General features: G+C 34.8%; 1 protein-coding gene and 2 long non-coding RNA genes across 14 annotated transcripts in view; 1 reads left to right on the top strand and 2 right to left on the bottom strand.

Moving 5' to 3' along the window:
* Positions 1-8,894: 8,894 nt before the first annotated feature.
* Positions 8,895-16,341, bottom strand: LOC18431805 (uncharacterized protein At2g23090). The gene is made up of 3 exons (XM_006841925.4): positions 16,109-16,341; positions 15,951-15,991; positions 8,895-9,229 (listed from the first exon to the last, which is right to left on the bottom strand). The coding sequence occupies exons 1-3, from the start codon at positions 16,179-16,181 to the stop codon at positions 9,110-9,112; spliced, it is 234 nt and encodes a 77-aa protein (XP_006841988.1). The 5' UTR covers positions 16,182-16,341; the 3' UTR covers positions 8,895-9,109.
* A 22,148-nt stretch (positions 16,342-38,489) lies between these two features.
* On the top strand, positions 38,490-56,545 carry LOC105420465 (uncharacterized). 12 transcript variants are annotated; one of them, XR_016045315.1, is made up of 10 exons: positions 38,692-38,882; positions 39,069-39,231; positions 45,901-46,013; positions 46,143-46,216; positions 48,187-48,293; positions 48,487-48,569; positions 48,709-48,744; positions 55,489-55,567; positions 55,689-56,030; positions 56,150-56,545. It is a non-coding gene; the product is annotated as an uncharacterized LOC105420465 (long non-coding RNA). The 12 variants fall into 12 exon arrangements; XR_016045313.1 differs by lacking the exons at positions 45,901-46,013; positions 46,143-46,216 and adding an exon at positions 38,490-38,675 and having other exon boundaries at positions 38,790-38,882; XR_016045322.1 differs by lacking the exons at positions 45,901-46,013; positions 55,489-55,567 and adding an exon at positions 38,490-38,675 and having other exon boundaries at positions 38,790-38,882.
* A 6,163-nt stretch (positions 56,546-62,708) lies between these two features.
* LOC148779433 (uncharacterized) overlaps positions 62,709-72,089 on the bottom strand; it is a 10,354-nt gene continuing 973 nt past the window's right edge. Inside the window, exon 2 of the long non-coding RNA XR_016045311.1 lies at positions 62,709-63,283. This is a non-coding gene — a long non-coding RNA (uncharacterized LOC148779433). The remainder of the gene's footprint in view (positions 63,284-72,089) is intronic.

Raw genomic sequence — 72,089 nt, 5'->3', positions numbered from 1 at the left:
ACTTTGATAAAAATTTCAGTTAAATTTGATGTCTAGAAGTGCCTTTTTTAACAACATCTTTAATGTACCATGGGGGCACCACACAGAAAAGAAGAACATGCCATATTGAACCTATGGTTCATCATTTTCATTGGAATTAAGGGTGAGCAACAATTTTTTTTACAAAACTTTGGGGGCCATATCTCCCAATTCCTACAACCAAACAAGCCCAAATTTTAGTACAATGTTCCTTGCAACATGAGCTTTTCACTCATATAGGTATCAATGGGTTCCTCTACTCAAATTGAGATCGAATCAAGCCAAAAATTTCGAGGTTTGCAACTAGTGATGTGTATCAGTCCCCATGACCTCCACTCACTCTCAGAGCAATATCTCGCAATTCGTATAACGATTCAAGCCTAAATTTTACAAGGAGCTTCCTAACTCATAGACGAACACATCCATTTATGGCAATCCACGATTCAAATTTAATTAAGGGCGCGAATCCTAGTGAGAATTTACCTAAATCTATGAGACTATAATTACTAAAAATAGTAACAAACAAAATAACAATATATATCCAATCTAGCATCATCTTGAGCAGAAATTCTCACCAAACATCGGTCTCGGCATCGTCCACAAGAATCTATAAATTGATCGTCAAATAGCTGCTAAATTTGAGCACAATGATGAGGTATATAAATAAGTATGCAATTTTTATCAAAAATGGAAAAATGAAACTTAAAATGAGTGGAACTTGGGGAATCGAGAACAGTTTTCTCTCAAATTTGTTACAAAATGATCGTGGTTGATTGCTCCACAATTTTACAGAAGAAATTTGGCTGAAATAAGGGAAATAGTCGAGTTGGATGGTTTTGATGGTGAATGAATAAGAAAAACCCCTCAAGGACAAATCATTGAAAATTCCAAAGTTTAAGTGTCTGTTTTAGTCATTTTTAGCCCCAATTTATGTCTAATAATCCACTCCCTTTGCGCCATGCTTTTGATTTTTTACCAACCAACTTTAGTATTCTGCCCATACTTTCCCATGTCTATAAACACCCTCTTAACCTTAATTTTTAAAGGCCAGAATATTAAGCTCTAACCTAGAGAGAGAAACCCTAGTCCTAGACAGAGAAAATTTGAACTTCTCAAATTACCCTGCATCCATCCCATAGTCCCCAAACTACCCCTCAACTCTATCAAAATCCCCGAAACACCCTTAGAAATTCAAAAATCCTCAAAAATTCCCATATACCCGAGAACACCAAAATATCTAGAATACCCTTAGAAGTTTAGTTTGGAGTGGCAAGGGGTTGGGTCCTAGTCATTTCTTCGGGCCCTTCAAACCTCAATCGTGATCCAACCTGGGATGTTTTCGACATCGAGTCAGCCCATTTTACATGCATCTTTAAAGAGACTTCATGCAGAGGTGATGCAGCCAAAATTTTGTCGACCTAGTATTGAGAGGGGGGCAGCCCAAGCTGCATATACTGACGTGGGGGTGATTCCATGTCTAAATTACCCTTCCTTAAAATTTAAAATGTTCAAAACAACCTCAAAAATTAGAAAATCTTCAAAAAATTCCAAAAAATCCTAAAACTTCCCATTAACCCCAAAATACCCAAATTACCCTTAAAAAATCCCAATTCCAAGAATCAAAAACTTCCCAAGCCCAAGGGAATACGGGGACTACCCACTTTCGAACCAAAAAGTTCGTGAGTTTATTATCTGGAATTTGGAGGGTACATGGGCCTCTTGTGAGCAATCGATTACTTTAATCATTCGAGGTTATGCGGCATTATAGACAAATAGCACGATCAAGCCTCGACAAGAGGGCTTCCCCAGTACCAAGCATCGATGGTCTAAGGGGGCTCCTAGTTCTGCTGGATCCCCCCCTCCTCTGGTATTAATTGTGTGCCTCTGGTTACGGGTTTTATCTGGGCTATTGAGTCATCCAACACGCACACACGATCACCTTTTAAAGCAACACAGAGGTCCCACTTCAAACTTATCTGGATGATATGTGGCCCACGAGGAGCACTGCTTGTTGGTGAACGAACACTTGTCAACAAACGATCTCCCTAACTTAGTAGCTCGTTTGTTGGTGAACGAACACTATTTGTTGGTGAACGACCACTTGTCAACAAACGATCTCCCCAACTTAGTAGATCCAACTACCACGATGAACAGTATGATACAATTACAAGGCATGGCCATATAACCACCTAGCATTAAGGTCTATAGAAGACCAAGAGTCCAAGTCTTAGCAAGGGCAAAGGACAAGGGGGAAAACGGCAAACATTTAGATGTACGAACACACCAAAAGGCACAAAAGTCGCGGTTATCTATCAAGATCCCAGAGATCATAAGAAACACAGTAGAAAGGCCATTCATATGTGAAAGAAGTATATTGTAATCTATATTGTATTCTTCAAGAGTTGTAGTCATATGTAACTGATTAAACAGAAGTATTTTGCCCATCCATTCATTGAGGTGGTGAATATAATTAATGAATGCCTTAGAACCGATTTACCTAGAAATTAGAAAAGCTCTGCTCAATGCTAATTACATGACAAGGTAGGGTGTTTGAGCATGTCTTGAGTCACATTTGCCTATTCATGCGTGGGCTCCAGAAATGTCCCAACAACTTCTATTATGAACAAGGATCATAAGAATGGTAAAATCAGGGCCTTGAATGGTAATAACCCCAACAGTTGACACCCCCATTTTCTTTTGGCCATTTCTCCCAATTTCTAAATTGTGATTTGCTGAAATTTGGAAATGATGTTCTATGTTCAATGCTCTTTCCATGCATATGCATATCATGGGATTCTTTGACTGGATCATAGATAGATTGAAGCCCAAAATTGGTGCGTTGAAGAAAATTCATGTGTTGCAGCCCAAGTGATCTCGACCCACTTCACGAACAATTTCTCTCAATCCAGAAGGAATCTTGAGCTGAAATTTTGTGACCAAGCTCTTCACTCAATCCCCTTTTGATGCCTATAAGATATTCTATTGTCCCTACAAAGATTGAAGGTGATTTTGAAACCAAAACACAATTAAAATTTTAATGTTGCAGAAAAATTGAACCATACCTACAAAAACACTCCTAACTCCCTCAATACCTAAAGTTTTAAAGTGAGATTTAAGGCAAAATGCTCCTTGCTCGATTCTTTACAAGTCTATGGAGCCAAAACCGCCACGAACTGTTGAAAAAACAAAATAACAAGGGAACAGGAGAGCATATGAACCCCTAAAGTTTCAAAGAGTAAATTTCTCCCAAAAACCGGTAAAATAATTGTTATTTTGAATAATTATTCCACTCATAGATTATCTAGCTTTTTAATTATCCACCCATCTTTCATTTCACCTCCATATAAGGTCCAAGCCTTGGCCATTTCTAAGTTAGAAAGTTAGGGTTAGAGAAAGAGAGAGAGCAAGTGGGTTGGAGAGAGAGAGATCTATGTACATCTAGAACCCCTAGCTTGCTCTCCAAGTTCCCTTTTTTTTAGAGAGAGAAAGTATTACCCTATCTATACAAATCCTAGATTAGCAACTATCAAATCTCATCCAATTCCAAAATACTTATCGACAGAGAGAGAATTCTCAAGTCCATTCGTCAGTGAAGATGAAAGGCTAGACTCATGTAACAGTCATATACTATATGATATGCAAGGGGAGACTTACATCCTCTAATTAGGGATATATTAGAGAACCCTAATATATCCCTAATTCTCATCACCTCGATTTGCAACCTAGAATGTGAGGGGATATAAATTGGGGGTCTAAGAGGATTCATATTATGGGGTCCAGGAGATTTTGAATTCAAATTTGTAAGAAGTTTTACACTTTTTATATATTAAAAATATCTTGCGTCTTTGTTATGAGAGTTTGCATTTTATTCGAATTGAGGTCGCACGCATATACACACTAAAGAGTCACACAATCTCAAAGACTAGCTTTCATTGGATTTAGAGTCCATTGTGAGGATCATTGATCGCATATGGCTAACCCAATTGGACCAATTAAAACTTCAAACATTTAAAGTTTAATGATGAATCTATTTTCTATGATTTACTAGTGATGGTGCACGTAATTAATCATGGTACATTCTCTTGATGTTCTTGTTGTCAATGTTTCTTCTTCAACTTGGTATATTACCGTTCGAAGTCCAATATGTTACAAATAAGCTCGATTTTGGTTAAGATTAATTTGGGCATTTGAAAATAATGTAAGGAACGTTTTGGAAAACTTAGGTGAAGGTCAATTTTGGAACGATGCACTACAATTCTGTAGAGTTCCAAGGTCAAAATTTTGAGATTGTGAGTGTGGAGTCCAAAGCATGCAATGCATACAAATCTGAATTTGGATGAGTGAAGTGTAGAATTTTTTTGTGTTTTCAAGTAAATTCGTCCAAGGAAACAAGGAGTACATTAAGAGAGGGAAAATTTCACTCAAAATGGGTAAAAAGAGTCTAGATAAATCTTAAGAGAGCTATATATCCATGTACTATGTATTTACACTTTAAAAGTGAAAAAATTATGTTAATTTGGTTTCCTTTGAGTGCATCAAGAAAACTTGCTTCCTCCCAGCTTCCAATGTCATATTGCCCCCGAACTCAACTTGAGTTCGAGTTCTACACCCACTAGTATTTGATCTAACGAAAGTAGAAATGAAAGAAGGAATATGAGGACTACAACCAAATCAACCTAAATCCTATATTTTTGGAGGATCTAGCTCAAAAGTGATAAGTAAACACAAAGGTTCAAATACTAGATAAGTAGACATTTCTAGAAACAGTAAGTCCCTTGAGCACTGAGACAAAGAAAGTGTGAACCAACAAATATGAGGTATTGAACAACTAAAGGGATGGCCATGATTTGAGAGCCCGGGGGAGATGTGCGATGAGATATATTGGAAAAGTATGTAATGAGACTATTTACCTTTGATATAAGGTGGTCACAATTAATCTTGATCATTGGATGTGAAATTGGGTGATTGCATTTATTTAATTGATCAAACACAAAGTTCAAAAGAAATTTTCTTGTACTTTATAACACACCTAAGCTATCAAATTTCACATCGGATAATTATAAGTAAATGTAACCTCCATATACCAAAGGTAAATGGTCTCTCTGTATACAATCCCATATATAGCAAGATGAGGGAGGAGATGGTGACTAGGCTCCTTCTAAAGCAACTCAGTAAAATAGTGATGGTGACACGGGGACCCCAAATAGCCAAGTGGGGCTGAGCACTACCGTGTTGTTCAGGATGACATTGGCAATGACTTTGAACCATTTGTGCCTCTTTTTAGTACTATAATATATGTTTCAACTTATATAGGAATATTTTTTAAAGCGTGCGGTTTGTATAGAGCCTAGGCTTTAAACAATCAAATTAGAGCCTACTCGAGATCTTTATGATAGCCTTAAAACATATTTTCATTTTATTTATAAAGTTTAAAGCTTCAAAAATAGTGTAGATTGACATATCTATGAAAACTCAAAAATCTTGAAAATTGACAGTCCAAAAATACGTTACAAAATACATTATTTTCAAAACTTGAAGTCCATTCATCTTGATGTTGAGATGATTAATTTGATGATATTTGAGCATCAAAACAACCTCTTCTAGTGAAAATTTTGAGATAGGCTCTAATTTGATTGTTTAGAGCCTCTGCTCTATATAAGTTTTTCTCTTTTTAAAATTTTATTATTTCTATCGATGTCATTGTCAAAATTTAATCTAGGCTGTGAAATGATAGGATAACACAGTCAAAATTTAATTGGTTAGTGCTTAACATTTGCAGCGTTACATCCTAGGCTCAATTCCTACTAAAGGTAGGGGCCCTCTCCCCATTGACTCACTGAAAAACAAACCACCGGATTCTCATTAGTTAGCTGTTTTTTATAATTTCATCGAAATAATAATAATAAAGACACCAATTTTCTTACACAAACTACTTGATATTTATAATTTTATATCATTTTTTCTATTTTCTTTGCAACCCATACAAGTGGGTCAATCCAACCCAAAATTGCCAATTCAGCTTGTTACAACAAGGACCCCCGGATCAGAATCGCCAAAACGGCTTGTTAAAATGACTGACTGACCCCGCTTCGGCTTCCATATTTTGATAAAACATTGCGGTGTATGATTGAGGTATGCATACCTCCAGGCAGAGGGCATCTATAAAATGTCTTTGGAGAAAGGGTAAAGTAGGCATTATCTATACTAAGTTGGATGGACACTATCGCAATCTTTAGAGATGATATAGGCATATGACCTTCTAATAGAGAAGTTTAAGGCATGATGTAGGATATTTTTTTACTTTATAGAAAAACAAATAAAGAGTTTAGGATAGGGCAGAGAAATCTATGTACTATGGAATATTTTAGGAAAGAAAATATATCAAAGAGACCGTTTATTTTTAGGATGTAGTTTGTGTAAGGCCGAGGCCCTAAACAATCAAAGTAAGGCATACCTTCAAAGAGTGTCAAAATATGTTGTTTCAATATTGAAAATCTTTATTGTGGCCTGAAAAATTATTTCATCTCTAATTATAAAATTTAAAGTTTTAAAACTAATGTAGATCGAGTAGATCTTCAAACACTTGAAAATCTTAAAAATTGATGGGCCAGAAAATGCATCACAAGATGACTTATTTCCAATACTTGAAATCCATTTTTTCTCATGTCCATACATCATAAGGTCAAGATGATGGATTTGAGGATTTTTGTAGGGGTGAGGTTTGTATAAGGTGTCAACCCTATATTATTGAAATAAGGTGCACCTCAAAACTATGCTGAAAATGCAACTTTGACACTGCAAAGTCTTGTGATGAAGAGACATGCCATCCCCAATTATGACATTTAAAGTTCCAAAAATAGTGTTAAAAGATGAACTATTTTTAGGACCAAAAAAGTATCTTTTTTTTCATATCTATGAATCTCAAGGTTAAAAAAGAGATCTCACTGATCGATTTGAGGGTTTTACTTCCTAGAGAAAACCTTCTGGGGTAATTTTTTCGATTTGAGGGTTCCAGTTCCTAGAGAAAACCTTCTCGGGGAATTTTTTGGGTGCACCTTACCATAAGGTTGACACCTTATAAAAAATTTCCCTTTTTGCAGTGTATTTTTGAGGTGCGCCTTTAGGTCCTCACCCTTATATAACTATTTCAAAATGATCACTAGTATAGTAGTAGTAGCCTCGTTAAGGGTGCGGTTTGTATAGTAAAGTGCACCTTCAAATAATCTCGAAATATATTGTTTCAATACTGGAAATGTTTCTAATGGCCTTTAACTTTATTTTCATATCTAATTATAAAATTTAAACCTTTAAAGTGGTGCACAACGAGTAGATCTATGAACAATTGAAAATTGACGATCCGAAAATGTATTGCACTATTTCTAAGACTTGAAATCCGTTTTTTTTTATGTCCATAAATCTTGAGGTCGAAATGACCAATTTGAGGATTTTTGGACTTCAAAACAACCTCTTTTAGTGAGTTTTTGAGGTGCACCCTAAAGTGATTGTTTAGAACCTCACCCTTATATAAACTTTTTCCTAATATTAAACATTATAACAAAATATATTATTGCCATAATTACATAATATCATCATATCATCATATTATAATAAGTGAAAGGTTCCTATACTTCTCCTACAGCATAAAAAATATATAGTTAATCCCCTCCATCTAGCAATCCAGTTTATCAAATGAGCTACACACCATTTAATCTATATTTGACGCACCAAAGTATTTTAATTTTAGTTATTTTTATACAAATTGTATGAATATGAAATTTAGTATGTACCATCTTCTCAATAGGGTGCACCTAAAATAAATATCAAAAAAAAAATTTCAATAAAATATAATAACCAAAATAACTTTGAAGCTTTTAAGGGTATTTTAATCATTTTATTTTATTAAGAATATTTTTTTTATATGTTTTACAAATGCAAGTTTAATAGAGGAGTGGATGCCCAAAATTTGGTGTCAAAATATTTTGTAGAAAAAATTAAAAGTAAAATAGTGTAGAGGCATGATATTGTCATTGGAGTCATCTCAACCATCCATTTAGAATGGCAAGTTGAATAGAATGAAACATATAATTTGAGAAGTATAGAAAGCTTGCCCTTACAATAAAAGGATTTTATATGCCAATTTTTTTATTTTTTCCTTTTTGTTTCTTAAAAGATAATAAAGAAACGTATAAATGACTAGATCTTAAGGCCGAGTAAAACACAAGGTGATTAAAAAGAAATTATTGACTATTTTAATTATATAATTAGACATGCACACATCAATTAAATTCTTAGCTATTTTTAATAAAATAATTATAAATAATTGTATTCATAGTAATATTCTAACTATATAATTGTACTTAACAGTATAGATTGCTATAGTTGTGTTGTTAGATTAAATTATAACCATATTTGTGTAACAAAGTATTATTATTAAATAGTATTTTATAATGATTTATATAATGACATAAATTTATGGGAGACTAAGATACGTCAGATAGGGTCCAAATGAAAAAATGTCAAAAGAAACAAGTAAAAGAAGAAAAGTAAAACTTGAAAGCGAACGGATGCTCTGATCCATAAATATCAGCCAAAGGATATATACCCTGATCCGTAAGATCATAGCATCAGTCGTCATATGGACAGGTTCAACTGTGATAAGAGGGAGAACAAATGGTATGCGCAGACGAATCCATGTTCCATATGAACCACACCATTGATCCTTATCGTGATCATATGATCAAAATACGGTACTCGTCTATTTCAGAAACGACCCCAACCACAATTAAGCAAGGAACCAAAAGAACCACAAGGATAGACATCTAAGGTGCGGTCTCTTGATTCCTCAAAATTAGAACAAGCCCAAGTTCAGAAAACAGTTGAGCACAAAAAGGACAGAACCATATATCATATCAACAAATATCCGCATTTTAGCAAAGTTCACCATATCATACTAAAAATGACTCCAAACCAAATTCAATTCACAGCATGTATGTAGCAGCCATCAATTTAAAGTTTGAAGTATTACTGGAGTGATCTATTATCTCTTAAACCTCAAACTTAAAATCCAGTTTCCCGGAGTTCTTAGACGCTTTCATTTCTTCAGATGAGGGAAGCACTGGTAAACATCAGACTTTGGATGCTTTGCTTCAGCATGTTCCCTACACTTAACCTCAGAGGTTGTGCAGATGAAGGTCTGCATGCACACTTTGCACTGCATCCATGACCAAATAAACAAAAATAAGAACCTTATAAGATTGTTTTCACAACCATAACACAAGCACACAAAGACACTCTCACACACATGAAGCAATCGCGCAGAGAGAGAAAGAAGCAGAAGCAGCAGAAGCCTTCTTAGAATGGTCAATCCTCCATTGATGACCTATTAATTCAGAAAATGACTATCTGAAGTCTGCATCGTTGAATTCTTGACCTTATATTTGGTTTAACAACCGCAGAATGTATTTTCCAACTTTCCACCATTCTTGTGCCAACTAGAGAACCTATAAAACTAATCAAGCCTGTTATTGTTGCCAATCTCCTTGAGTCTGGTAAACAAGAGAAAATAGCCCTGCTTTTTGTTTCATCTTTTATTTACAACTTTTAATGAAATCACCAGTTCTTTCGTGTACAGAGGTTCCGTTCATAAATAGTCATCTCCAAAAAAATCACTCCAAAAATTACTCATCCTTTAGCTATAATCTCAAAAAAATTTAAAAAATGATAAGGAAATATTACAAAACAGCAATCAGATTGACAAGCTTATCAATCAATAGCTCTGTTTTAATGCAACAAACAATAGGTTTGCTCTTACTCTTGAGAGACTTTAGACAACTACCACATTATCCCGATATTATGGCCCACAAAGTCTCTCTCTCTCTCTCTCTCTCTCTCTCTCTCTCTCTCTCTCTCTCTCTCATCATGGTGTTCTGTATTACCCAAATGTTTCTTTTTATGATTTTTCTCTTGACTAACATTTTGTTTCCGTTCTTGTCAGTCTTTCATTGTCATGAGGTGCTCAAAGCCCACAATGAGGACCAACTGGCAACAATCACCAAAGAAACAGAACATGGTGTCTAACATGGCAATGGCTAACAAACTAGGGGATGGAGTGTCACACAACATCCATCCGCCATTCCATGGCGATTGGAAAGAGAGACCCCTTAACCTCATGGGAAGTCTATGATCTTCCATCCCAATAATATGGGAATGCAAGTAACAACTCAATTCCTCTTTCACAGGCTCAACAGGTAGTACAATCAGGCTTGCACTGATCTGGGCATTTACCCATCAAGAATTGCATACAAAGAAACAAGATTCTTCCCCAGAGCGCAGTTCCATTTCCGCTCCCAGCTCTTGCGAATTTGGCTCAAAGGTGACGCTAATATGCAAATACTATGTATTTCAAGATCTTGAATTTTACTGGTATACCGTTTCAAATCATAGGCTACCTCTTGGACTAAACAACTATTGGAAACGATTTTAACCCATGACTCATGAGAGCAGTCTATTAACAAATATCCAAGAGCCTGAAATATGTAACATTTGCATATTAGTTTTCTTGAATCAATTTCAGAGTGGAGAGAGAGCGAGTGGAACCACTGGCCTGAGAAAATTCCTACTTCTGGGGGTTAAATTCCCCATATAACAACAACTGCTTTGAAGAATATCATTGGATCACATAACAGACATGCATACCAACATCAAAAGCCAATATCCATCTTCCTTTTCATTTTAACCATCGATACCTGTTAGGATATGGATATCTCGGGTTCATATTGATATACATCATTATGGATGTATGGATATATATCTCTTGATAAGATTAGGTATCTAGTTACTTGGTCATCATGTTAGTTTGGTGATAAAGCCTACTACTATTTAACTCTATATCCAAAAATCATATCATATTTATCTCTTGTAATTGTCTTCTATATATAGAGGTACTTATAGATGTAAACATTCATCCAAAATATTGAAGATGTAGCCAGTTGGGCTTTGGATCCGTGGACGTAAGGCTTCAGCCTAAACCACGTAAATGTTGTGTTCTCTCTTCTTCTCTCCCCATTGCATGTATGCTCCCACGAATTCTAACATGGTATCATAGCGAAGTATTGTTTCCCTAATGTAATAGAGATTAGTTTCTTTTTTTTTTTATAACTCAGTGGGGAAAGATTCCTTTACCATGGCGTTGGTAGGACTCGAGCCTAGGATCCAGGCACCACAAATTATATTGCCCGACGTGCCGGCCAGTTTATACCTAGGCTTCTTGCCTATACAGTAAAGAAAGCCTAGGGTATCATCGAAGGCCTGTTTGTGAATTGCAGAAATCCAAGGAGAGTTACCAAAGGTTCTCAAAGCTCTTGAAGCAGTTGTGGGACACCTCCGCAAGTTTCTGGTTGATCAATGTCATTTCACTTTTTGAAAAGAGCGTCACTGCTTCAACTGTTAAATAACGTGCCCCAGAGAGTTGGGTTGATAGAACACAAGTTGTGGCCTGCTTCAGAAGTTGGAGTTGGTGCTGATTATTCACTGGGGTTGTGGAGAGATTCCTCATATTTGGAGCGTGATCCTCTGATTGATTCTCAACTCCCTGGGCTTTCTTCACTATATAGCCAAGAAGCCTAGGTATAAACTAGCCGGCACGTCAAGCAATATAATTCGCGGTACCTGGATCCCAGGCTCGAGTCCTACTATCGCCAGGGTAAAGGGATCTTTCCCCACTGAGCTATCAGGAAAAAAAAAAACTAATCCCTATTACATTAAGAGAAAAATACTTCACTCTGATACTATATTAGAATTTGTGGGAGCATACATGCCATGGGGAGAGAAGAAGAGACAACACAACATTTACGTGGTTCAGGCGGAAGCCTTACGTCCACAGATCCAAAGCCCAACTGGCTACATCTTCACTATTTTGAATGAATGTTTATATCAATAAGTACCTCTATATATAAAGGACAATCACACAATTATAAATGGTATGATTCTTGGAGATAAAGATAAACAGTACGAGGCCGTATCACCAAACTAACTTGATGACCAAGTAACTAGATACCTAATCTTATCAAAAGATATATACCCATACATCCATAATGATGTATATCAATATGAACCCGAGATATCCATATCCTAACAATACCTACATCCATCTTGTGATGGGAAGGTGAAGGAGAACAGGCTAGGGTTACTTGTCATACTGGAGATATGGTTGTACATGTAGACACTTTAAAATAACTGCCATGTCCATATTTGATACTGAGAAAATGGTAAATTCAAGAAAATCAGTGTCATAACATGGATTTAGGATGCAACCAAACATGATAGACTATTCTGCTTTGTTTGCTATATACATGAACGAAGAACTGTGAATAGATTCACATAAGCATACTATAGACTCCTTTAGTGAAATGGGGAAACAGCTTCTCAATTCTAAGGGGTCTATTAGTTCCAACAGGTGAGTGTGGAGAGATTTAATAATAGAGGAAATAAATGCTTATCCAAGAGTCTAAAGATGTTCTCAACTATTTGCTGAATGTGGGCAAGTTTGCCACATTCTAAAAAAAGACATTTGTGGGTTCCCAAGGGGAATACCAACTAACAATTGGTGTCCCAAACAAGCACATCCTACACATTTTAGACTCCTTAAGGGAATACTAACTTATTTTCGCATTCTAAATCAGTAATTAAAAAGATGGAAATTAGCTACAGACTCGCTAGGGTCCCAATCATGAGTCACCTAGTCTGAGTTGGGGGGGAACTTTTAACAAAGAAATTAAAACAAAATTTAAGAGAGAGAGAGACTAGGACGATTCCAACATTTTTCATTGCAAAATTACCTTGTTCTAATCCGAGCCAGCTCGAGTGACACCGGAGTCGCCCGGTGGACTTTTGCCTATCCCCCTAATTTTAATATTTTTTAAGTTTCTGACGCAAATGAAAATTCAGAAAGATAATTCAATTTTATTCATTATTTTTTAAATGGGTTATCTCTTTAGTAGTTTTGTTTATTAATTTTATTTATTATTTTTCTGGTTTTATTTTCTCCCTGCATCAGTTTCGCATTAAAAATTCCCTACTCTGACTCAAACTCACCCCAGTTGGACCAGGTGAGTTGGGATTGGAACCCTAGCAAGTCCCCACTGATTCCACCTTTCTAATCACTCGTTCTAAATAACAATATGACATCTTTCCCAGCAACATGAAGAAAACCAAACAGCTTGGCAATAACACCTTCAATACTAAAGTACCCCTTGTTAGCGTTTGCCATCTCCCATCAACACCAAACCGCATGTTTCTCATACATAGTTTAACTTACTAAGCTGACTCTTTTTTTTTTTTTTTGAGTAGGTTAACATTATTATCTTCTATTATTTAATTGTTGACAAATCTCAAATTTTATCTATTGTCATAACAGATCATGCTGTGCATTCCTAATATGTGTTAGTTACAGCCAGTCATATATAAGGAACGTGGGATGCTCTGGTTTTTAGATATTGTGGAAATCAATAAGTTTGGGAATTAGGAACATTAAAAAACAAAAACAGGAATGAGTCACACATTGAAATCATAAGTAACAAGGGGCATCAATTAATTACTGTTTTGCATAAAAATCATCACTAATGTTCCTTTCCTACTGCTAATCTTCCCTCTCCATGCACTTCTGCTTTGACGTGTAGAAAATCCCATCCAGATTACTAAGAACCACTTAACAAATGCAAGACAAAAACATGAAGACACAATGGAGAAGTTTTTTTCCAAAATCAACTATGAGCAAAAAACTGTAAGATGCAAAAAGGAGTTCAGCAAACCAATTCAATTATCTAATCAAAAAGTTAAGCACAAAAACATTTCTTCGTTTCGCCGATAGAGATATCTCAGGTAACCAATATGACATCTATAAGCTCAAATCAAATCTGACTGATTCCATAGGATAAAAAATCAAACTGATGCATAAGGTGGAACTGCAACACGAGCTTTATTTTTTCAGCCAGTGTTTTAGTACTTGGCCTGGCCAGGGAACTTAGCCCCAGCTAGGCTGAGCCTGAGCCCGAGACCGAGACCGAGCCCGAGCCCGAGCCCGAGCCCGAGCCCGAGCCCGAGCCCATGCAGATGCCGAGCAGGACAAATATAGCAAAAACCCCCCAAAAAAGAGGAAAAACTAATGAAAACCTTTAAAATAAGGAAAAATTGAAAAATAACAGAAAATGTATGCGAGGAAAAAACTTCTCAGAAAGTTTAAAAAAAAAAGGCAAAAAAACTCAGAAAAATGAAAAAAAAGAAAAAAAACATAAAAATAATTTAAAATTTAAAGCATTAAAAGCTATGTAGAAGACTATAGTAATTATAATTCAATTATGATTTAGTCAAAGACTAAATCCATTATAATTAATTATAGATGACTAATGTATACCCCAAAGTTTTTTTTTATTTCTTTTTTTGGGATTTTCTTTTACATTTTTCTTTTTTTTGGGGGGGGGAGGGGGGGGACAGGAGAACTCGGGCAAGGCACCTTGCATAGACAAGTTAGTCAACTCCCCCAAGTTCTAACAAATTGTTTTCAGCAAATGGCCATCAATAGCCACAATCAAAGAGAACATAGGTGTCAATCCATTAATAAATACAACCAGAGGAACGAAGTTAGCAAACTGTAGCATCTTCCCATCATAGTTCTAACTTAAGAATCCATGTGTGGGTGCAGCAACAAATATTTTACATGTGTACCCAAAGAGTATGTTAGTATAAAATTAGCACAATCTGCACATTGTATCACATAGTCAAGCAATAGTAAGAGACAAGTACTGAGTAACATAATCTCCAACTAAGTATTGGGAAATGTATTTTATAAACAAGATTAATTTCAAAGTAATTATGGAATTGCATTAGACTAGGAAATAGACTTAAAAATACCAGTAATGAATGGAAAAAACAGATCCAAAACAATCAGTGCAATGTCATAAATTTACCTGGGAAAATATATGAATAAATATCATCCAATAATATCATATCTTATCATAGAAACCAATACGAAAATAATGAGATCACGAAGCTTGGCATGATAATTATGCATTAGCCTAGTGCCACATATAAAAAATAATACCAATACTATCATTTAATAGATTTCGAAGTAACACTAATAAATGGAAAAAATAGCTCCAAATCAATCAGTGCAATATCATAATTTAGCAACAAAATTTTAGGAAAGCATCATCCAATAATACCATACTCTTATTATACAAACCAATATGAAAAGAAATACAATCATGAAACTTGGTACGATAATTATGCACGAGCACAGTGCCATATATATGAAAATTGATGCAAATACTGCCATACTGAAACTATAAAAAGCAGTTATAAATCAAATGATATGCGTGAAAAGTATGATTACTGAATAATTTTTTCATGCAACTACCAGAAATAAAGACTCTTGGCAATGATTTTAAACAAGCACCATGGTCGGGTACCGCTAGGATCCAGAGCAAGTCCAGACTCGGCTGAGCCCTAAAATAACCATAATAATAAAATATTTCGAACCAGCGAGACTCAGCTGGTTCCCATGGTTATGTTCACTGATTCTTGGAATCCCAATCACATCAAGAAGAAAAACGAGGAGACTGAGGTAAGACATAGGATCTCCAAAGTAGAAATTACATTCAGATCACCCCAAAACCAAAAGGTCCAGTCCTGATTGAATTATTTCATAAAAATCTACCTCAATCCTCTTTCCATATGGAGTCTCAAGATCTCGAGTGCAATTTCACTCAAAAAAATTAAAAAAAAAAGACCAAAGTCCAATAACACCCCAGATCATATCATGCATAGTGTAACTAGGTTAAGGGAAGATAACCCACAAACAAACCCTAAACAAAAGAACCACATAAATCTCAAAATTTTAAAAACTGGTAAGAAACAGGGATTGTGCAGAATAATACCTGGATACTCATGGCCTTCTTGTTGGACTCCAGTTGGCTACCTATGAATCAATGGATCACAAAAGAATAACAGAAGAAAATAAGCACGAAAATTCAAGGCCAGAAGAAGATATTGAAGAAGAGAGAGAGAGGGAGTAATCGTGTAAATTGTATGAAACCTTTGGAGGCCTTTTGCTTCTCCAGGTTCTTTTCCCGGGCCATCTTGGCTTTCTGGCCATTGCCACCCCCCATTTTGGGCACCAATATCTGGTTTTCAAACCCTAGGGTTTCTCTCTCTTCTTCGCGTTTTCTCGCTCTAAAAGGATTGCTGAAACCTTGAAGGTTTTAGATTAAAGAAAAAAAAAGAACTGATGAAAAAGGCAATGGGAAAAAGGCAGGTGAAGGTGGGCGGCAAGGGAAGGAGGGAGGAAATGGTGGCGATAGAAAGAATATAAAGAAATAAATGTGAGAAATGGTGGTGGTTGAGCCAGGTAATACTCAACCGGGCCCAACGTCACCTTGGGTTCTTTCATAAAAAGTTCAAAAAAAAAAAAGTTTATATACGGTGTAAACCTTATACTATACTAGTAAGGTGAAAAAACCACTAGAGATGGTTGTCTTAGGTTGGAAATCACTCAAATTGATTATCTCGACCTCGAGATTTATAGACAAAAAAAATAAATTTTTAATCTTGAAATTAGTTAATCGGTGATCTAAATTATCCATCACAATTTATGGAACTTTAAATTTTATAAATTGGGGCAACTTTCCATGTCATCGTAAGGCTTTACGGCACCAAAACTTCATATTCAGTATAATTTTGAGGTGTACCTTACTTCAATAGTATAAGGTTAACACTTTACACAAACCTCACCCAAAAGTAAATGAGCAAATTAAAAAAAAAAAAAAACTAATGTTTAAAAAAAGGCTGCCGTTGTATAGAGCCTAGGCTCTAAACAATCAAATTAGAGCCTACCTTCAAATTGTGTCGAGAAATGTGGTTTTAACACTGGAAATCTTTGTGATGCTTTTAAAATATATTTGCATGGTTATTTATAAAGTTTAAAGCTTCCAAAATAGTGTAGATTGACATATCTATGAAAACTATAAATCTTGAAAATTGATCGTCAAAATATGCATTACAAAATAGATTATTTCCCCAAACTTGAAATCCGTTTTTTTTTCATGTCCATGAACTTGATGTCAAGATGATCAATTTAAAGATGTTTGAACATCAAAACAGCCTCTTCTAGTGAAATTTTTGAGGTGGGCTCAAATTTGATTGTTTAGAGCCTCGGTTCTATACAAACTTTTCCCTTAAAAAAAAAGGAAAAAAAAAGTTTATACAGAGCCAAGGCTCTAAAAAACCAAATTAGAGCCCACCTAAAATATTTCACTATAATAAGTTGTTTTGATGCTTAAATATCCTCAAATTGTTCATCTCGACATCACGAAACTCGGACATGAGAACAAAAAAATAGATTTCAAGTTTTGGAGATAGCATAAATTGTAACGGATTTTTGGACTGTCAATTTATATTTTAATGTTATCATAAAGATGCACTATTTACAAAACTTGAAATTCATTTGTTTCTCATCTTCATACATGTTGATATCGGGGTGATCAATTTGAAGATTTTTTTAAAAATAAAATAAAATTTAAAACCCTTTTGTTTAGACTTTTGAGATGCTAAAATGATTCTATCTTGATATCAGGATTATCACTTTGAAGATTTTTAAAATTAGAGCCCACCTAAAATATGTCACTAGAATAGGTTGTTTTGATGCTTAAATATCTTCAAATTGATCATCTCGACATCATGATACACGGACATGAGAAAAAAAAATAGATTCAAGTTTTGGAAATAGCATAAATTGTAATGGATTTTTGGACTGTCAATTTATATTGTAATGTTATCATAAAGATGCACTATTTACAAAACTTGAAATTCATTTTTTTCTCATGTTCATGCATCTTGATATCGGGATGATCAATTTGAGGATTTTTTTTAAAAAAAAAAAAAAAATTAATATCTTTTTTTTTTAGACTTTTGAGATGCTAAAATGATTCTATCTTGATATCGGGATGATCGCTTTGAAGATTTTTATACAAAAAAATATTATTATTATTATTTTATTTTTTTTTGTTTGGGCTTTTGAGCTGCTAAAATGACTCTTTGTATATAATGCAACCAATGGCCTAACGTTGGACGCCGTTTGTTGGGTACACTAATGCTATGTGCCTGTTATTCGCTTAAATCAGCGATGTGGGACAATTCCCCATTTACCTGATTACGTTATGTGGGGAGCAAAGAGAGAGGACGTTTAGGCTTTAAGGCAAGCAATTGCCTCCCATATCGCAAATTAATTAAGTGACACAATTAAATTTGTTAGCTAATATTAGGGTAATAAAATTTGTTAACATAGCACATGGTATGTTGATTGACTTTGTTACCATATGCACATAAATTCCATCTTATAATTATTATTTATGTAGATGGTGTGTATGTAATTAAATTTGTCACCACTTAAATTAATTAAATGACTAATATGGAAACAATGAAATGACTAATATGGAAACAATGAGGTAGGATTTGTTACCACATATTTTATTTTATCTTTTGCAGTTGTTGTGTGTATTGCCAAGAAGTAATTTTTTATTCTTTTTTTAAACTTTGATATCTTTATTTTTCATAGGTAAAAATATTCTTTTAAATTTGTTTTAATATCATAAAATTAAATTTTATGGGCTTTTTTATTTAGAAAAATATATCTATAGACTCTATTTTCAATTTTCATTTCTCTATTGACTTAAGGTTGCAAAACCTATCTCACTATATAGAAATTCACTTTATTATATCTCCTAACCCCCTAAACATATTTTATTCATTTTTTACTAATATTTTTTGCCCAAACAAATTTAGAATAAACATTGTTTTCTAAACTCCTCTCTCTTGACAAGATTCCCTTTCTCTCTTCTCCTAACAACCTCCCAAATCCCTCTCTCACTCTCATCTCCCCCAACCCTTTATCGCTCTCTTTTCCATTTTCCCCATACCCTCCATCTTTTTTTCAGAGCCAAGTTCTTGAGACCAACCAGGATATGAGAAGCCATCACCAAAAGTTTTGCCTTTAATCTTCCCATCCTTTATCTGCTTCACCTTCAACCTCTTCACTATAATTTCTTGATCATCAACCAGTTTCAATGTCTCGTCATACATGATTCTATGGCTTGGAAACGCAGCCCAAGCAGCCACTGCATGCTGCCTGTTAGGGTTAGGATTACGGTTTGTCCTCTCATCTATAATTGTATACGAAAAGGCCACTAAAACCGCAGATGGCTGCTACTACAGGAGAGAGAGAAAGAGAGAGAGAGAGAGAGATTTTGCCATTTTCTCTTCTTCCCCACTGAAACCTCATATGGCCTCCCCAAAATTCGAAGTTTTTTTTTTTTTTTTTGGAATAGCGTCTTTAAATGAACCAGAAGAAGGTGAAGGAGAAGCCATATATGCCTCTGATACTGCCATGGTGAATAAGATGGTGACGATGAAGTAGAGCTCCAGCATGAGCTTGACGACACGAGGTGGCCCATTTTCTCTACAATCTCCCGGCTTCTACCATTGTTGAGCTGGAAAGAAATGGGTTGCAGAAAGAGAGAGGAAGAGTTTAGAGAGAGAACTATGTGAGGAGAGAGATTGAAACATGTGAGAAAAGAGAGTTAGAAAAAAATATCTTTTTTAATTTGTTTGGGTTAAAGGTTGGAATAAAAATAGATAAAGTTATTTGGGGGGTTAGCCGATAGGTTTTGAAATTTTGTGTTTAGGAAGAAATGAAAGTTGAAAATAAGGTATATGGAGAGATTTTCTCTTTTTATTTTTGTTTTTACTCATACGATACGGAAGCATTTTTTAATCACCTTTATTATAAAATTATAAATATTGTATTTTATTTATTCATTTATGTACGTTATATTTTATATTTGTTCTTATTTGTGTAGTAAAATAATTATAAAATATAGACCAACAATTCCAATTTTAGTATATATAGGAAAAACTTGGCATAGGCCCATTAGCTCAGAGCTACATATGAGCCCAACGGCTCAGATTCAATCTGGGACGATCTAATGGCCATGGTCCTGTTTCGTATTTTAATTTTAATTTTTCCAATACAAATCCAAATCACTTAAAATTTTAGACGTGTGTTGTTCAAAAATAGGATAATTTAATAAAAATATATAAAAAAATTATTTATAAGAAATAAATTGACCAAAATACCCAAAAATTTGATAAGGGTATTTTGGTCAATTTTTTTATTACGGATTTTTTTTATATAATTTTATTAGGTGCTACTTGATGAGAAGAATAAATGTCTAAAATTTTATGTGATTTGGATTTGTAGAAAAAATTAAAGTTAAAATATAAAACATCATCGTCGTAGTTAGATCATCACATATTGAATCTTGGCCGTAGGGCACGTATGTAGTTGTGAGCTAGTGGACCTACTCCCTCTTTTTTCTATAATATTATAGTTAGTTAGGTTATGATAATTTTGGATGAGTAAAGCGAAGTAATAAATATTTGATGCTTTTACGTGATAGTAATTTCACTTTATATGGGAAATTATTATTTTTAATATGATAATGTCGAAGTTTTTCTAATATTTTTAACTTATTTTGATGTAATATTATAATACGATATTATTATTAATAGACATCGAGACATGAAAACAACGTCTCAGTATTCACCTATTTTTACAAATTAATAAAAGTACTTAATGCACCACTCCTAATTTCTTTTAGAAACTAAAATAACATTATTTTTAGAAATTTATAATGATTTTTTAAAAAAACTTTGAGACAAAAATTACTGATTCAGCCAATTCTCTGATTCAATCCATCGATTCTTTGATCAGATATGGGTATGGGTGTGACTGATTTGAGTCACCGATCCATTTTTTTAAACCTTTATATTATGGATTTTTATTATTTTATCAAAAATATATAAATATTGAGGATATGTCCTATCTGAGTATTTGTTCATTATAATCTATGGTGCTGCTTACGTTGGTAAAGATAAGAGGCCTGGTCTACTCATTTCTTATTTGTTCTTTTTTATTAAATTAATTTATTGAACTAATTATTTATTTATGTTCATATTTTATTAATGTTTTATCTATCTAGAGTTATCATATTTAATTCACCTTTAAAGGTTTCATATTTAAATTTGTATTTCTAGATGTATTGTATTTATTTCTATTCGTATTTAATTTATTTCTCGTTATTTGTTTATTGATTTAGCGTAGAGATTTTTTGGCAAAGAGCTGGGGCACATTCATGTTATAAAAAAGAGAGAGACAATGCACAAAGCAATCAATCAAAATAAATAAATAAATTATGTAAGATATGTTAGTGTTGAAGGTGGTTGCCCATGCATTTGAAGAAAGAGATAATTTACCTCATGTGCCAAGATATAGTACTTTGAAGATAGATTAAGACCTACGAATGGAAAAAATAGTTAGTTTCTTCATCCATTTGAAGAGTTAGGACTTACGAATCAAAAAGATATTATCTCTTCATTTATTTAAAAAATAGGGTTTGTGCCTAATAAAAAAAGAGGTGAGGTATGGTCTTTTTCCCCTAGATATCAAGAAGTGAGCTATATGAATCACACGAGTTAACGAGTATGCATGCACTTGATGACTAGGTAAATACACACAATATTATTAATAATTAATTATAGAAATTATATAAATGTGAATATAAAAACAAATATAAAGTTTTAAAACTAATATATGCTCTCTCCCTTTCTTGCTTGTTACCTGAGATCAAACCCCATGTAGTTCTAACACGAAGATGAAGGGGTGAACGTGGCTCGTGGGTTTTTTATTTTTTTTCTTTTGGCTCAATATGACTAAGGAAATTTGAACATAAGACTAGGATAGCACAATAAATAGAGCAGATTTAAATGGAGTTTAAAATGTTATTTATTAATAATAGTCCCACATCGGTTATATTGGTTTGACATTAGGACAAAAGTCCCTATGAAAAGGAGGGCGAGGCAAGGAGCATCATGATGGTTGTCCTTTAGATAGGGTGGTGGTGGGACCACTTACATTAAAAGAGAAGGTAGATATTGAAAGGACAAAATTTAAAAATTAGATAAAGAAAATATATATATAAAAAGTGGGAACCGTTTCCATTTTCTTGATAGAACAACTAATTGGTTGGTTCTTTTTGGACAACACCGGCTAGTTCTTTTCGAAACTGTCTAATTCTCAAATGTATAAGGAATTGATATGATTCTATCGATCTCTTATCCCATTGGATGATTCCCATTTCGATCAGCGTTTTTTAACACCTTGAATAAAAACTAACGGTTGGAAAAGAAGCCCAATGGATAAGCTTGAAGGAAAAGAATGTGAGGTACGAGACAATACCAGGATAGGAATATTTTGGAATTACTTTTTACAAAAATAGCTAAAGAGTGTTTCTCATCAACTATTATCCCCACCCTTCGTAACTTTCAAGAGCAGCATGGAATTAGGCAACCTCTTGAAAGAAAAAGACGCGTCATGACTTTCAAGAGCAGCATGGAATTAAGCTACCTCTTGAAAGAAAAAGATTGAAAGAAAAGAAAAAAAAAAAAGGAGGATTAAAATGATAGAGATGAATGGTTCAAACAAAAGTATGCTAAGGTACTACTACCCTTAACATACCACCTAGATGGTGATCTTAAGTTTTTTGAAATACCATAAAAATTTAAAAGAGTAGTCAAATTTTTTATAATCATTAAAAATAAAAAGTAAATTAAAATAAGGGAGAATACTTGAGGAATAAACACAAATGAATCAGATTTTAATGGTTGTTATATGAGATGATGATGTTTTAGGAATATCTTGAGATTAGAACAATATGTGAGAATATATACCGATACATGAGGAGAGATAGGTGGATATGTGGACTAACGCTACTAGATCTAATTTTTTATTGTAGGTTTTGGGATAGCTAGGATTAGATCTAAAGCTCCTAGGTCTGGATTTGAGGTTTAAATCTAGATCTAGGTTCTTGTAAATCTAGGATTTCTAAGGGTAGATCTACAATTTTCGAAGAACAGGTATAAAGTTTATATAATTACATCTGAGGTGATGAAAACTACATGAAAATATTCTCAAATTTTGGGGTATGGGGATGTTATTTTTAACTTTTATGCTATTGGTGTTGGATATGAGACCATAGGGGAGTTTATAGGTCGAGGTCCATGGCATGAGGCTAAGAATAGACAACCCATATCGAAAGATCTAAGCTTGAGGGTCATGGGGTCAAAACTCAAGGCAATTTCATTTTGAGGCCGTCTGCAGTTAAAGTGAGGCCACATGTGGCCTAGAGTAAACTACATGTGGCTTAGAGTCTAGGCTACACGTAGCCAATTCCAAGTTACATGAGGGCAATCTCTTGCCTTTGGACCCTAATTTTCAACTGACATGTAGGTGTATGTTCATCATTTTTTGAGTTATGAAATCTTCTGGAGACTTTGCATGAATTTGGAACCCTTGAGGCTGCAAGAGGATAAATACAGTTGGGACAATAAGTTTTTATAGCGTTGCATACCACTAAAAGTTAACATATAGCTGGCTCCTGGCTGCATGAGGCTTACACTAGGCCTCATCTGCGACTTTGAGGGACTAGGCCATATGTGGCCTACTGAATCCCCATGCAACCTATCAGCTTCTAGAACTGGCATGCTACACTATTTTGGTTATAACTTTCTAACCATATGTCAAATGAGACAAGCATTGGATCATTAGAAAGCTTTTTAGATTTCAAATGACACGATACAAATCAGGGTGAAAATCGCTTAATTTCCCTATGGTGACTTTCATAGTAAGCCAAAGGTTTCAAAATACCTTGTTCTAGTATTCAAAGAGTGTTATGGTCTATTCGAGGGTTCCTATAAGTAATCAGGAGTTTTGCCCATAGTCTAAGATGAAGATACCCTTTGAACCAAGTCAACAACATTAGTCGATTCTCAAGTGTCTATAACTGCCCCTCTTTGATGTTCATTTGACATGCAAGGTGATATGAATACCAAATAAGTAGACAATTACAAGTGAAAGGAAATGTAATACAATATCTAGATGCTCATGCTGGGAATCATGAAAGATCTTGGCTAAGGGAATTGTCATTTTATTCAGCAAGGCATTGTAAAGGATCTTAGCTAGGGAATAGTGCATCCTCTCCACCGAGATATATTTGGCCTCGCATAGAAGAATCAAGTAGCCAATCAAAACAGTGATACCTAAAATGTAAAAGAGGTTATGTTATGGAGAGAAATGGCCGTCATACTCAAAACTTATGCGAGGACAAAAAATAGTCCTTATAGATATGTTGCTTTGGGTCTATTTACTTATAATTAGGTTTAAGATAAATACTCAATTTGATATACCCCCATGTGCTTTGAATTTTGTTTTGACCCAAAATTGAAAGGAATGAAATAATCAACACTTCCATAAGTTTAGCCCTTTGTTTCAGAAAACAATTAAGTTGGAGATCATGTAAAACTTGAAACTTATGGTCTCGTCATTGAGAGGTGCCAATTCTGATTTTGCAGATCCAAGAAAATTGTACTCTATTGCATAGGGTACTCATACCATCAATCAATTGGATAATGTGGGAAACTTTGCTTTTAATCACAAGTTTTCCAGGCTCGTTTAAGCCCACAAAATTCAAACATAAATTATTTGTACGTTAATATTATTAGAGAGTGCTTATAGTGATTTTCTTGTAGCATAGTTTAATTGTGACACATTATTTCGTCGATTCATATTGTCTGTTTATAATAAAAATTTGAAGTAAGATAACATTTAGATTTAATCCAGACAATTTATATGAAATTAAATCAATTAAACTTCGGTAGAGAAGTGTGTTCTATCAAATTATGGATCACAGTGGTTCAACCTTACAACTTCCCTCTTATGATCCATTGGCTTTGGATGACATAAAACTAAAGAAGAGACTTAGAAGAGTTTTAAAAAATTGAAAAATAGTTTTAAAAGGTTTTAAAAGAAATAATCCAGAAAATTAAAGAGATACAATGTAGAAGAAACATCTTACTTGATGCAAATCAGAATTATATGGTGATACATCTCTCTTCTTGGCTTTTTAGATTAGCTTGAATCATATTTATTTAGACCTGAATTGGAGAGGATTTAAACCTAGAATAACCTAGGTTTTTATTAAACTTGAATTAGGGTTTTAGATTTTTGAATTAGGGTTTTCTTGACTTGTATTTATGACAGCTAGAGGCTACTGGAATCGGGGGGAATTAAGGTAGGAGGATTAGAGTTTTTAAGGCCAAGAGTCTAAGGCTAAGAAGGGCACATGATTTAAGGTTTTTCCTATGGAAATGATCCTAGAAGGATGCCTTTATTGACTAGAGGTTTCAAAATCAGAGCGACGACAAATTGCCGTCGATTTGGATTGTTGATGGCTTATCAACCCTCGCTGGCTCCATGACAAGTCAAATCTTTCGAAAATTCCCATGGTTTCCATGTTCTATTGACATTTCGATAATTTTTACCCTTTTCGGTGTTGGTTAGATATTCTTCCTTCTAGAGCTTAAGACCGGCCTGTTTTGGATGCTAACATGCTAAACTTGGGTTTATTTCAAAAATTTTAATATTCAATATATTTCCTTAGATCTGAGCTAGAATTTTGGTATACCATGGATCACTAGGTTAGTAAGGTTTAGGGTTACAATCTCCTAAGAATTCTCTTAGCCAAAATTACAGGAGTGTATCTATGATCCCATTGAACAACATAAGTTAGGGCGTACCTTAAGTTGTTCTCCATTATATTTTTTAGTCTAGTTTTAAGCAAAAAAACTTTTAAGGATAAATTATTTGTGGGTTAGAAGAAATAACGACTTTATTAGATGATGTTTATCATATATTTTTTGTAACAAAATTTAAATAGTGACATGTTAAGTCTCAGATTTGTACTCCTATTGAACGACATGATTTGGGTCACGTGTAACAATCCTAAAATTTCAAAAAAAAAAAAAAAAAGAGAAAAGATACTTTTAAATAGGTGATGGTCTGTTTGAGTATGATGGTCCTTGGGGACCATCACTATTTTCAAAAGTTTTTACTTGGTTTAAACTTTTGCTTGCTGCTTGCCACCTCCTTTAGTGGACGTGGTTTTCATATGTTAAAAACAGACTCTTAACGCGACACCTCAGGTATGAGGTAGAGCCTAATAAAATAATATAATAATACGTTATAAGAATTTAAATAGGGGAGGTGAGCACTCCCACCCTAGAAAATTTTGAGATCTCTCTCTCTTTGGTCGAAACACAGTGAACACTTCTCTCGAACTGAATTTCTTATCGAAAGCTCCCTCCCAAATATTTATGAATAAGTGACATCGTCTTCCTGAAAATAGTCTGTTTTTAATAAATAGTGATATTTCCGTCCAGGATCTTTATTTTATAAGTTTTGTGTGTAAGTGACCCCATTGTCTCGAAAATAATCCATTCTTTTTAAAAATGAAATGAAATAATTATTTCTACTTATTATCATGAATTTCAGGCGCGATAAATTTTATGCGCACGTGACCTCATTATCTTAAAAAATAATCTTTTTAATAAAAATTGTGATATTTTATCTATGTTAGAAATTTTGAATGTTGTAAATTAGAAAAATAAATTTATTTATTTTTCTTGTCTATTGTTGAAAATAAATGTGATATTTCTGCTTTTAGTAAAATTGTGAAATTTCTTTCTACTGTTTTGAATATTTAGACATTGTAAAATTCATGTGCAAATGACTGCCTTATTATTTAAAAATTGACATTTTTGCAATTGACTATAGTATTGTTGTGAAATGTTTATTTGTGGATTGATATCCCATAAATTGTGATAATTCCGTATTCTTGAATTTCTGTAAGAGTTTTTCTATACATATTAAATTGGCAATTATGCTAGAATGCCTTTACAAACTGCTACCTTTCTAAATTGGAGCCCAAAATATTTGATTGGTTATTTTTGAAATGTTATAGAGAGTGACTGTTATTAATGGTTTAAGTGAAATTCATATTAATGATTTCAGTGATATGTTGAGTACATGATATTGCTGTTTTCGGATGTTTAAAGAGATTTAGAAATAATTTAAGTATGCAATTGGACTCATCCGATTCGCCGGTGAGGTATAAGTGGACCTATCTGGGACGCCGGTAGGGATTAAGTGGACTCATCCGGTACGTCGGTGAGGTATAAGTGGACCTGCATGGATTAAGTGGACCTATCTGGGACGCCGATAGGGATTAAGTGGACCCATCAGGACGCTGATGGGGTATATAGGTGACCTACTTGGGATGTCGGTATGGTATTTTGTGAAATCCTTTGAATTATGCACTGCCGTTAAAAGTGTTATAAGCATTTCAATTACTCGGATTATACTTAATTATGCATTTATTAAAAGTGAAATTGTTGATGCATTTCTGTTAATAGATCTCATTTGGAAAATATTGATATCTTTCAATCATGATTATTTTTAGGATTATGATAATCACTTACTGAGTAGCCAAACTCATCAAACTATGGTAAACATTTTTTTAGGATAACTGCGAATTCATTTTGAGTGCTAGTCAAGATCAACCTTAGAAGATACTGTTGTTGTGCTAGCTTTCTTTATTTACTTTGTAAGACCTCGCCACTGTAAATTTGTCCTATCAATAGATGTATATATGTTTTGTCTGTCACATCTCAGGAATAACAGTATTGTAAATTCTCGGGGTGTGACAAATATGGTATCAGAGCAATAGGTTTAAGATTCTTAAGAAATTTAAAAAGAATGTACTTAAAATCACATTTATTGTGTGTACAGACCGGGATAAAGTCAAGATCCAGAATAGCTGAAGCCAATATGGAAGGAATTCACAAAGCCTTGGAAAATATGGTTGCTCTAATGCAACATCAGATGGAAAACAACAATCCACTCAGGCAGTCTGTTACAGGAAATGGTGGGAGTAATATTGAACAATTTAAGAAATTAAACCCACCTTCTTTTAAGAGTGCTGTAAACCCACTGGAAGCCGAGGGATGGATTATGCAATTGGAAAAAATATTCGAGGTTATGGAATGTCCTGATGATAGGAAGGTAGCCTTGGCAGTTTTTATGTTAGAAAGTGAGGCACAACACTGGTGGCGAATGGCAAAAGGAGTATTGGTCAAAGAAAATAAAACCTTGACTTGGGAAGTATTTCTAGAGGCATTTAATGAAAAGTATTTCCCAGATTTTATTCGAGACCAAAAAGAAATGGAATTTTTAGAATTAATCCAAGGAAATAGGACAGTAGCACAGTATGAGGCCAAGTTTACTGAATTGGCCAGGTTTGCACCACATATGATTAACAATGAGGCAAGAAAGGTGAAGAAATTTGAAAGGGGTCTCAGGCCAGCTATTAGAAGCAGAATATCAGTCTTGAAATTAAGAACTTATGCTGAAATAGTGGATCGTGCCCAAATTGTCGAAAAAGATTTTGAAGATTACCAAAAGACGAAAAATCAGAACAGTCATGTTAGACCTACATCATCTAATCGACAACAGTTTGAAAGGCCAAACAAGAAGCCAAGCCCTCGCCATTTCAAAACCCAATAGAACCATGTAGAAAATGTGGGAAAAATCATGGATCAAGCCCTTGTTATTGGAATACCGGAGCCTGTTTTAAATGTGGAAAATTGGGACACCAGATTAGACAATGTCCTAGCTTACAGACACAACAGCTTTTAAAGCAGGAAGAGATAAGTCCAAAGCCTCAGATGAAGGGAAGAGTATTTGCAATTACTGAGCAAGACGCTTAGGCCTCAAAATCAGTGATCCAAGGTACTCTTACTATCTTCCAAAAAGTAGCTCATGTTTTAATTGATCCTGGATCTCCTCATTCATTTGTGTCACAACACTTTGCATGCCACTTAAAGGTAGAACCAGAACAATTAGAATACATTCTAGAGGTAGCCACACCGATGGGAGATTCAATTAACATCAATATAATGTACAAATCATGTGTAATAAAGATAGAAGAAAAGGAACTGTTGGTTGATTTAATACTCCTTGAAATTCAAGATTTTGATGTAATCTTAGGCATGGATTGGCTTTCTGCATACCATGCAAGTATTGATTGTTATAAGAAAATTGTTACCTTTAGTATTCCGAATCAACCAGTATTTTACTTCAATGGTGTCAAAGAAGACTCCCCATCATATTTAATCTCTTGTATTCGAGCTAATCGCCTCATTCGAAAAGGGTGTCAAGGATTTCTTGCCTATATCAAAGAAGATAGGAAGGAAGAAATAAATTTGGATACCACTCCGGTTATCCGAGAATTTCCCGACGTTCTTTCAGAAGAATTGCCAGGATTACCGCTTGACAGGGAAATTGAATTCTCCATTGAATTATTGCCACGGGTAGCACCAATTTCTAAGGCACCTTACAGAATGGCTCCTGCAGAACTTAAGGAACTGAAATAACAATTAGAAGAATTATTAGATAAAGGTTTTATCAGGCCCAGTGTGTCACCTTGGGGTGCTCCAGTACTGTTTGTCAAAAAGAGAGATGGGACTATGAGATTGTGTATTGATTATAGACAGTTGAACCAAGTGACAGTGAAAAATAAGTATCTATTACCTAGAATTGATAATTTATTTGATCAATTACAAGGATCACTAGTGTTTTCAAAAATTGATCTTAGATCTGGATACCATCAGCTTAAGATTAAAAGTGAAGATGTACTCAAGACAGCTTTCAGAACAAGGTATGGCCATTATGAATTTTTAGTCATGCCTTTTGGATTAACCAATGCACCGGCTGCATTTATGGATTTTATGAATCGGATCTTTAAGCCCTTTTTGGATAAATTTATTGTGGTATTCATCGATGATATTTTAATTTATTCCAAGAATCAGAAGGAACAAGAGCAGCATGTAAGAATGGTATTGCAAATATTAAGAGAAAAGAAGTTGTATGCCAAACTTAGTAAATGTGAATTTTAGCTTGAACAAGTGACATTTTTAGGACATGTAATATCAAAGGAAGGTCTATCAGTTGATCCTTCAAAGGTTGAAGCCGTTGTTAATTGGAAACAACCAAGTAATGTGACTGAAGTTCGAAGCTTTTTGGGATTAACAGGATATTACAGAAAATTTGTAGAAGGATTTTCTCGAATCGCAACCCCATTGACTCGATTAACACAGAAAAATGTCAAATTTGAGTGGACAAGTAAATGTGAGGAGAGTTTTCAAGAACTAAAAGTTCGATTAACTTCAGCACTTATTTTAACTATTCCTAAGGGGAGTGGGGGATTTGTGATTTATAGTGATGCTTCACATAAAGGTTTGGGCTGTGTATTAATGCAATATAGGAAAGTAGTGGCATATGCATCCAGACACTTGAAAGAATATGAGAAAAAATATCCAATTCATGATTTAGAGCTAGTTGCAATAGTATTCGCTTTGAAAATATGGAGGCATTATCTATATGGTGAGCAATTCGTAATATACACGGATCATAAGAGTTTGAAATACCTTTTCTCTCAGAAGGATTTAAATATGCGGCAGATAAGATGAATGGATTTCTTACAAGATTATGATTGTACAATCCATTATCATTGAGGAAAAGCTAACATTGTGGCCGACGCTCTAAGTAGAAAATCTACGGGAGTCTTAGCTCATCTAATGATCCAAGAAATACGATTGTTAGAGAAAATATGGATTGGCATCCAACTCCGTCCATTAATGGTGTGGTAAGTATGACTGCCAACATTAAGGCGGAACCCCAATTAATCCAACAGATTCGATTGGCACAAAAGAAAGACCCTCAGCTTATAACAATTATAGAAGAGGTGAAGCAAGGAAAGAGAGATGAATTCTCTATATGTAGTGAGGATTTGCTAAGATTCAAAGGTCGGGTTTGTGTCTCGAATGATAAGAGTGTAAAAAAAGCTATCTTAAAAGAAGCACATCATTCTCGTTATACGATACATCCCGGAAGTATTAAAATGTATCAGGACCTGAAGAAAACCTTTTGGTGGAATAATATGAAAAAAGAGGTAGCACTATTTGTGTCTAAATGTCTAACATGCCAGCAAGTAAAAGCTGAACATCAAAGGCCCGCTGGGTTGTTGCAGCCTTTACCCGTGCCTGAATGGAAGTGGGAGCACATCTCTATGAATTTTGTCTTTGGCTTGCCTAGAACAAATTCAGGACATGATAGCATTTGGGTCATTGTGGACCGGTTGACCAAAGCTGCCCACTTTCTACCGATTCGCACGACGTACACTTTGGATCGACTGGCTCAGTTGTACATTAAGGAAATAATGCGGTTGCATGGAGTTCCTGTCTGTATTGAATCGGACAGGGATACTCGGTTTACTTCTAAATTTTGGGCTAGACTACAGTCAGCCATGGGGACGAGACTCACCTTTAGTACTGCCTTTCACCTCCAAACTGATGGACAATTGGAGAGGACCATCCAAACCTTGGAAGATATGCTGAGGGCCTGTGTTATTGACCTTACAGGAAGCTGGGATGACCATTTACCCCTGATTGAGTTTGTTTATAATAATAGCTTCCAAGCCAGTATTCAGATGGCACCATATGAAGCCCTGTATGGAAGGAAATGCAGGTCACCCATATGTTGGGACGAGGTTGGTGAAAGAAAGCTTTTGGGGCCGGAAATTGTCCAGATAACCACAGATAAAATAACATTAATTTGTGAAAGGCTCAGGATAGATCAGTGTCGGCAAAAGAGTTATGCCAATAACCGAAGGAGAGATCTTGAATTTGAGGAAGGTGATCGCGTTTTCTTAAAAATCTCACCAATAAAGGGCATTATGAGATTCGGCAAGAAAGGAAAGTTGAGCCCACGTTACATCGGACCATTTGAAATCCTGGAAAGAATCGGAGGTGTCGCTTATAGACTTGCCTTACCACCTGAATTGGTAAACGTCCATAATGTCTTTCATGTATCTTTACTACGAAAATATCAGCCCGACCCATCCCATATCTTAAAATATGAACCTTTTACTGATCAGGAAGGACCTATCCTTCATTGAGCAGCAAATTTTGATACTGGATAGAATGGTGCAAGTGTTGCGTAACAAGGAGATTCCTTTGGTCCGTGTATTATGGCAGTACCATTCAAGAGAAGAGTCGACTTGGGAACGAGAAGACGAAATCAGAGAAAAATATCCCTATCTTTTTCAATAATCAGGTACACAAATTTAGAGGACTAAATTTCTTTAAGGGGGGAAGAATGTAACAATCCTAAAATTTCAAAAAAAAAAAAGAAGAGAAAAGATACTTTTAAATAAGTGATGGTCTGTTTGAGTATGATGGTCCTTGGGGACCATCACTATTTTCAAAAGTTTTTACTTAGTTTAAACTTTTGCTTGCTGCTTGCCAAGTCCTTTAGTGGACGTGGTTTTCATATATTAAAAACAGACTCTTAACGCGACACCTCAGGTATGAGGTAGAGCCTAATAAAATAATATAATAATACGTTATAAGAATTTAAATAGGGGAGGTGAGCACTCCCACCCTAGAAAATTTTGAGATCTCTCTCTGTCTTTGGTCGAAACACAGTGAACTCCTCTCTCGAACCGAATTTTTTATCGGAAGCTCCCTCTCAAATATTTGTGAGTAAGTGACATCGTCTTCCTGAAAAATAGTCTGTTTTTAATAAATAGTTATATTTCCGTCCAGGATCTTTATTTTATAAGTTTTGTGTGTAAGTGACCCCATTGTCTCGAAAAATAATCCATTCTTTTTAAAAATGAAATGAAATGATTATTTCTACTTATTATCATGAATTTTAGGCGCGATACATTTTATGCGCACGTGACCTCATTATCTTGAAAAATAATCTTTTTAATAAAAATTGTGATATTTTATCTATGTTAGAAATTTTGAATGTTGTAAATTAGAAAAATAAATTTATTTATTTTTCTTGTCTATTGTTAGAAATAAATGTGATATTTCTGCTTTTAGTAAAATTGTGATATTTCTTTCTACTGTTTTGAATATTTAGACATTGTAAAATTCATGTGCAAATGACTGCCTTATTATTTAAAAATTGACATTTTTGCAATTGATTATAGTATTGTTGTGAAATGTTTATTTGTGGATTGATATCCCATAAATTGTGATAATTCCGTATTCTTGAATTTCTATAAGAGTTTTTCTATACATATTAAATTGGCAATTATGCTAGAATGCCTTTACAAACTGCTACCTTTCTAAATTGGAGCCCAAAATATTTGATTGGTTATTTTTGAAATGTTATAGAGAGTGACTGTTATTAATGGTTTAAGTGAAATTCATATTAATGATTTCAGTGATATGTTGAGTACATGATATTGCTGTTTTCGGATGTTTAAAGAGATTTAGAAATAATCTAAGTATGCAAGTGGACTCATCCGGTTCGCCGGTGAGGTATAAGTGGACCTATCTGGGACGCCGGTAGGGATTAAGTGGACTCATCCGGTACGCCGGTGAGGTATAAGTGGACCTGCTGCGATTAAGTGGACCTATCTGAGACGCCGATAGGGATTAAGTGGACCCATCAGGACGCTGATGGGGTATATAGGTGATCTACTTGGGACGCCAGTAGGGTATTTTGTGAAATCCTTTGAATTATGCACTGCCGTTAAAAGTGTTATAAGCATTTCAATTACTCGGATTATACTTAATTATGCATTTATTGAAAGTGAAACTGTTGATGCATCTCATTTGGAAAATATTGATATCTTTCAATCATGATTATTTTTAGGATTATGATGATCACTTACTGAGTAGCCAAACTCATCAAACTATGGTAAACATATTTTCAGAATAACTGCGAATTCATTTTGAGTGCTAGTCAAGATCAACCTTGGAAGATACTGTTGTTGTGCTTGCTTTCTTTATTTACTTTGTAAGACCTTGCCACTGTAAATTTATCCTATCAATAGATGTATATATGTTTTGTCTGTCACATCTCAGAAATAACAATATTGTAAATTCTCTGGGTGTGACATCACGTCACCCTAAGATTTTCTATTTTGTTTTTAGCCTATTTAATGGGGTGTAAATTTCAGAGAGAGAGATAGTATAAGATTGGGGAGATGTAGAACCTTATTTAAAGGGTGCTTAGTTCTAAAAATTAGAAAATACTTCTATGTTATTCTTATAAAGGATATCTTGCATTGTCTTAACTTCATTAAGTGAATGACCCAATGAGGTACTTTGGAGGCAGCCTATAATCCCCATGGTCGTGGGAGAATAAAAAAACAACTTTGAAGGTAAATAGCTTGGGTAGTGAAACCCAACATTGTGGAGTGGGAGAATCTAATGACTAAAAATTCATCTTTTATATTTCAAGCATATAGGGAAAGTGATAAAATGATTCTCCATAGCTCTCAAAGCAATAATCAAAGGAAGCATGATACCACACCATATGGCTCAAATAACTAAAAAGGTATAAGATCCATTCCACTTTACATGACAAGGTTAAATAGGGAAAGATGTTTTAATAGCTAAATAACCATATGAGTCAAAACTGATCTTAATCATCCAACTTAGAAGCATTTAGAGAAAAATCTTAGATATAATTAGAGAGTATAAGTATGGAGAGAAAGGATATAGTTGAAAAGTCCTTCAAGATTGAAAGAGCTAATTCTCATGCCCAAAGCTTTATATATTTGTGTGAATGGCTTAAGGTAGTAAGTTCAGAACACATGTTTGGTACTTTTGATTCTAGGTCTTTGGCCCAAGTCCCAAACACTAAAGATAGGTATAGCTTATTCATTACACATAGCACATAAGGAGTGATGCCCTAATATAAATGCCTCAATAAAAACCCCAAATTTTTTGTTAGTTGTCCTCCCTCCAATATCGTGATCCTCAATATAGATGTGTGATTGCATGAGATCCTTATCTCATCTTGAGCTCTCCAAATTGCCAAGTAGTATCTAATAAAGTGTGTGTTAGGCTCTGATAGATAGCATTTTGGGGTCCCACTTGATGCTTAGATAAAATATGACTATGCTCAATGATTCATAATTAATGTGTGGGACATAATGACTTTAATGATATTAGTAAAAATAAACTTACTACAATAAAATCTGAAGACCATCTAAACTTACGTTTATTTTTGAACCTATGGAGCACAATATCCTAGTACACTATAGGATACATTGAACTATAGTCTATACTCAAAGCATAGTCTGGTCCAAAATCTTTTCGAGTATTTCCAAACACCCATTTAGGAGGAAATAATCCCAAATAGGCAACTCCCGAAAATAAAGAAGAGAGAAAATGTTCCACGATTTGTCAAATAAAAAAATTTCAAGCAAAATAGTTAAAATATATATATCAAAACAGGCAATCCAGGAAATTTTTGTGTTAATTGGAGCCTACGGCTGATAATGATGTGGAGTGCGTCATTGGACCTAGGAGCCTAATGATATGCCTAATGTTGTTGACATGTGGACGATCTAGATTTGATGTGAACCACTACCTTCTATTTTTGGGGTATTTTTGTCTATAAATAGACATTTTCCCAAACTTTGTATCAATCAGAAATACAAAACCCTAGACTCTAGATCTAAACCCTGATTCCCTCTTTGTAAACATAAACTGTATACTGAGACCCCTGAAACCATAAATAAAACAATCAATTTTTGTTAAATCAAAAGCCCTAGATATAAATTCCTAGGCAATTCTTTTTCCCAAAGTGAAATTAATCAAATAGACCTACATTCTCAAAGAGCAAGGAGCAAAGACACAATCTTCATCATCGTATCTGGGCCCAACTCTAGGTGTTGGGCTTCAGGGCCAGCCTTCAGGTGTGTTTGTTCATATTATTTAATTTTTTTGGTTATTTTTCTTATTATAGTTTATTCCTCTCGAAAATATTATGGGACCTCCGTGTGAAATATGGGAAAGTTTAGATCATACCATAATACCACAAAAATATTAGGGTAGGGTTATAATTTACCTCAAAATTTAATAACTCATTCGATACTTAGAGCCATGACAAATGCCCTAATCAATAACTAGTAACTATAAGCTAACCTTCAAATGGTAACTAAAGATCACATGTTGTCCTTTCCATCTCTAACTATAGAGAGCAACAATTGTTCATCATGACCTCCCTACAATATTGCTAGTCCTCTGTTTTAGTAAAGGCAACTATTTTAGATTAGAGGAATGGACATGGGTTGAAAAGATGGACCCTCCATTGTAATTATTTGTAGTAGAGGTGCTTTGGGCCACACGCTTCATTATGTTTAATAGGATCATGATTTCTTTTAGCTTAATTAAAATGCTTGCTAGTAAGCCATGGAAGAGGGTGTTGGAAACTTCTCGGGGTCTGCTACGATCTGGGATAGGTTTCAAATAATTCTAGGATAATTTAACTAGGTTTTAGATGTACAAGGTTTCACAAGGGTTAGTGTGGTTTTTTGGGTTCAGAATTAGGGGTTTAGGAATTGCCTTAGTCAGAATTTCAATGTCTACAAATACAACTTAATGTAATTAAATGAATCTCTCTAACTCAATTTATTTATTTTTGCATTAACTTGAGAGTTTTTATTTTTGAAAGAAATTGTATGGAACAAATTTAGTGGAATAGGTTGTTAGGAGAGAGATAAGCTATCTGGAACAAATACAATGAAATAGATTGTTAGAGAGAGAGAGAGAGAGAGAGAGAGAGAGAGTCCACAGGGGTTGAGCAGCATCTATAAAAAGGTGAGAGATTAGTGGGGCAACAAGGGAGTTTGTGGTCAAGCGCATATCTTGTTGTACTGTGACATTCATGATGGTGGGCCCATGTGCAACTCATAAAAAAATTGTCAAACAAAAATTAAAAATAAAAAAAAGTAAAGAATAATAAATACATAAATTGAAAGGAGGGATGGCCTCGCCACCACCTCCCTCTTTAATAGAAAAGTTTAAATTTTATAACCGATTCACAGTGTAACCATCTGGTTCTCTATGATAGAACATGCTTCTATTGATAGAACATGCTTCTATTAGAGAATCTGCTTGAACTGTTTGGTTTAAGGGAGAACCAGCTAGTTCTCGATACGTAGGTAGAATTAGAACATCATCGATGACTCTTGATTCGAACCGGCTGGTTCCGATCCGATTTGCCAACTTTTAAAACGTTGATCCAAAAAAATACAATTAGCAAGTAATAAAAATATAACGTGTGGGAACCAGACATTTTGGTCAATTTCAATTGCTCAATTCCCTAATAGACTCACCTAGTTCCTCGACATAATAGGGCGAGTCCATAACAAGGAGAATGAGTCCTAGTGTAAATCAACGAATCCCGATCCTAACCACCCAATTTTAAGACGCTAATATGAAGTTATTTACTTATTGTCATACGTTTACCCCTTGCTATTTGCTAATCTACTCCCATGGTTGTGATTTCTCTTCCACATTAATAGAATCTTTTCCAAATTTGTGAAGGAAACGATGTTTATCTATTGGGAAAAGTTTATATAAAGCCAAGGCTCTAAACAATCAAATTTGAGCATACCTCCAAAATTTCACTAGAAGAAGTTTTTTGGATGACTAAATATCTTCAAATTGATCATCTTGACATCAAGATGCATGGACAAGGGAAAAGATTGGACTGCAAGTTTTAGAAATAGTATATTTTGTAAGGCATCGTTAATTTTCAAGATTTTCAAGTTTTTATAGATGTGTCGATTTACACTATTTTTGAAGCTTTAAATTTCATAAATAAATATAAAACTATATTTTAAGGCTGTCACAAAAATTTTCAATATTGAAACCACATTTCTCGATACTATTTGAAGGTAGGCTCTAATTTGATTGTTTAGAGCCTAGGCTCTATACAAACTGCACCCTTATCTATTTTATTTAGTTTTCTATTGCTCTATTTACTTGATTGCCTAATAGAATTGGAACCTGATAGATTAGCTTTTAAGGTTGTTTTGGAGGTGCATTTTAGAGATGCCTAGAAGGGGTGGGAAGGAGGATGGCTTTGTTGGTCAAGGTTTTTGGGATTGGATCAGGTACGAGGGTTTGAACCCTTAGATGTGGTGTGGTTCAATCATGTGGACAAGAAACTTTTTTTAAAGAAAAACAGTCGGATGAGCCACACCAAGTGCATTTACTACATATAACAAACTATTGGGCTAATTAAGAAAGGAAAATTGTTTCATAACATGCCCGTTGACTTACAAAATAAAACATGGACGTTACAAAATAAAACATAGACGTTATCTAAAGTGTATTGCCCATAATAAGATGAGGACGGAGCATAAAAAATACTAAAAAATTATATTTTTAATTCTAAACAGTTATTTATTTTTTATATTTATGATCGTCTTGGCCTAGATGATGAATCTACAAAAAGAAAATTAAAAAATATCTAAAATAAATTTTAGCAGGGGCCACATATGTACATACGACGACGTCGACTCATAGAAAACGCCATCCATTTAGAAATTTCCAAATACTTGACATCCTTTTTTTTGTTTTCCAATTTATTAGGCCGGATTGTTGTTCTAGACTGCCGATTGGCTATACAAACCGATTTTTCACAGAAACGATCTCGGTCACCAAATTGTATTTTTAAGCCTTGCATCTGACCAATGAACCGGTCGGCCCCATCCCGCCCGCTGGTACAAGCCACATCAAGTGCATTTCTAAGTTCCAACATATTACAAGCAATTGGGGTAATTAGTCATTTCCAAATGCTTTGTAACATTCTAGAAGCCCCTATTTGTTTTGGTCATGGTTCTATGACGTACTCAGCAATAGCTGCTCACTAGGTCTCACTCTCTAGACAGGTTTACCGTGGAGCTCTCATTTTAGTCCTGAAATTCGTAGTTCTGCATTCTGTCTCTACAACACCTGTGTTTCTTTCGCTTCCTTCTGCAACTGTGAGTTCTCTCCTTTTACTTCTCAAACTAACAATTTCAGTGTTTCTTTGTTGCTTTTGCTGGAGCTGCATTCTCTCTCTAACTGCTTGAGTGTTGCTCTATTAACCTAGCAATTTTTCTATTAAAAGGATTTGGAACTCTATATTTATCTTCAGATTGCTTATTGGTTCTGGGTTTTCTGTGCAGAGATTTATATCTTTTGTTCAGTTTGCCGGTTCCTCTGTTTCAAGCGGAGGCCTTCCGACTGAGACCCTCTCTTGTTAGGGTTTCTTCTATTAAGCCGTTGAGCCGAGTCTCCAGGAGTTTCAGAGGCCTTGTGGTCAAGGCAGCCACGGTTGTGGCCTCAAAGGTTGTTTCTCACCTCCATTTTTCCTTTTTATTATGCATAAGGATCCAAGGCTTTGCGTTTTGGGGTTTAGGATTTATAAATTGAAAAACGATTTTTGGTTCCCTCCTGCCTCCCCCATCTTTCAGTTTGTTGTTCTTTACTTAAAATTGATTTCCTTAACACTATCTCTCTGGTTAGTTTTAATATTTAGTCCTGTACGTTTTTGCATTCACTAGTTGATTAATGAATTGGATTGATGTATGTGTAGCTTGATATCTGACCGATTTGTTTATAGTTGTTTCTTTGATTTAGATGGATTCGGGATTTTTTGTAATTTTTTTCCTTTTTTGTTCTCTTTTCATGGGGTAGTAATCTGGTTCTAGCTGGGTTCCTAAAGTTTCTAACATCTAAAAAATGAAAATTATGATGAAAATATGTTATTCTTTCCTAGGGAGAAGATGAATTATTTGGCTATAGAGCTGAATGGATGGCCGAACCTTGCAATTTTGGGGCGTTCCCTTCTTGTATGTTTCCACGCTATTTACGGATGTAATTCTACAGGCCTACCCTTATAAACACATATTCCCTTGGAAATTTTGATCTTTTAACTACAAATATTAAGAAATGTTGTAATTATTTGAGAAATTACTAGAAAAAGGAATGAAAGTCTATTGTGAGATATGCATATTCATGCTTCTCTAGATTGGTATAAATGCAACCAGTGCCGAAGTGTTTGAGGTTCTGAGTTCATCAGCATTGGCTAATATGCTATGCTACATTCTGCTTTCGTTATGGTTCTTGTGCTTGGATATAGTTCTCCTTTAATTATAAGGAAAATGAAATATCGGTAATGTTACTGACAGAATTATATGGATGAATTGAGGACTTTGTTTATGTGTGCTGTTTGGATTCTGGTGTCCTCTGTGACAACTATGCAGATGTGCACTAGAAATGATTGTGAATTAAGCTATGATCTTAAAGTTTTGCTGTGTTCATTGCTATTGGATCGATGATTGCAAATGATGGCAGGCTAGATATTGGTTGCCAGCTTATATTCATTGTGCAAGATATTGTTTGAACTTTGAAGCAATTCTGGTCCATTTAAACTCTCTTGAATCTAGATATCAAGTGACATTCAAGTTCTAGATTTGTATCGGAATTGTAATAGGATCAGTGTGAAGTTTGAACGTTATTTTGGAAATTTGGTTGAATAAAATACACTATTATATGATTTGAGGTTAAATGTATCCATTTTAGTCTTTGGATGTTATATTGTCAAAATTTTCTTTAGATTATTTGATTTGGACGAAACGAGATATTTAGAGAGACAGGAAAGTAAATGATAAAAGCAACATTATGATTAGGACTCATTAATATGGAATGGGAGTGTATTGAGAGGGTGCCATCCCAATACATGTATAATATGCATGTACTGGGTTATGGCAAATATTTTATGTAAACTATTGCTGGTTATAGGTTATGTAAGTAAGAGATTTAAATATGCTGGTCTTTAAATGGCATTATGAGGATTATCATAGCTAGTTATGTCCTTGAGTTGGACGCAATATCTTCCTTAGCTGTTCTCTAAAAAGAAAAATCAAATGTCACTCGTAGGGTGTGATGTGGCAGATAGATGGTGCCTAGAGGGTTGTATTTTATTCATTAAATTATTGTCCCTTGTCCAATGACGAAACATGGCAAACATCACTTCTCATATGAAAGGTTTTAGTTGGATGGGAAGACATGCAATTACATTTGTAAGGGGCTTGTCAAATGACATGCCATTTGTATAAAGTTGCTTTATGCATGCTCAAATCAAAGGAGAGCCGAAAGTGTGGGATGCCCCGCTTAACTATCTTGGCCCTTGGTTTGATCATTTTATGGTGGATGTAATGCTTTCAACTTAAGGGTTTTGCGATCATAATTAAACCTTGGGTAAAATTTTAATTCTGATTTGAATTAGGGTTTCTTTAAGGGGATAATGCTGCTTTAAGCTCAATCTTCTGTATCATAGCTAATTGATGAGTTGAATGGCCAAGATCTTGACCATTCTTACCCCTTGGATGCCCTTAAGCAAGGGTCCATGTTTAATCACTAAGGAGCCTTCAAAACACTAGCCTCTATATACTATTTTTCTCCCACTTTTTTATAACATACTTGGAATTTTAAAAAGAGCGAGACCAGCCAAGAGTGGCACACCATCCTCCTTTTCTTTACATTGTGGTCAAAAGCCTTCGTAGAGAGAAGAGAGAGATCATTTTGAGTAGTCTATTGATACACAGCATTGCTTGAGGCTTATGCATGGTAGTCATGCATTGAAGTTTCAACTCCATCCACGTTTCATGTTCTTGCTGTAACTTCATCTCAAGAGCAAGGTAATTTGCTCGTCTTGAACTCAACTAGTTGGTTTGGCTCATGCATTTATGCCTACCTTGTTTCCCCACATGCTTTAGTTACTATACTCTATTTTGGCATAAATTAACCTAAGTTTCATTGAGAAATTTCTATCCTACATTTTCTGATATTTCTTTAGAGTACCATCAAGCTAAAGTGGGTTTTATCACATTAGGAACCTTAAATTTTCAAGCATTCATTATACCGAAATTTTCCCATAGGTATACTTGAGCATTGTACCACATCTCTTACTTCAAGCCTAGGCGTGCCACATCGATACTCTCACTCTTCTCTGTTTCAGCCCCTCATTTTGAGCATCGTAAATCTGAGTTTTATTGAGTATGGGTTTATGCTCCATAGTGTTTTTCCTTCCCTTTGATTGATTAAGTTTAGAGTCACGTTCTTGCACTATTAGTTGTCGACATACACAAGGGTGTAAGCAATAGTCGGTGGTAAACTCAATGTGTTGAACCCTTTTAATGGCTTCCATGATATTAGTTAAAGTGCACACATTTGGTTCATATTTTCATAAGAGGAGATTGATTGTTTTGCGTTTTGTTATTTCACATTTGTATTATTTAAGTTGCTCATAAAGCTTATGTTTATGTTGCTGTAATTTTATGTCATAATGATGTAATTTGATATTAGACTCAATCTCCAAGTGTTTAGTAGAGTGTGAATTGTCTTAGGACCAACTTCATGTAATTTGTAGTGATTCTATGTGAGGAAATGAGTGATTTGTATGCACATAAGGTGTGCTGTAAATTGTGTAATTGAGTTGTACTTTGGCATTGTATTTTTTAATTTTTTTTGTTTCGTACACCTTGAACTCATCCTCTATACTATCCATCAATTGGGCAACAATATAAAGATGAACTTCTACTCTGCTCTCAATTTAAGACCCGGCTTCCAGTGAGGCTATTTACGAGCGGAACGATGGCTTTCAGTGGGCATGGCTCCCGTCCTTTGGGAGTGCTTTGCAAAAGCAAACTCTTGAACGAGGGGTTTGACAAGACTTAACAAACCCACCCTCTAATTTTAATTGCTTTGACACTGCAAAGCAAAGCCCTTTAGAGTGCAGTGCGTTGACGTGTGCATAGCTTCTAAAGTGCAATGAGCAAGCCACCTAGCGGAGCGAGTTTAAAAGAGCTCATATGGCCGGTTCACCACAGACAATTGTTTACACTCCTTGTGTACGCCTACTATCGATAGCAGAAGATCGTGGGTCGGAGTTTAATCAATTAAAGGGAAGCAGCATATTGTGGAGCTTAAATACATGCAACATATTTATATGAAGGTGCTCAAATGTGAGGGGCTGAAGTGAAATAGGATGGGAGGAAGTATGTGGAACGCCTAGGAATAAAAAGAGAGGGGGAGATGAAATCTACTAGTCAGACATGCTCATGAGATAATTTTGATATAATGGAGGATCGGACATTTGAGGTTTTAAAGTGGTGGGAAACATTTCAACTTGTTTTTTGAAAATGTGATGTAGGAGAACTTGAAGAAACGAAGAAAAATCAGCAAGAAGCATACAATTTTGGAGAAACCCTAGGGTTTACTCCCACCTAGGGTTCAATCCTTAGGTTTCTTTTTACCAGACAAAGTATTTGTTTTCTTAAAGAAGAATACGTGAATGACTCTTCAGCCCATCCATGCACTTATTGATATTGAAAAATTATTGTTTTGGAATATTTGTCCATACAATTTAACTTTTGACCAAAAGGTCATAACTTAAATATAACTTGAAACTAAACTCCCTAATTTTAATTAAAATATCTAAAAAGTCCCTAACTGTTCAAGCAATGAAATAAATAAATAAAAACATTTGAAATAGCCTCAAATAACTAAAAAGAAACACCCAAACTATTTCTTGCTCTTTTTATTCTTCTTGGAAGCCCTTCTAGGGTTTTTATCCTCCAAATATGAGTGAAAATTAGGAGGAATCTGTCGCTCCCATAGAAATCCAAGCTTTAGACACAATTGAGGTGGGCATTGGTTGGGGATTGGGGAGTGAGTCAGAGATGAGCAGAAGTAGGCCACCAAGAAGTTTCCCTAGGGATTGGGGGGTCCAAATGAGGCTGTTCTGTCCCTGAAGAGGTAGAAATAAGGAGTCTTGAGTGTTGGAAAGGGTTGAGAAATCTTGAAATTCCACTTCAGAAAGAGGACTTCTCAAGATGGGTGGCTAACTGCCACCACCGTTTTCCAAGTAAGGCAAGGTTGTTGCTTTATGGTTATGTATGCCCAGCCCCCCAAGAGACTTCGGTTTGCACACGTTAGCCCATGAAATGAGATGAATTTTCCTATCCCCATTGCTTGACCACAAAAAAATTCCTCATGAGCTACGCCAAGTGGTAAGCCACCGAGGCTGGCATATGGAATAACGACATCAAAAATATAGGGATGCTCGATAGAGTGACTTTGATCAAAGTTAGACCACCAGCTAGGGATAAAGATCTTCTTTTCTACGCTGCTAGCCTACAGTCAAATTTATCTTTGATGTAGCTCCAAAGGTTTAGGTGCGGTTTCGCTAAATAGAAGGGGCAGTCCCGACTAGGATGAAGGCAAAACATCTTAGAAACAACCCAACTGGATGCTATAGAGCTCACTAAGGAAGGGTCCATAGCCACAGCGATCAACTTAGACTTAGCCATATTCACTCTAAGGCCTGTTGTCATCTCAAACATTTTGAGAAAAAGGTGGAGAGTGTCAAGTTATTGCTGGGAGATCTGGCAAAACAACAAAGTAGTATTAATTCGTAATTATTAGTTTATCAGAAATGCTCTTTGCATGTGATAATAATTACTAGTTTATTGGTAAACTAAAAAAATAATATTAATCCGTAATTATTATTATATAATATATACAATAAAATGGAGGCAGGTGTGGGGGATCCAACTTTTAAAAACAATACAAAAGAGGCTTCCTTTGGGTCTGGGCGCCTGCCTAGGCGGTCCGGAGCCCAAACCGCCTAGGCAGCCACCTATGCCTTTTTGAACATTGCCCAATACCAAATATGCAAAAATAGCAGCACTACATTTTATCAAATAGGGTTCCCAGCTTTTTGGCTACTAATTTCACTTTCTTCTAGCAGGGGAGAATCCTAGAGAAACTGCAAAGAAAGTTATCAAACGCACTCTAATGGATGAGAGGGTGGGTGGTTTCTTTTAAAGCCAAACTATATTAATACTTTTATGGGATTGGACTCTTTTTTTCCTTCTTCAAGTGCAACCCCATCTAATATTAATTCTAGGATTCTAAATTTTGGGGATGTGAACTCCCCAATCATGGATTAACCTAATAAGAAAGTTTTTTAATTTGATCCTCTATGCACTTAAAAAAATAATATCTCAAGATTAAATAGAGATCAATGTTCGTAAAATCGAACCAGAACGGTTAACCGAACATGGGCCCGAAAGCGATTTAACTGGCCTAACCGATAAACCGGCCGATTCAACCGTTATAACCAGGCAAGTCCCGAATGATCAAAAAATGTTGAAAAAAAATAAAAAGGATACAAAAAAAATCTACTAAAATATGAAAAGCATATAAGAATGTGATTAAAACAAAACACACTCAAATAAAGTTGAAAATTAATGAAAAAATGAATTTTAACAAATCGATTTTTGCCTAGGGGCATTTTTAAAATTTTCTAAAAAAGATGCGAAAATATGAAAGTGATTATCAATGACTTAATTTTTTTAATCTTTACCATAATGTAATGAATATTAAAATAGTGGTAAAAAATTTGACTTAACTAACTCTTTTTTTAAAAGAAAATGATGAAAAAATTAAGTTATATATAATATAAGCCCTTCTTTTTGTCAACTAAATAGTAAATGGTGTATTGGTTAGTGGGTCTAATAATAAAGAACTTTCTTACTAGAAGTTTTCTAGTTCAATTCTATTGGGCAGGTAAATTTTTTTAGCAGTTAAATTTTTTGAACTTTCGAAATGAAGGAGGTAAATTACGGCGGGATTTGAACCTTGATTCACTTAAAAGGCAATCCTCAACGCTAACAAATAATCCATTCTAAAAAAATTGATATAAGTTTAAAGTAGTATTCTATTTAACTTTTAAAATACTGGTTGATTACCAAAACAGCCCAAAATCGGAACGGCCACTGACCGGTTCCTATCTAATCGGGCAGTTAGCGGTTAGATCGGCTGGTTTTGCGAACACTGATAGAAGTTGACTAATTATTAGGTGGTGAGATCAAGTGTTAGATTAAATTTTAAAATCTCCCTTTTGATAATAATCATCTATTGATTCTTAGATAGTTCCTAAAATTTTAGATTGGAAAAAGCTTCTCAAGTAGATCTTCAAACCAACGGACTAAATGCACATGATGCTCTCGAGAGAGCATAACACATGACTTGCTTTTAAATATGCATCATTTAAATACGCGGTACGAGTCTTCTCACTTTCTCTCTATATGTATGGAAGCCCACGCTTCTGCTTCTCTCTCCTTTGTTACTAACGTTTGTTTTTCTCTCTCTTTCTCTCTTCAAACACTAACCCCCATTTTTGTCACAAGCTATTCTCATTTACTGTCTGAAGCCCTAAACCCATCGATGTGCCCTCTCTCTTCTGAGTCCTAGACTTTTCCAGGTATGGCTTTTTTGTTTCTCTCTTTTTCCCCTTTCATTTTCTTCTTGTTAGGTTTATCGATTTGGTGGATAGGTGGACTTGACATTTACTGATATTTATCAGTACATATGATATATAGTGCTATTTATCAGTAAATATGATATATAGTGATATTTATCAATAACTATAGTACTTATGGAATTTTCATCAGAAAAAATTGATATTTTCACTATATTTTTTTGCTGTATCGGAACATTACTGTGATGATAATGTTATACAACAGGTTTTGTTGCTTTTTGATACAGTAGTCTAGTTTTCCCTGCATTCTACTAATACTTATAGGGAAAAAGAAATGAATTTTTTGATATTCAGGAGTATGAGAAATTGATTAATACTGGTATTTATTAGAACATGATCAATCTAATATTTATTAAAGCATATTTTTAATGAATTTGCAAATATTTATTATGAATATGGAAATCTATTGATATTTACTCTTATTTATTAGTAATAATGCTATTTATAAATAAGCATCAGTAAAAATGATATTTTTAATAATACAGCAACACAGTAAAACAATAAAATATTCCCTTGCAAAATTGATATTTGTTTGGAATTATATTATTAACTAATGTGTGAGTAAATCAGTAAAGTTGATACTTAGTAATATTGTCACTGGTCTTTAATAGTAAATTTGATGATATTATCAGTAAATTTTAGAAGTAGCTCACATTATCAAATAAATTTATTATGATTTTAAAAAAATCAACACATAAATTAATGTATATATAATATATTCTTCGCATTTATGACATGAAGCCTTGATTGCCATACTGGATAGGTTCGCCCCTCTTAGGGGTGCTTATATGTGATATGTCTTAGGTTTGAATCCTCATTTTCATCTCATGTTTTCTTTATGCTAAAAAAAAAGAAAGTAGTATAACATAGATATATAACTAGCCTGCCACTTTTATTGATAAAATAATTGTTGATGTGTTGGATAGTGCATGCGCTCTTAATACTCTTTATTCGTTATGTTGAAAAACAAAAAAATTCGTATAACAATAAATATATAATTAGCCTTCCACTTTTGTTGATTGGGTAGCGTGTGCTCTTAAATACTCTTTATAATAGGTCTTGGGTTCAAATTCACTTCTCAAACCTTTTTTTTTTACCTGTTTTCTCTTAAAGAAAAAAAACAAAAAACAAGGCAATGATAGTATAGGGATTCGAACCCTCACCATAATGGGCAACAAGAATGCACACTACCCAGCACACTACTCGAGTGTTCTGTCTTCAAGTTGGCGCATTATTATATATAAACATTAAGAACGTGTGTCTAGTGTGCTTGAGTTACTTGACTGAGTTTGAGTAGACCCTTTTGAGTATCGAAACACTATTGTCAAAAAATACTAATATTATTTGTGCTTATGCTAATTTTTTACTAACATTTATCAATAAATATCAATAAATTCACGATAGTTTTTTTTACTGCTATTTGTTAGTAACGTTACTCATAAATCGCTTCATATGAGATTTATGGATGTGTAATTTATACAGTGGGAGGTGCTGATCAGTTCCCTTTGACTATCGTGTGTGTTTATGTAATACATATTTTGTTAATGCATAAAATTGGCTTGTGTTTGTTTGAATGTTTCAATATTGCTTTTTGTTTTGGTTTTATTTCCTTTAAGATAATTTGCTTTTGATACAAGGAAGTCAGTTATTATAAAAGTTGGATGTGAAATTGGGTTGTTGAGGATATGTCGTTTATTAAACGCATAGTCCAAAATAAAATTTCTCAAGTATTGTGATACACTTCAATAGATTGAGTTTTACATCCAATGAATAAAAATGATTGCGACCTCCTTGTACCTAAAGTGAGTATTCTTAGTGTGCAACCTCTTTACCTTATTATTAAACTTCGCTTTAGTTTACACTGCTATTATTTTTGGTACTTATTATCTTTCCCTTTATTTGTTTACTTGCAGTTGGACCATATTGTGGTTGGCAGCATAATAGTTGATAAAAGACTGGTATGATGGATGGATGGTGTTGGAGAGATGTGTGGCCTTTCAAGACATGAAAGGATCCAGAGGTAGGTTTCCCTCACTCTCCAATGTTGTCCATCCATCTTATCAATGGTGTTAGGCTGGTCTCTACTAAGGGTGGCAATGGCCTGGGTGGCCTAGCCCAGCCCAACACATACTTTTTTCATATTTATTTATTATTATTAGTTTTTTTTACTTTGTTAGCCTTTAATTTTATATTATGTGGCTCGGCTTGGATAGAGCCAGGGCCAGCTCTCAGGGGAATAACGCTGGGCAAGGGCCGGAGTTGACCCAACTTGGTGCCAGACCTTGTTCCTTGTTAGGTACATTTGAATCTACTTTATCATTCCTCTAAGACTAATATATGTTTTTTTATATTATGAAATGGAACCTTAATATAAGATTGTAGTATTTATAGTTCAAATTATATTTACTTGTATTAATTATATACTTGATTTGTAGGGTTTACACTAAAGCATTGGCGGTATTGGAAAATAGGTATGTTGTAAATACTCTCAATCAGTGCATATTTGACAATATTTTTGTTAACATGAAAATAGTATCTCATCACTCAACTGTATAATATTATATTATAAAGATGTGTAAAATATAAACTTAATTCGGAAAAATATATATAGAATTCTAGAAAAATTGATAGGAAGATATGTGGATATAGAAAAATCTGTAGAGATTGACCGATTAAAGAGATATATGAGAGTAACTCGCTTATGAAAAGTTTTTAATGATGCCATATAGTTTTTACTAAGAGGGAGCAACTCTCAAATACCAAGAATAGACGTAGGGTCTCATATATGCTTTGAGAGGAAAGTGCTGGCATTGACAAATTTTTTAATAGTCTAAAGTAGATAACTAAATGTCTTTATTTTAAAATTCATTGACACCTAATCTGATTCAGACATTCTTTAGTATATAAAATTCTTTTATGAAAATAGAATAACGAAATCTTAAAAGAGAATAAAGAAGATCATAAGAGTTAGGGAAGGGAGTTCTTCACCTCTGTCTTTAAGGTGGCTAATTCTCAAGCTATACTCTCCCTAATGTACTGTCTGTTTTGCTTGCATTTTTTCTTGTGTTTTATGCTTAGGATTGTGAGTTTTTTTGGGATGCTAATATGAAATACTTTTTGAGATTTGTTTTAGTGACTAGGCTACGATTATTTATTCAAAGTCAATTTGATATTAATTTGTTTAAATTTGTATCATTTTGATTGTAATTTAAATCAATTTGATATCAATTTGTATCGATTTGATATCAATTTGTATCAATTTGCATCCAGTGTTTCAAAAAAAGCTAGGTGGCTCCTAAGCGGCCAGGGGGCTCCAGGTCACCCAGCTCCTAGGCAGTCGCTCAGAACCTGGGTGACCCTCTAGAAAGAAAAATGTCCAGTATGTTACATATTCCTATCCGATTATCCATATTCCACACTCCATACATGGTTAAGACTTCAAGTTTACAAACCAAAGTTAAAAAACCAAACCAGTGAACCACAAATCCACAATACACAACCAAGATGAGGAAAGTAAAAATGAAAGAATTATAGTATATAGACTTGAAGACTCGAAAGAATCTTCAATCATCATTCACCACTCATCATGAGAAGAAGTAGGGTCAGCTGCATTTGCATCATATGCATCGGAATCCAAGTCATCATCATCGGAATGATGTCCCTTCTCGACATAATGGTTGTCCTCCTCTATCTCTTCTGAATCTGTCTTTGCTTCTTCCTTTTCCTCCACCCTTGTCCTCTGGGAAGAAGATCTAGTGGTCCTATTAGGGTCGGCTGATGTACCTGAGGCCTCCATGACCATATCCCATATCAATCCTTCATGTCCCTTGACCTGATCATCATCAACCAACCTCTTCGTAGAATTGTCCATATTTTTCGATATGAGGGAGTCTCTGGCATCTCTCTCGGCAAACTTGTCCGTTTCAAGTATCGATTATACTTGACATAAACTAGATCATTGAGCCTCCTGGATTCAAGCATGTTCCTTTTCTTTGTATGAATCTAACAAAATCAAATGAAATTAATTAATATAAATAATTAAATACATAATAGTAATGCATGACATAGAATACTAAAGTACTGAATTACTCGTATTGTAATGCAAATTACCATCTCAAAAGTACTCAAATTTTGCTCACAGCCGGACGAGGTAGTGGTTAGGCTTAAGATCCCAATGACCAATCTTTGTAAATTTGGAGCACTACACGCATGTTGGCTTCACCAATTGGCTGCAAAAATGCAAATTGATTTTGAATTACAAATTTACAATTGTTAATTATATATAAAATATTAAGAGTTAAGACATGGAATACTTTTTGTTGAGAGAAATTTAACATTGTATTACTGGGGTTTTGTGTACAAGAATTTGTAAGTCCGAGTTCACTTGCTAGGGGTGAATCGGTAAAAAACTGTGAGCGTATCATATACAAAAGGGGCTTATAGGCTCCGCCCGATTTAGAAGATTTACATGAGACTTTCAAAAATTGCAAAAAATACAGGAGGCCTAAATTGCCAATTAAAATGCTATGTTGAAGGGCTATGCCAAAGGTCCTATGCAAAAAAGGAGTCGACCCCGGCTTGATCTTGTGCTTGTAAACTAGCTCCCTCTTTTGTCAAGCGATCTGTGAAGCCGTTGGATGTCCATTTCCCTGCAAATATGGTCAATCTCATCAAAGATAGTGTTTAGGTACCATGGCAGAGAAGCGGTCCTACTGGCCCATGAGAGAACATTTTTTGAATCTCCTTCTATGATGAGGTGAAAGCCCCAAGAGCGGTTAAACTTTTTTATCCGCATTATGTGCATCATTGATACCAAGATGCTCTAAGAATGTAAGCAGTACATTGCCTTGGTGGTCCCTAAATACCCCCCCCAGCTCCGGTCGGGCCAGGATTCCCAAAGGAGCATCCATCAAAATTAAATTTAATGGTTCCTTGTGGTGGTGGTTGCCAAGAACTAGACCTTTTTGCCTGTTGTGGACAGTGATGTAGTATATTTTCCATGGGGGAAAGAACAAGTTTCTGGGTATACCCGAGTAGACTTTGTGATTTGAGGCCCAGAAAGAAACAATGGAAATGGTCTTGTGCAAGAGTGTTGAAACTTGTAGTTTTGAACCTTGGAAAATTCTGTTGTTTCTTTCCATCCAAATGGTCCATAAAGTTGCCGCTAAGGTAGCCTTCCAAAGGACTCTACCAGCCTTCGGTCATTGAGAATGTAGATCATAAGCGATGAGTGCTTTGACTATAGGGGGAGTGACATTCTATGCCGAAGAGTTGCAAAAGGTTTCCCCAAAATTCAGAGGAGAAGTCACAGTGTATAAATAAGTGGGGATTAGACTCTTCCTCATGTTGGCATGATGCGCATCCATTAGGGATAGGAATCCCTCTCTTTTGGAGTTGGTCCGTAGTGAGGGCTCTGTGAGAGAAAGCAAGCCAGTTGAATGTTTGGACCTTAGGTGGGGCGATGGAAGATCATATTTTCGCTGCCACCGAGATGGGATTACGCGGAAAGGTGGGAGGCTGAGAAAGGACAATCGAGAACGTACCTGATGGAGTGGGTGTCCAGACCATAGTGTCTCTCCCTTGGTTAGGAATAAAGAGAGAGTGAAGACCTGTAATGAGCAATTGAACTTGGTTGATCTCCTCTTTTGTTAGGTTCCTCCGAAAGGATGGGTTCCAGACTCTTCGCTCTCCTGTTAGGACCAATTCCTCGGCCACTGTTGAATCCTTGTTAGTGGTCAGCGAGTACAGGGCAGGGAAAACATCCCATAGAGGTGAAGAGCCTATCCATAAGTCTGAACGGAATCTCACTCGGGAACCTTCTATGGGGTGAAGTCTAACGTATTTTTTGAAGTGAGACAAGACCGAAGAGAAAGATTTCCATGCTCTTGAGGCATTATGTCTCTGGCTTCTATCTGGCACCCAAACTCCATTAGGTATCCTGTATTTGTTTCTTAGGACTTGAGCTCAAAGAGAGTCCGACTGGGTTGCTAGACGACGCCACCACTTGCCTAATAGGGCGAGGTTATGTTTTCTGAGTATCCTGATTCCTAGACCTCCCTGATTTTTTGGAAGACAAATGTTATCCCAAGCAACAAGGTGGAATTTTGTCTTCTCAGCTTGTCCCGACCATATGAAATTTCTCATGAGGTGGTCTAAACGGTTTACCACTTGAGCAGGCATATGAAAGAGGGACATGAGGTAAACTGGGGAGTTAGATAAGGTAGCTTTAATCAGGGTCGACCTCCCTGCCATAGAGAGGAGTCTACCTTTCCAACCTGCCAAGCGTCTGTCAACCCTATCTAGGACTTGGGACCATTGTCTTTTTTTGGGTTTGCTAAGTCCAAGGGGAAGACCTAAGTAGGTAGTAGGGAGATACTCCACTTTACATTCCCAGTTTGGAATAAGCGCTCTAATCTCTACATTTGAAATTGCTACTCCCATCATTTTTTATTTTTCCATGTTGACTTTGAAGCCTGTTGCTTTGGAAGCATTTGAGGAAAAGATTAAATGAATCCACTTCATTTGAAGTAGCGTCCAAGAACACCAAATTGTCATCCGCATACTGCAGATGGGACACTGTTGGGCCGTTTCTACTGCTCCTGAAGCCGGAGAGCAGTCATGCCTGGAACACCCGGGAAGTAGAACGACTAAAAGCTTCCGCAGCTATTGCGAACAGGAAGGGAGAGAGAGGGTCACACTGACGGAGATTCCTAGAGGATGAGAAGAATCCTTTCGGGATTCCATTTATTTGGATTGAGAAATGAGGGTGTGAGTAGCACCCTCTCATCCACATCCTCCAACGGTTTCGGAAACCCATTCTGGTCATAGTCTTCTCTAGGATTGACCAGTCGACATGGTCATAAGCGTTTTCCCAGTCAATTTTGAAAATGAGGCCAGGCTTTTTGTCTAGATGTCTTGTATGGATGCATTCATGGCCACTAAAGCCCCGTCAAGAATCTGTCTATCTTTGATGACTGCAGTTTGGGAAGGAGAAATGATGGAGGGGAGGACTTGTTGAAGCCTAGAGGCTAGGACTTTGGCAAGAATTTTGTAGGTAGAGTTCAAAAGACATAGAATAATAGAATTATAAAATTATAGATTATGGAAAACAAACTACGAATGTTATGAAATGAAATTTGAACTTGAGGAACTTAAGAATATTGTTACCTGAATCAATTGTGGTCTTTTGCCTCATCTCCATTGGACTTCCAAATGACTTTAATGCGCACTTGTCACTTATCAACTCATCAGCACATATAACATCTTGGATATTCGGATTAGGGACTAGTACATCTACACAACTTATTAAATATAGTCATAATTGTATCATTTGTGTCTATCCCTATTAACATAAAAAAAGCTGGGTTCAAAACATAACCAGCTTCATGCAATGATCGATGTTGTTGCGTATTCCACTTCTCATCAATAATCTCCCAAATAGGCTCATTGTGGCTCACATCATCATCTAAATTTTGGGCTATCTCTCTATTGTATCTCTCCATAGCCTCATATATGTAGCCCATAGAAGCTTTGTCACTATCAACGATTGGAAGGACTTTGACAAGAGGAAAAAATACCTTAAGAGCACCTGATCATTGGACCACCTCCATGCTCTCCAACTCATCTGAGGTGAACATATGCCTCAACTGGACTCTCATTGAATGTATGTCTTAAGTACCAGGTCGCAAATCTCGTGACCCCAGGCCTCACAATCCCTTTCTTCTTTGTAAATCTATGTATCATGCTGAGGGTGAGAGTGTGGCTATAAATGAAATTCGTAACTGACTTTGCCTTCACTTCACTTGAAATTTCGCTCAGACCACCAAGAGCTTCAAGCATGAGGTCTATACAATGTGCTGTGCATGGTGTCCAAACGATTCTAGAGTAAGCTATGCCCAACAAATTAGCAGCAACAACATTAGGAGCAGCATTGTCTGTGATAACCTGTATAGCATGATGTTCCCCAACCTCCTTGACTCCCTTCTCCATAATTCTGAATATGTAATGGGCATCATGGCTATAATCAGAGCCATCAATAGACCTAAAAAACAGTCCCTAAAGGACAATTCACAAGCAAATTCATTTGGCTTCTTCTCCTCCTATCACTCCAAGTATCGATCATGAGAGAGGCTCCATACTGAGCCCATGCATCCTTCTTAACATCAACAAGCTCCTTTGTGATACTCACTTCTTTTTTAAAAAAAAGACTTCGAAAGCCCTATGCGTTGGGGGTTTCATCCCTGGCCCAAATTCACCAATTGCCTCTACGGGTCGATCCTGCTTAGACGAGCAGTATTGAAAGAGAAAACCCAAGCATGCTCTCTCCATTGAGTTTCTCTAAGAAAATCCAAAATCTGTTTCTCTCGAGGCCACAATAACAACCAAACCAAATGCGTAAAACATCTAGACCAATCAAACCTCTATGGCCCCAAAAATCAGGGAGTATAAAGAAGCAAGAGAGAAACATAAGTGGTATTGAGAGAAAGAAAAGAGTGTGTGACTTGGTAAGAAGGTTGTTCTTAGCTTCGGGCTTTCGTCCCTTTATCCATCATAAATTTGGTTCATTTGGCGTTAACCAACGAACACAAGATGTGTTTCCGTGAAAACTTGGAAAAGCATGGGGAGAGAGAGAGAGAGAGAGAGAGAGAGAGAGAGAGAGAGAGAGCAAAATGGATGGCAAGAGAAAGAGCAGAAAAAACTAGTACCAATGGTAGAGAGAAAAAGAATATAAAAAGATGGCAGCTTGGAAGTGAGACCGGTTATGATGGAGTAACCATGAGATGGAACTTTTCCTCGTTTAGACGAGGTATTTAGTTACATTATATATATAGTTTAGTGCTAGCCATCCATGCAAATGCAACAGCCGTAAAGCAGGAGACATAAATTTGCTATAAGAAGAAGATTTTCCCTTATAATAAAATGGAGATTGTTTTGGGATAAGAATATTTTGTTTTTCACCTTGTAGGGAAACATGGGACTATCAAATAGGGAGCTCACTAATTGAAAGTATGGGAAGATCAAATAGGAGGCTTATAGATTGAAAGAGATACCGGAGGAAGTAATTGAAAAAATATTATTCCCTAAATAGATTCATATACAGTTCCATATTTTTACATTACATTGCATTTTTTGGTCTTTTCTCCATCCATTACTCTCTTTATGACCTCATGCATTCGATAAATATTGGTCCTTTATTTATTTCTTACTCATCACTGTTGGAGATATTAATAGCGTTGATGGTTATGTAGAACTCAAAAAGCTCACATACATCATAAGTAAACATGATCCCTCCAGGCAAGTATAATATTTTGACATTTTCATGTTAGGATGATCTTATGTTTCTAAATTGTTTTTTATATACCTCTCGATAAATTTAATGCTGATTAGAAATATGCTGTGTATGTTTGTTTTTCAGCGCATATCAAATCTTGCAACATCCCTTTTTTTGAGATGATTGGAAGCGATTGCACTTCCTTGTAGAGCTCTACGGTCAACTTGATAGATATGGTAAGATGGCTTTGGATCAGAATCCTTGAAAAGTACTCAAAAGAGCACATGTGGAGCACGGTGGTATAAAAAATATAAATGGGATTGTCATTTGAAACCGGAGATGCTCATGGCAGTGCAACAACTAGAGGCGGCAAAATGTAAAAAGCATAAGCAGAGATCTGTTTATGATTTTAAGTTGCTATCCGATCTCCTAAGTTTTATTTGGAACGTATATGTCCATTTTAGTGATCGACAACAAAACATCAAGGTAATGGGTACATTTAGTTCTAAATAATTTATTATGCTATTAGTATTTAGCCCATTTGTATATATAAGGAAATGAAAACTACCTAGTTTCTCATATGTTATATTTAATGTACCGTGCAGAAATTCTTTTCCAATTGTTGCACTGAGATATACAAACCATTTGAAGATATATTTCCAAAGCTCTTTATGAAAATGCATGGATTTGCCCATCAACAAAGATACCATACGGAGGACCAGTTTAAGATATTTTTTGGCAAGGCCATGACTTAGGTATGTATGGTACATGGCAGTTTGGGATGGTAGGTTGCAACTCTTTTAGTTATGGACCATGGGAAGGCTACCTCACCTCTTTTTGTAGTTGTAAGCTGGCTGGTTTGACATTTCGTTTACTTTCATGTACTTGAAGGCTTCACTCTTCATTTTATTTTTTAATTTTGTTTATCTACTTCATGATCACCAGGATTATAGGTTGCATTATGTAAGAACAATGCTCTTTCATATAGACTGGTTTGATTCTATTTGGTTTTTGTACCACTTTCTTTTGATATTTCTCTTATGATTATGTTATAAATGGTTCGCTTGGTTTATGTAGCTAGTTGGGTCCATAGTTGTATAAGCCCAAGTGAATGCCTAAGCTGATTGCCCTGCCTTTGATCCATGTGAGTGTATTGGGGATGGCAAACATGTGGTTTTCCTTGCTCTGAGCATGAAAGTACATAAAAACTATGGCATGCACATGCATGTACATGAACATATGTCTGCATGCTGAATTATATGCCATGAGCTCAAACACAAACACACACAATGGCATGTACATGCATCAACATGAACACGTGCATGCATTCGAGTTATAAGCTTAGGATTGTGAGTTTTTTTGGGATGCTAATACTAAAACACTTTTCAGGATTTGTTTTAATGATTATGCTATGTTTATTTATTCAAACTCAATTTGTATAAATTTGATGTCAATTTGTATAAATTTGATGCAACTTTGTTTTAATTTGTATCAATTTAATATTAATTTGTATCAGTTTGTTTCAATTTGTATTGATTTTTACTTTTTCTAGGGTTAAAGCTATAACCTCTTCTAATTTATGGTTAGATTTTCACTGGTATAAAAAACTTCTCTCTCTCTCTCTTTCTCTCTCTCTCTCTCTAGCATAAGTGAGCTCATGGTATTGAAAGCATTACGCATGAATTGGTGCTTCTTTAGTTTCGTTTATGTGGGCACGTCTTCTCTTTTCACTCTTCTTCTTTTGGGGACATTGGACTTTCTTCCTAAAGTGTATCGCTAAGGATAGTTTAGCTAGAGCTATTTGCTCTTTCTCATTCTAGTTTTTTAAATAAAATTTCGGTTAATTATCATTTTCCTGATGCCGGTACTTGAAAATGCATATAACTATAGGCATTTCGACCAAAATGTTATTTGTTTTGCTCTCCTCCTTTCTTGAATGATTGAGCTTGATGTCTGTTAATTTCTTATTTCTTACTTATTCTCCTATTTTTTCTCTTTACAATTGAATGTACTTGGTGCAAAAGTTTTAGGCACTACAACTATCAAGGAGTTCTTTGTTCTTTTCTTTGATTGCAATCATCTACCTTGCTTTGTAATGGAAATTTTGTGATAGTTTGGAGAATTTGTTTTTCTTCTTTTTTGAGAGAGTTCATTTATTCATTTTGAGTTTTTACGGTGCGTACCTCATATATAAAGCTTTTTTCTTGCTTTTCTCCAACTGAGCTAGCCAACTCTTTCTTTTTGCTTGATGGCTAACCCAAATATCTCTCTGTTATGGGGGGGCTTATTTGTGCTTCTTTCGATGAGGATCATCATCAATCTAGTAAGGATGAATTTTCTATAGGCTTGGGCTCTATGAAAACAAAATAATGCCCCACATCAAATGTCCATTGATTTGGTCATGGAAATCTCCATTGATGACTCTCAAATCAATTTCCATCATAGACTAAAATTTGAAATTAAAAAAATGGTACAGATATTGCGAATAAGTGAACACTTATTTTTGGGGCGAAATGGACAGATTTTAGTTACAATTTACAATATTTTGAAAGCTTCAAATCCTAAATTTTGTTTCACAACCATAATGTTTCAAGATGAGATGATCAATGTAAAGGTTTTGTTCCAATTCTCAATGGTTAGAAGGTGAGGCTTTGCCTATTTTGATAGGGTTGCAGCTTTTCAAATCATTTTCCTTGGTGGCATAGGTTGTTCAAACCGTAGTTATCAGGAGCGCCCAACCAGGGTGGCGCTTTCGCTCCAGAGCTCATCTCCAGCACTCCGTAGGCAGGATCTCGATCGGAACTCATTCTCTACTTTTTGGGAGCTCATTTTTATTTTTAGGATTTTCGATTTTGTTCACAACGGAGCTCGTTCTCGATATTGCACGGAACACGTTTTTTAAATTTTAGGATCTCGTTCTTGAATAAATTAGATCCTTGCTCGCAGAGTTTTATGAGCACGATCCTTACATATCTAGAACTCTCCCTATTTTCCCGAAACATCTTAAAAGAATGTATTTAAATTAAATTAATTTTTAAAATAAAATAATTATATTTTAAGCCAAATTTTCATAAAAGTGGAGTCTACAACGCGATCTTTTTTTTAATGGAGTTCGATCTTTTTTAAATAGGAACACGGTCATTCGTAGATGAGGGCGTGATCCGGTTGTCAATGGGAGCACGATCATAATGAATATGGTAACACGATCCTATTTGACATGGAAAGTGTTCCTGTTAAATATGGATCTCGATCCCGTTGTATTGGGAGTGTGTTTTCTATTCATACGGGATCTCGATCTGCTACTTTTACCCTTATCGAAACTCGCTCCCCGAGCTTTGGAGCTTTGGGCATACATCGTTCCGACACTTTCGCTCTCGAAATAAGAGCCGTTCTTGCTCCCGCTTTCGATAACTATGATACGAACCAGTGTTTTAAAAATCGGCGAGTCAATCGGCACAGCCTGTGCCGGTTTCGATACAAAACCGAGAACCATTCGGTTCTAGAGAAGAACTGCCAGTTCCAATCCAGTTCTGTCCGGTTCAACCAGGGTTTCCTCCTTGTACGCGTGCGACATGCACATGCACGCGTGCGACACGTGTGAGGTTACCCTAATATTTCTACACAAACATTTTAACCTATATTACATAGGTATTTATATACCCAAGTGGAATACCCATCTTTTGATGTGGGATAATTCTCAAACATCATTAAATGAAAAGGGAATTTAAATATATTTTATTAATCATCAAGTTATAACCACGTATGGTGATGTGGCGTGGTGGTTAAGAGCTTTGCTTCTTCATGTGATATCTTAAGGTCGAGTCCCCTCGTGGGTGTTATTTTTTTGTGTTGTATAGTTTTTTTTGTATATATTGTATAAATATTTTTGTAAATAATATAAAAAACATAAAAAAATGAAAAATAAAAAAGTTAATTTTTTGTATAGTAGTTAATTTTTGTTGTATATAGTGGTATAATTATTTTTTTAAATAATATGAAAGGCATAAAAACATAAAACATAAAACATAAAACATAAAAAGTTTATTCTATTTGAAACCTCATCTTTCTACTAACAATCTCTTTCACTAAATTTATTGTAGAAACCTAAAAAAATAAATTTTTGAAAAATTGAAGTGTTATTTCCAAAATTTGTACGCATTTTATTAATTTTTACATTGATAACCAAATTTTTTATTTTATTTATTAATTTTTACATTATAAATCATGTAATGCACTATTTTTCTTACAGTTGTCAATAATACATTTTAAATTAGATAATATTATAAAATATTTTTAATTTGTTATTATTTGTCTAATAAAATAATTATAATTTCAGTATATAATATTATAATTAGTTAGGTTTTAATAATTTTAGATTTTAGTTAGTTAGGTTGTAATAATTTGAATTTTTTAGCGGATTAGGGTTTTTCACCAAAACGAGATTTTAATGGCCATTCTTTCATTGATTAGTCTACTCTTTATAATAGTCCATGTATAGTTATATATTTTATCTATGATAATTCTATGATTTTTCTTTTATGTGATGCAAATTTAATTGTTAACATAAGTTTATACAGGGAAAGAGCATCTCAATATTCACAAATTGATGAAAAAAATGGAAGTTAATAATGTAGTACCTTCATTTCTTATTGGATTCCTAAAAAAAAATATTTATAATGAATTTTAATAATTTTTTCGGATTTTTTTGAAGCTTTAATCTGGTCGATTCAGCCGATTCCCGATCCGGATCGCCGATTCACCGATCCGAATTGGTTTTTGAGATGCTCGATCCGGGTCACCGATCCGCTTTTTAAACCATTGATACGAACTAACCGGTGCAAGCTGGGAAATGGGTTTTCTCGTTTAAGGGTGCATTAGTCATGTAAGTTGGAGGTAAAATTGAGCCAGATAGATGAGAAGATTGATTATTCATTATGCGTGCAGTTGGAGAGAGAGATAGGCATCTATGACATGTGTGATCATAAATCTTCCTATTGGATGAGGTTTTGATGAGTCAGCGAATTCATATATTTATACTAGTCCTCCCTCCAAAATTCATCTTAAAAATGTATTTTGGTTTATCCAAAATATTGGAGATTGAGAATCTATACTATGGTGAACATGAATAACTAAAAATTAATAATTTTAAAAATAAAAATGGTAATTTTAATGTACTTTTTTATCGTCAAATCTAAGTTTAAGGGTGACCACACTTTTTTACATCCATATTTAAGATTGGATGTTTGATGCGCCAGGGGATACTTATGTAGAATGACATTCCATGACGCACAAAACACTTTCACTTTCTTGTTTATGCCACTTAAGTAACATGACCATGTGTGTACACAGGGGTAGATCTCCCTGCCTTACATTGCATAAGATGGGTTTGATATCCATATATGGCAATCTTTTTTGTTATCCTCCAATTTTATAGTATTCTATGGAATTTGAAGTCGATAGACTAGTATATGTGTTTAGTTGGTGTTACACAATCAACCCAATGTTATTTCTCTCAATGCCATGAGAATTTTCGGTGAAATAGAAAATGGCATATAAGTCATTATAGAGAGAAAAAAGTAACAGTTTCATCCATTTATAGTGAATTCAGTTTTGTTTGTTGCCAATGTAACCCGGTTAGGGTGAACCACATATATTTGTATATTGATGGAGATTTGACTGTATTTTGTAATATTTTATTGTGGTTTAAACTTTCTTATTGTTTTTTTATTTTCTTTTATTGTTTCAAATTAATTATACCATATAAGGTCATGGGTGTTTGGATTTATTGAAATTGGTTGGCCGGTTATAGACTAGCTGGTTTCAAGCTATTGAATTTGTTGTAGTGGGGGTTTCACCACAATAAATGGTAATCGAGCTAGTATAGGTTCTCAACAAGTGGTATCCGAACTCAAGGGTTCCAAAATTGAACTAGAGAAGTTTAATGGAAGGAATAATTTTGAACTTTAGAAGATAAAAGTTTAGTAACACATGGTCTTTGTAAAGCCCTACAAGGAAAATCTAAAAGACCTGAAAGTGCGAAGGATGATAATTAGGAAAAATTAGATAGTAAGGTGCTCGAACAATTCACATATGTTTAGCGGATGAAGTACTATTTCATATAGTAAGAGAAAAGGTTGCGGTGGATTTATGGGCAAAACTAGAAAGGTTCTATCAAAGTCTCTCACAAATAAGATTTTCTTACAAAGAAAATTGTATTTGTTTTAAGATAAGAGATGATATGAAAGTGTTGGAACACTTCAACTAATTCAACAACATAATATAAACTTAGGAGCACTGGGTTGAAGATGGATGAGGAACACAAGGCGGTGATATTGATATATTTATTACTGAAGTCTTACAATAATCTAGTTACTACCTTGAGTTGTAACAAGAAAGAATCCCTCAAATTGGATTTGGTTGTAGTGTACTTCTTGCCAATAAATTTCAAAAGAATGTATCAATGGATAATTCAATGGATTCAAGGAGGGATATTCTTATGGCAAAAAGGCCCCTCGAATGAATAGAGTAGTTCATTGCAAAATTCCTCAACTGATAAGTCTTATTTTTTATCCAAGTTGAGGGGCTCTTATGACAAAGGTTGGTTTTGTAGCAAGCCTGCTACATAAAGAAAAATTGTTGAAACAATAAGGAGCAAATTCCTCAAAGGGTTTTGGTTCGAGAATAGAACGACAAGGTGAAACTAAAAATGAGGCTCACCAAGTTGAAGAATCAACATCCAGTTATGTTGAAAATGAGGTGTTGGTGGTAGGATACAAGCCCATATATTATCAAAATTGGGTTCTTGATAGTAGAGCTACACATCGTACGTGCCCACATAGATGGTGGTTTGATGCATATTAAGTCATGTGAGGGTGGATTAGAATCAATGGGAAACAACTCAATGAGTAAGATAATTGGTATAGGCTCGGTTTACGTATTGGATGGTTCAGACACTTCAAAATTCAAGGCATGTGTTGGATTTCAAGAAGATCTTGATTTCACTTTCTTCAGAAGATTATGAATTTATTGGGTAAGGTAGAGTGCTCAAAGTTTCAAAGGGCTCTATTTATGATGTAAAGAGTCTAAGAAAGAAGCTTGTATCTATTGTTAGGGAGGACAATTGTAAATGAAAGAGTAAATTTGGTTGTTGTAAATGAAAGAGTAAATTTGGTTGTAGAGGAAGAAGAACCTCGATAAGGGGTAAATGTTTGGTTATGGAAGAGCGTAACGGGATCCGGCTTTGATCCACCGTTTTATAACGGGATCCGGCCTGATCCAAAGATTCTCCCATTAACTAGTAAGTCTTGCATCTCTGCCATGTGGCTCTGCAGCTCGCACTAGGTTGGATCCGGCCTGATCCAAAGATTTTCCCATTAACTAGTAAGTCTTGCATCTCTACCATGTGGCTCTGCAGACGGGATTCGGCTTGATCCAAAGATTCTCCCATCAACTAGTAAGTCTTGCATCTCTACCATGTGGCTATGCAGCTCTCCCATTAACTAGTAAGTCTTGCATCTCTACCATGTGGCTCTGTAGCTCGCACAAGGTCGGATCCGGCCTGATCCAAAGATTCTCCCATTAACTAGTAAGTCTTGCATCTCTACCATGTGGCTCTGCAGACGGGATTCGGCATGATCCAAAGATTCTCCCATTAACTAGTAAGTCTTGCATCTCTACCATGTGGCTCTGCAGCTCGCACAAGGTGGCGGCGGCATCATATGCTTTGGACGCTCCGTAGCCTGCACAAGGTGGCATCATCATTCCTTGGACCTTGCATCACGATCGATGCCTTGTGTCCCAAAAGATCATATCCATTAAAGTAGGTTCAACTATTTTATAGGCTAAGTTCCTCCCACATCTCTTCGATGTGGGACAAATTTCACATAGTCTTACTCGAAGATTTCATAGAGGTATTAACTCATAGGATTATACTTGCCTAGAAAAAAAAGCTCATAGGATTATACTTACCCAAAAAAAAAAAAAAGCTCATCTAATTATATGATTAATATTAGGCTATTAGATGTTAGCTAATTGGGACTAAAAAAAAAATATTGCTAACTCATTGGATATTAAACAAGCAAAAATAACACTAATACTAGTTTATTGACCATTAAAAGACTAGTGTACAAATATTTCAAAGAAAAAAATTAACACTAGCTCATACCACTTTAGAATTCATTTTCAAGTTGCTTTATCAATTATCTCACATTGCAAGTATAAATTTATTTATTTTATAATTTTATTAAAATATAATTTTAAATTTATGTTTTAAATTACATATTTTGTTCCACATTAATTATTACACATTAGATTTACTTATTTTGAGGGTCATACCCTTGTTTTTGGAATCACTTTTTGTTAGAATATTATAATTAATAATTATATTAATTACATTGATAATCAAATCTTATATTTTATGTATTAATTTATTTACATTATAAGTTATATAAGGTATTTTTTATAAAATTATAAATTAGATTTTTTTTAATTAGATGATACTATAAGATAAATTTCAAAATTTGCCCTTATTTGTATAATAAAATGATTACAAAAGTGAAACTAATAATTCCAATTTTACTGTATAATGTTATAGTTAGTTAGGTTGTGATAATTTTGGATGAGTAAAGGGAATTAATAAATGTTTGATGCGATACTAATTTCACTTTATATGAGAATTTATTTTTTTAAGCTTATAATATGAAAATATTTTCTAATATTTTTAAATTATTTTGATGCAATATTATCATTTATATTATAATTAACAATTATACATACCATCAGACAAGAAAATAATATATCAGTATTCACCTATTTTTACAAAGTAATGAAAATACATAATGCACCCCTCCTAATTTCTTTTAGAAACTAAAAGTATACTATTCATCTATTTTTACAAAGTAATGAAAGTACATAATGCACTACTATTAATTTCTTTTAGAAACTAAAAGTACATTATTTTTAGATATTTATAGTTATTTTTTTAAAAACATTTGGGACAAAATTGCTGACTCAGCCGATTCTCTGAACCGATCCACTGGTTCACCAATCTGACACGGGTATGGGTGACACCGATTCGAGTCACCGATTCGTTTTTTTAAATACTGGTAATGATATTTAGCAAGATAAAAAATATAAGCCTTTGGGATTTTTGCAAAAGGAAGTGAAGCCAAAAACATCTCATGAATTTTCCTACGAGCTAAGTACAAAATTTGGTAAATGAAGGGCCAATGTGATTAGAGTATTGTGGGCAACTCTAGTGTTAATGTTGATTATTGTCATGATTTGAATAAAATTTATTACTTCACTTATTTATTGCTTTCTTGATTGGCTTATGTTTAGCCTAGAGAGAAGATTTTAGAATGGAGTGAAATGAGTACTGCACTCGGCTTGTGGGAATAACTTCTACAAAAGATTTCGAGCATATGAGATCAAGCACTTGTTATTATTGTAATTGTGCAAGGAAGGTTGCACCTAAAGCATATAAAAAGGCGGGATGGCCTCAATAACTCAAACATAAAAGTGTGGATGAAGGTGGAGTTTGTATGAGCAAGGTAAGCACAAAGGAATATAATGGTGGAATATAATGGTCATGAAGATAAAAGAGACCAAGTCAAATTGTTTGGTCATCAAGTTGGTTATTGGTAATAAGGCCTCTTACAGTTTACTTTTATCTCCAAGATTCATTGTGATTGTCGTCTATATATAGAGGTACATATTTGTGTAATCTTTATCTAATATAGTGAAGATGTATCCGGTTGGGCTTTGGATACGTCCGGTTGGGCTTTGGATCCATGGACGTAAAGCTTCAGCCTGAACCACGTAAATCTTGTGTTATTTCTCTTCTTTTCTCTCCATAATTTTATCCAACATAGTAAAGATTATCTTCAAGATTCATTGTGATTGTCGTCTATATATAGAGGAATATATTTGTGTAATCTTTATCTAATATAGTGAAGATGTATCCGGTTGGGCTTCGGTTGGGCTTTGGATCCGTGGACGTAAGGCTTCAACCTGAACTACGTAAATCTTGTGTTATTTCTCTTCTTTTCTCTCCATAATTTTATCCAACATAGTAAAGATGTAGCCGGTTGAGCTTTGGATATATGGGCGTAAGGCTTCAGCTTGAACCACGTAAATCTTGTGTTATCTATCTTTTTCTCTCTCCAAAATCTTTTATTATCTCTCTTTTGCTCTTAAACATGTGTTATCTCTCTTATTCTCTTTACATTCAACGACTGTGTGCATGCTCTCTTTGAATTTAACATGGTATCAGAGCAGGCAATTTGCAACTCTCATTCCCGGGTGGGTTTCGTGAATTTATTTCTCGACGCGTGGCGATGACCAAAGACATCAGCCCTCTTATCCCTAAGTTCATGCACTACATCTTATCCTTGAGTCCACGCCCTGCATCGTATCCTTGAGTCCACGCCTTGCATCTTTGTTGCGCACACCCAGGTACCTGGCCCTGTATTCCTCGTTGGTTAGATCAGCAAACTTGTTCAGTCCAAGGTTATACGTCGAGTTCCAGTTTGTATTGTGTTGATCAATGTGGAGTATGGACCAAGTTATCCTTAAAAGTATGGTCCAAGTTATCTCAGACACTCTCCTTTTGTGATGGTTCTCTCCCTCATCCATCTTGATCATCAAATCTATGGTGAACACCATCGACCCCAATACCTTCAGATTCCAGCCAAATCTTCCAGCAACTCCCCCAGGTCTGAACAAAAATCCAGTGTCCATCTTACCAATCTCGCCTAATCTAACGCGAGAGAGAAGGCCAAACGTACAGGAAAAGAGGAGAGAGATGCGAGGAAAAAAGCCCCATGGATGAAGTGTTGGTGGCATCTATCATCATGTATGATGCATCAGTGGTTCGGTTGTGTGATGGTCAACAGGCAGAGTTGTTGAATCAAATAGTTTGTGAACTGCCACCAGAGCACCCTTTGTCAACTATCCTTTAAGAGAACTTCTTGGTCATACTCCAATACAGGTTGTTGAAGGTGCTGTCTTGGGATGTATGGTAGCCTACTTGATGAGAGAGACACCTCTCAACATTTGTTCCTCACTCAGTCACACCAGAAGCAATTAGAAATGAGGAGGCTTTTTCGGTTTTGCAAGTGGATTGTCTTGAACATTTCCAATTTTATTTCTCTCTCTCTAGAAGAAGAAGATCACCTAATGAAGTGCCCAACTTTATCGCAAGAAATATTGCCAAAAAAAAAAATAATAATTATAAAAAAAAATGCTCAAGCCCCATGTGCTGTGCTGCACAAAAGAAACCTCCGGCCTCAAGTGCCGTGCAAAAGAAAACCTTCGGCCCCAGTGTCGTACAAAAGAAAACCCTCCGAGCAAGCCGCGCAAAAGAAAACAGTCCGCGCAAGAAAACCTTGGCCCTAGTGCCGTGCTAAAAAAAAAAGCTATGCTCAAAAGAGCAAAAGAAAAACTTCCGATTCCAGTTTCAGTTTGACAAGTTGGGCACTTCGCTTCACTCCATGCACAACTTGAGGGGGAGTTTTGAAGATAAAGAGAGACCCAGTCAAATTGCTTGGTCATCAAGTTGGTTATTGGTGATAAGGTCTCTTATGGTTTACTTTTATCATTAATTGTGATTGTCCTTTATATAGAGGCACATATTTATGTAATCTTTATCCAATATATAATATTTGGGCATTGAATCCGTTGACGTAAGACTTTAGCCGGAACCACGTAAATTTTGTGTTATCTCACTTTTTCTTCTCTCCATAATCTTGTGTTATCTCTCTTCTTCTCTTTACATTCAATGTATGGGTGCATGCTCTCTCAAAATTTAATAATGGTCATGCAGGTTATTTGGCTTGAGAGTTTGTCGCATTGAGTAAATTCCCCAATTGCAAGAACAAAAGAATAATCGGGTAAGATTGGCAAGGCAAGTGAGAGTGTTGGGTTGGTGATATAAAATTAACCCAATGGTATTTGTCTCATTGCCAAGAGCATTTTTTGTCAAATGAAAACATGTCTTTTATGGGAGTATTAACCATTGTAGAGAGTAAGGTTTTAAAAAACGTTAATTTGGAAAAAAAATTGGTGTAATCGTGCTGGTTCTATATATATATATATGGAAAACCAGACAGTTTCAAAAAAAAATCAGCTGGTTTTGTTAGGGAATTAGGCATAGTTCTCATTTTTTATTTTACTATTTTTTATCTTTAACTATTTTTAAAATTTCTTTCTTTTAATATCTACCTCTCTTTTAATGTGAGTGGTCCTACCACCGCCCTAGATATAAGGGCACTTACCATGACGCTCGTTGCCTCCCCTCTTTTTTTATGGGGACTTTTGTGCCAATCTCAAACCAATATGCCTAACTTGAGACTATTTAATCAGAAAAAAAAACGCTTTAGACTCTATCGATTGTGCAACTAGTATTTATCCCTAGTCTTATTTTCAAATGTCACGAGTCAGCCCCAAAAAAACATGAGTCAAGTTAGCCCCTTCATCTTCTTGTTAGAACCGCCCGAGATTTTATCTCAAGAAGCACATAAGAAAGGGAGTTTCTAAGAGAGGAGAATATGCATTAGTTTTAAGGGAAAAGGTCCTATCAACCCACACGTTAGAATAGTGTAAGTTAAACAGCTCAGATTGAATTTTGATTAATATGACGGTCACAATTGTATTTTGTATTTGATTTTTAAATTTTGTTTTTACAAAATCTAAATTATATGAAATTAGGTACTTTTACTCTTCTCATCAAGGCGCACCTAATAAAAATATCGAAAAAATTATTCACAAAATCGAAATTAACCAAAATACCCCTTTGGTATTTTGGTTTATTTAAATTTTGTGAATTATTGTTTTGATTTTTTATCGAATTTACTTATTTTTTGAGAATATACGCTCCAAATTTCAAATGATTTGGATGTAGAAAAAAACAAACTAAACTACGAAATGAAAGCGTGACCATTAGATCGGTCCATATTCCATATAAGCCACTGAGCGTTTACTATAGCTGTTAGCTAGCAGACTGACCTCAGACTCTCTCTGATTTTAAAAATTTATGTCTTTTAATATTCACATTTCTTTAATAACTTGTAAAATTAATTACCAATAATATTTTTTATATTTACCTAGCCATCAAGTACATGCATACTCAACTCATGTGATTCATCTAATGCACGTCTTGATTCCTGGGGGAAAAAATCCATATCTTATTTTTTATTGGGCATATTAACCTTTTTGATTCACAGGGCCTAGTTTTTCAAATAAATGAAGATACACTATCTTTTTTTACACGTAGGTTATGGTTCTTCAAATACATGGAGAGAGAGAGACTATTTATTATTTATTTTTAGGGAAAGATTTTTATATTCCCTTATTTTATCATCTCCTTATTCAACCGTCTATTTTTTAATAGAGGGTTAAGATTGCCTAATCACAATGTCATGTCTTTACACTATTTTATTTTAAATTTTTTTTTTATGAACTATTTTGACCCTAAATTTTAGATGTCCATTATTCGATTAAACTTGCACTAACGAAAAATATAAAAAACATATTTTCGATAAAATAAAATGACCAAAATACCCCAAAATTCAAAGGGTATTTTGGTTATTATTATTTATCAAAAAATTATTGTTAACATTTTTTTTAGGTGCACCCCAATGAGAAGATGACACATACCAAATTTTATATTCAAAAAATTTGTATTAAAAAAAACTAAAAATAAGATACTTTAAAACGTCTGATTTAAGATCAAACAATGAGTAACTCTCTTGATAAAAAATAGACAGCTGGATGGTATGGGGAGGATAGAACTTCTATGTTGTAGAGGAAACATGAAAAACATAGAAAGCTTTCCCTTCTTTTTATGTCCATGTCTCTCTTCAAGAAACTATACTAGCACTAGGGAAATTGTCTTTCAACTACGCGGGCAACCACCTTCTATTCTAATATGGTTTGCGCATTATTTATGGGGCGCGGTTTGTATAGAGCCCAAGCTCCAAACAATCAAAGTAAATCGCACCTTCAAATGGTGTCGAGAAATGTGGTTTTAATATTGGAAATCTTTGTGATAGCCTCAAACTATATTTTTATATTTAATTATAAAATTTAACACTTAAAAAAATAAAGTAGATCGAGCAGATCTATGAAAACTTGAAAATCTTGAAAATTGACAGTCGAAAAATGCATTATAAGATACACTATTTTTAAAACTTAAAATTCATTTTTTTCTCATGTCCATGCATCTTGATGTTGAGATGATCAATTTGAAGATATTTGGACATCAAAACAACCTCTTCTAGTGAAATTTTTGAAGTGATCTCTAATTTGATTGTTTAGAGCCTCGGCTCTATATAACTTTTTTCCTTATTTATTTATCTTTTTAGGTTTGTCTCGCTCTAGTAGGCATGTGATTTTGCCAACGCTCTTTATTAGATAATTTCTTGAAAGGAGGTCAAGCCAACACTTTCAAGCAGATAATAAGAGATAAATTAAATATGAATGAAAATGAATATATATCTAGACAAATTTAAATGCGACACCTCTAGAAATAAATTGCAGACAATACATTTGTATTTAGTGAGAAAATGTTAAAAAAATATGAATAGAAATAACTAATTAATTTAATAAATTGATTTTAGAAAAGGAGAAAATAAGAAATGTGTAGGCAAGACCCCCTATCTTTACAAGAGCGAGTAGCTTTGGAGATTATAAAAATAAAAAAATAAAAAAATTGAGTTGAAGATATCTATTTAATTGCAATGAGTTGTATTTTAAATTTTATTTTGGTGTTTGACTATGAAATGAATCTAATTATCAACAAACACGAAACATATTCTAAGTATTTATGTATTTCGGTAAAATAATGAAAATATATAGTGTTAAACCCTTATATTTTTGGAAACCTAAAGAACTATATTTTAAAGAAATTTTAATAATTGTTTTTGTATTTTTTTAAGGCCAGATAAGGCTGATCCACTGATTCGGACCACTGATCCATCGATCTAGATTGATTTTCAGGATGGACAATCCAGGTCACCATATATATTTTTAAAGGGTGCAGTTTGTATAGAGCCTAGGCTCTAAACAATCAAATTAGAGCCTACCTTCAAATAGTATCGAGAAATGTGGTTTCAATATTGGAAACCTTTGTGATAGCCTTAAAATATATTTTCATTTTTATTTATAAAGTTTAAAGCTTCAAAAATAGTGTAGATCGGCATATCTATGAAAACTTGAAAATTGATAGTCCAAAAATATGTTACAAAATACACTCTTTTCAAAACTTGAAATCCATTTTTTTCTCATGTCCTTGCATCTTGATGTCGAGATGATCAATTTGAAGACATTTGGGCATCAAAACAACCTCTTCTAGTGAAATTTTTGAGGTAGCTGTAATTTGAGTGCTTGGGGCCTCGGCTCTATATCAACTTTTCCCATTTTTAAACATTGGTAGAGAGAGAAAAGTAACACGGGTGTATCAAGGGAACTCTCATAGGAAGAGTAAGAGGAGATTTGGAAAAAGAGAGATTTGCAGGTTTTGTTGGCAAACCTTAGTTTTATTGTGCCATTATATTGGGCCGGAATTATAGGTATTTTTTTGCGGTGGCGGAGTTGGTCGATGTTATCGAAGGAATGAATCGATTGATGTCGTAGGAAAAATCAATTTGATCACTTTTTTACCATTGTATGATAATTTTTATATACCCACAAAATTTGTAATTTTCTCCATTGATAGTGAATTAAACTTTGCCGACTGTTCATGAAATGTAGCCTAATTAGGATAAACCATATATACTTGAACGTTGATGAAGCTTGGATTATAGTTTGTAGTATGTTGTTGTAGTTTTAACTTTCATATGTTTGTTTCTTTTGATTTGATTTTATTTATTTCAAATTTCTCTCGCCATTTGTAGTTCTTGGGTGTTTAGATTTCTTGAAATACATTTGCTCGTGATAAACAAGTTGGTTTCAAGGAATTGTCCATATCTCCAAAGCAGTAAAAAGTCTATATCACTATTGGGGGCGCCAAGTCTTGTTCGAGCTTAACCTAAAATCAGAGTGGGCCTTCACCACTTGATTTGGGCCCATTCCATGTGCCTAAAAGTCGGGCGCTACATACCTTAAATTTGGGCCCATACTCAGCCCAACAAATAGAAAGCCCGTCGACCGACCCACGCCATAAATACAAATTCTAGTTTTTCTTATGGATAATTCAATAGGGCAAGCTCTTATGCTTCCCTTACAACATAAAACTTATATACTTCGCCTTATCCAACCATCCATTTTGAATGGAAGGCTAAGATTGTCCCTATCACAATGTCACGTCTTTACACTATTTTAGTTTTAGTTTTTTTTCTATAAACTATTTTGATATCAAATTTTGGACGTCCAATCCTCTATTAAACTTGCACTAGCAAAAAATAAAAAAAAAATATTTCCAATAAAATAAAATGACCAAAAGACCCCTGAAATCTTCAAGGGGTATTTTGATCATTATATTTTATCGAAAACTTATTTTTAATATTTTTTACAGGTGCGCCCCATGAGAAGATGGCACGTACCAAA

The sequence above is a fragment of the Amborella trichopoda genome, chromosome 12 (genome assembly GCF_054954075.1).
Source record: "Amborella trichopoda isolate Santa Cruz 75 chromosome 12, AtrichopodaSantaCruz75HAP2 v2.0, whole genome shotgun sequence".
Taxonomy (NCBI): Eukaryota; Viridiplantae; Streptophyta; class Magnoliopsida; order Amborellales; family Amborellaceae; genus Amborella; species Amborella trichopoda.
Note: the sequence above shows the minus strand (reverse complement) of the source record. Positions and strands in the feature narration are given on the sequence as shown.

Coding starts and splice junctions, on each gene's coding strand:
- LOC18431805 (XM_006841925.4), bottom strand. CDS start 16,181: ATGGGGGGTGGCAATGGCCAGAAAGCCAAGATGGCCCGGGAAAAGAAC. Junction 15,992..16,108: donor GAAGCAAAAGGCCTCCAAAG/GTTTCATACAAT, acceptor ATTGATTCATAG/GTAGCCAACTGGAGTCCAAC. Junction 9,230..15,950: donor AGAAGGCCATGAGTATCCAG/GTATTATTCTGC, acceptor TCATGGATGCAG/TGCAAAGTGTGCATGCAGAC.